We start from the raw sequence: 72089 nt of genomic DNA, 5'->3' as shown, positions 1-72089 counted from the left end.
GTTTTACTATACAAATGCTATTCAAAGCTACTCCCTCCCTTCCATCTATATAGGGCCTAATGTGTTTTTCGATGCTAACTTTGACCAAATATTAGAGCAATGATATATGACATGCAACTTACACAAAGCGCACCGTTAAATTCGTCTGTGAAAGGTTCTTTCAATGATATAATTTTCACATTGTGCATGTCATGTACTATTAATCTTGTGAATAGTCAAATGCGGTCTTAAAAATCTCATTACACCCTATATAGATGGAAGTAGGGAGTATGAATCCATGTTATGTCCGATTAAATTTTTTCGCTTGCTGTATAATGCATGTAACCTACTCATACCAACATTTTAGTGTGTTCCAAATGTCTATACTACCGCTGCAATTCGAACTAAATTTGAATTTGTTTCTCTATTTTAATAAGAATCTACAATCATGATTGTTGCCAACTTCAACCATCATAGTTTCCTTGCTATCCGCCAGATATAAATCAGACGGCCTATAATGTTGGATGGCAGGCACACCATCATCAACAACTCCGTTTTTTATAAGAGTAGAGATAAACTATATTAAATGTAGTATAACATGTTCATAACCACACCATGTGTATCACCGTTATATATATTCACACATGCGTCGGTTTGAAACACTATGATAAATTCTTCAAATATCCGAATTCTCTTTTTATAATGAAGTATATATGATCTCTATTCGTCTTTTACACCCACACAACCCTCTTATCTTTGTAGCTAGCGCTAACTTTCTCTTGTGCATGCACACGCCCGCATCCCTCTCACCCTCCCTCAGCATTCTCTAGCTCCATCACGCAAATTCGTCTTTTCACTTTAGGTCGTTCACCGTGTGTAGGCCCCCCAGCTCCTTCTTTACGGCACACATTGATCGATATGCCTCTCTAGCCAGGTGTGCCTAGCACAAACACAAGCTTCCCCTCTTCTCTTGTCACCTTCCATGCCTCACTCCCACCACTCTTTTCATCGTTCTTGTACTCGCACACTCCTCCCCCCTCAATATAGTATGCCTCTCGTACCACCTCCTACATGCATCCCTCTCTCTCTATCCTTCTCCTCGTGCCTCATTTGCTTCTAACACACACATGCATGTATACCGATCGATCTCCCAACATATACCTAGATCGACTTTAACTACCCCCCCCATCGATCGACATACCTCACAAGTTATGTCTCTCCTTTCTCTAACAAAGGGCGATTGATCTTCCTATGTAGTTACGTCTGCTTACCACAGCCACATCGTCCCCCTTCATCATTCGTGCATGCCTCCTGACCCGTCTCTCACACGCACGTGCACAGACAACAAGCAGCCATCTCCTCTCTTATTGATATTGCGGGCGGGCCCTTCGTTTGTCTAGCAAGCCTATCCCACCATTTGTTAGAAGCAACTCCACTACCACCCCCTCCAACACTCTAGCTCTGTCTCTCTCCCAACCTTATTCCTCTCCTGCACATATGCATGGATGCCGATCGATCTCCCTTAATACATGAGGCAGATCGATCTCCTTAATACATGAGGTAGGCCTCTCTCCTCCTCCACACATATACCAGCCATTGTACCTCTATAGTTAATTGGGCCTCCCTCTTCCCCCACCACACACCGATAGTCGAGCGCTGCAGGTAGGTATCCATGCCACAGAGACAAACTGCACATGTCCCATCTCACGTTCCAGTAGGCCAGCCACTCTATATCTTTGACGTGGGCACACACAAATTCGATGGCACTCTTTATCGATCGCGTGCGTGCACACACACACACCATCCCTCTCTTCGATTCTATGGACACCTCAAGCCAATGATACCTCCACTCTCTTCTCGTGGATCGCCCCCTCTATATATATGTTATATCCAGGACTCTATTTCACACACATTGCATATGTTACATTTTTTGATTGACCCCCCCCCCCAAAAAAAACTCTCAACAACTCACACACTATATCTCTCTAGGTTTGTATCTCTCTCACACAACCCCACGTAGGTGGTGTACGTATACAAGAAGAGAATAGGTGCACCGTGCATGTACTCACGCTTCATGCCCAGCCACACCCGCGCGGGTACACGGTGGAGCTCATTTCTTTATGAAATGGCAGCCCACGTGCTAATTTGAACGCTAGCGGTTGTTTACCTAGGGAGGTCGTGTACCATGCGTGCACGAAACAAAGTTCGACTTGACGCGTTGTCGCGTTATTTTTAAATAAAGTTATAGCGCTCGATGGCACGTACACAGAATATAAAATGATTTTTATGGAGAAAAAGGTAGTCCTCTCACTATATACAATGGAGCCTGTCTGCCTGGTTTGTCGCTCTTCAGAGTATCTCACACAAGGCTGCGGTGGCCTCTCTCTCTCTCTCATCGTTGGTCACTGATCCGGCCGCATCCCGTCCGCCGGGGGAAAGGGAGTGCGGTGGCCTCTCTCTCTCACCGTTGGTCACTGATCCGGCCGCATCCCGTCCGCCGGGGGAAAGGGAGGAAGTGCATCGTTTCTCCTTTCGACGGCGTCGAGGCAGCATGTCCCGATCTGCGGTACACGCCATTCTCTCTGACCAAGCTCCGGCGCGGCAGGGCCTACGCCACCTGCTCGCAGATTCCGCCCGCCGCCGCTCACCTAGTTACATCCCGACGACCTCCAGGTATCCCCTCTGGCCTTGCTCCACTGCCCGCCTTCCCACGTCGCTGCATGTGGATCTTCCATAGTTCTTTTCCCAAAACGTAGCTCGTCCGGCGTACTTTCCATATTGCATTCTCGTCCTCACACCGTTTTAGACAAACACAACCGTGTCGTTATCTTCCCTTAGGACAAGGAATATGCTTCTTTTTTGTCGTCGCATGTGTCATCAACTGTTATTGGCCAGTAATTGTTTCATTTCTACCTCTTTTTTGCAAACATGGCTATCCATTTCACCTCCTTGCTATTGCGACCTTTTGGTGAACTGCACAAATCACTTTTTTCTTAAGAGTGTTTTGTGCAGTTGTACTAAAATGTCACACGGGCAACATCTCTACATTTCAGTGCGACTGCACAAAGGGAGATTGGTTTTGCTCTATCCTCCTCATCCAACTCCGAGCCTAATCTTCTCCAACTAGTTAGTCTTAAGAGAGACTGCAAAGGTGACCGGCTTCTATTTTTGTGTTTATTGTTTCATCAGCAGTCCTTTATTATTGTAATCACACTTAATATCTTTGGAACAAGGACGCTCAGCTCTATTTTAGTGGAACTGCACAAAATGATCGGAATGTTGCATGCTCCAGATAGCTACTTTTTTCCCAACATGCCTTGTTGATTTAGACAGAGCTGGGGGACGTTGCTGCCAATGAAAGCATGGATCAATTTTAATTTAACACCTTCTCACAACTCTGTCTTCAGTTGTGATGTAATTATTAGCTCTGATCTGCTAATAATTGACATGCATTAGCAAGGAAGTTAGTTTTTTATTATTTCCGAAAGAGCATCGATGGCAAGACACGCGAAACAAAAGTTGAAAGCTCACACCATTGTACAATTTCATGTCGCTGGAAAATTATTTGTATAGTACGTCAATTATGTAAACAAATGATGGAAGCTTGATAGCATTGCCAGAAGCCTCTTCATCATCCGGGTCCATGTGCCATGCACAAAATTATACTCCTTCGTTCCTAAATATTTATCTTTTTACAAATTTCAAACGGGCATATTTTAGAGTGTAGATTCACTCATTTTGCTTCGTATGTGTACTCCCTCCGTTCCTAAATATTCTATTCATCTTTCTAGAGATTTCAACAAGTGACTACATACGGAGCAAAATGAGTGAATCTACACTCTAAAATATGTCTATATACATCCGTATGTGCCAGTCCATCTGAAATCTCTAAAAAGACAAATATTTGAGTAGTCACTCGTTGAAATCTCTAGAAAGACAAATACTCCGGAGTATATTTAAGAACCGAGGAGGTAGTGCACAACCACATGGGAGACTCAGCCCGGTCGTTGCGCCGCATTAATAGTGAGTAATGAGCAGTCAAATCATAAGCCCCACCTTTCCCACTGTAAGTTTCTCTGAAGAAGCAACCATCAATACGCTCTTCTTTGAATCCGCTCATACTACTCCATCTATCACTATTTATACAGCGTGCTTCAGAAAAAAGAAAAAAATCTGTGGGACCAAGGCGACTAGCGATCGGCCTGAAAAATAGCATTGCTAGTTATAGCACGGCGTCTATTACTAGAGGGAATAATGCGTACACACATGCATGCAGTGCTTCCACCCCGGGTACACACATGCATGCACTTACTCCACTCCGTAGTAGTGCAGTACATGGAGAGAAAATTGTGGACTTGATTGCGGTTACCACGCCCTAATTAATTGAGCATTAAACCAAGTGCGTCTAAAGTCTCTCTGGTGGTGGAAATGCATTGAGAGAAATACATCATAATGAAGCGCGCCCTGTAAACTGTGACAGAGGGAGGAGTAGTATGAAGGTGCAAAACCAAGTACGCGTATGGCCAGTCGGTCAACGCACCTCCTCTTGGCATATCACTGACATGTGGGACAGGAGTGTGAGCAAACCGATCTCAATTGACGGCAAAGAGCCAAGCCGCCGTTTCTTGAGAGAGATGATGAGCGAGAACACACAGACGGGCTCGCACGGAGGCCAAGATATATTCGAGCATGGTTGGTTGATCGATATCATTATTACATGTTGGGCTGCCGTTTTCCGCCCTTCTCCGGAATAAACGTGTACTTTATCAGAGATAAAAAAATAAGAGTATAGACGCTCCACCATGCAGTTCTAGTAGTAGTACTACTCGTACTACTGCGCTTGGCTCTTCGCCTCTTCGTGAAGTCGAACAATGATGGTACTCCGCATGTTGGGTACTACAGTGTATGCCTGTAACAATCTGACACCAAATGGACTGATGCATGTCCACCGAGGGTAGGTTGCATTAGTCAAAAGGCGTAAGCGAGCTTCACCTTGTCCTGCAAGCTTCTCCTTGTTCTGCGAGTTGACGGGACACACCAAAAAGTAGTGCTAGTCCATACTCCCTCCTTTCCGGTTAATATGGCTTAATCTTTTTTGCGGGTAAATGAGAGAGCTTTATTCATATATAAGCATTCTTAGGACGATCAACCAAGACACTGATCACTAGGAAGTGAGGTACCCCACAAAAAAAGAAGTAGGAAGCGAGGTGTTTCATCAAGCCAGCTCTCGGCCACATTCAAAGTGCAGCACGCACGGTTTGCACGAAGATGTGCCGCAAGGTTTGCTGACCTGTTTACATGCTGAATAACAAAAAAAGAGGAAATATTACTGAGCGCTACTATTTGTAACAGGATATGAGCCAGCATTAAGCGAGAATTGTGGTGAGTGTTCCATGCAATCAACTTCCATTATCACATGCGAGAACCCTCGAAGAGAACCAAATGTGTTGAAGATTGCTTTATCACATTTTAAAATTATAATAAGAGTGCAGACGCTCCTCCATCCGGTTCCTAGTACTATTATAGTACGTACCTTTATAGACTATAGTAGTAGTAGTACTAGTAAACTTTGTGCTTTAGCCTATTCGGGAAGTCAAACAATAATAGCACTAGTAGTATAGTGTATGCTTCTGGCAATCTAACACCGAATTAACTGTTGCACGTCCACCGCCTGAGCGAGGGAGAGCTTGCATTAGTCAAAAGTTTCTCCTTGTCTTGTGAGCCACCGCGCGCAAGCTTCTCCCGTCCTACAACCTTCTCCTCATTCGGCAAGTTGACGGGACACAGCAAAGTAATGCTAGTCCATACTGCCTCCTCTCCGGTTAATATGGCTTAATTTCAAATGAGATAAATACACTGTCTGTCACTATATATTTGTAAAAATATGGTCAGTGGACTTCATAATACGCTCATTGCGCTCAATATATATATATATATATTCTGGTGTTTATACGGTCACTAGCTCACCCTGACTGAGTATGTGTGTGCATGCACATGTAGGTTGAGCACTTGAGCGTGATCGTGTGTGTTCCGTTATGTGCTCGGACATGCATGCATTAGGGCGTCGCGCGCGTTATTGCGTCCATGTGTACGTGTGACTGTTGCATACACGTAGGGGGAGTACGTGTAGGGGCCACTAAGGAGCAGTCAAATCACACAGTAAGTTAGTCGGAAGAAGCAACCATCATTTCACTCTTGAATGACACGTACGCAATATAAAATGGTTGATATGGAGAAAAAAAGAAAACCACTATATATACACTAGCAGGACCCTAAGCTACAAGCCTGCTTGCTTAGGTTGCTCTCTTCACAAGCATAGAACGACGGGCCTGATCTCGCAGCTGGGGGAAGGGAACAATGTTCTGCGTAGACGCGGTCGACATCGGCGAGGGAGAAAACCCACAGTCGGTGCGTCCCAATCGGGGGTCACCGTGGTATGGGCCGATGATGCGTCCCAACCGCCCTTCTAGCTACAGCCCGACGTCCTAGGTAGTCCATCTTCCTTTTGGAGCCGGCTTGCTCCACTGCCGTAGCTCCATCTCCATGTCGATCTTTCTCTACTTATACCGGCTTCTACTTGTGATGAGTTTATGTCTCATGAACTAGTGCCAGTACTATTATTCTAATCATACTTCTTCAATATCTTTGCCATCAGGGATGCTCAGGTCGATTTTAGTGGAACTGCACAAAAGCATCGTATGATCCGAGGGTGCCATGGAGTACTAGCACTATTGGAAGAGATTGACGAGTTGGGGGAGGACAGCTAGCTGTAGCACGGACTCCCAAGAACTTTTTACATGCATGTTGTAGCCGGCTATTGTGACCTTTGAACGCGAAGCAGCCGCGTGCACCCGGAAGCGGCGTGGGCGACGCTCTCTTGGCGGGCGCGCCGCTTCAATGCCGGCGCCAGTGAGAGGTCGCGTCCGCTCTGGCCGGGCATGAATGTGGCACTGACCGTTTTGGGCGGGAAGCACGCGCGGGTGATGAAGAGGGTTCGGGTTGGTCAGGACCGGCCGTGGCAGCGGTCCGGACGTGCGCAAACAAGAGATGATGTATGTTAATATTGCTGCGTATATAATTAACAACATAAATAATGTGCCAGTTGGACAAATATGATTGGAGATGGAGATGGAAATGGAATTTTACATAAACACGGATATGCATGTCTATGTCTATGTGTGTGTGCGCGACGACTCTCGCGGCCTGGAAGCGAGGGCGTGTTTTGATCGAGTTTTCTTTCTTGGTACGTTAAAAAATCAGTTTGTCTAATCCACATCTAGATTTTATTTAAGGATATCACATCTAAGCTCCCACAAGTATATAATGTAGCAACAAGAAACAAAAAAAACTAGGAAAAAATAGACCACAAACAGAGTGGACATCAACTTAGATGTGACATAACTATGTCACATCTAGATGTGTCCTAGACAAACCCTTAAAAAATTGTCCGCCAGTTTTCGTTTTTTTTTCGAGAACACGCGTATTCTATTTAAAACCACTGCTATGGAGAGATTTTTTTACTCCATTATAGCCTCTTGTTTGATAGAGTTTCTCGCGTCTCGCTCTCTCACCCTCTCCATATCAAAACAAGATGACAGTGTCCACTCTATCTCTCTCCTCACCGGTGGTCACAGATCCGGCCGAATCCCGTCCGCTGCGGGAGGTGAGGAGATCTAAACAAGACTGTGTTGGCCTCTTGTCTCTCTCTCCCCCCTCACAGCTGGTGAAGGAGGCGTCCGTATCCCATGGCACCGGGAAGGGGAGGAGGTGCAGCGTTCACTCTATCGCCTTCGGCGAGGGAGGCAATCCACTTCCAGCTGCGTTGTTCTCTTTCACCCGGCGCCTATGCGGGAGGGCCACCGACCCCTTCTTCCTTGCTGCCGTACGTAGTGTGGGCAGATCCGGCCTCCCGCCGCACGCCTTGCCACATCCCGACGACCCTAAGGTATAAGTTTCTTTGAAACCGTCGTTGCTCTAGCTACATGTGGATCTTTTTCAATCTATAGTCGAATCTGGGTCTTGGTTCAAAGAGGAAAGAAGGGTGCGGTGGGATGGAGCAAGAATCTAGGACGTGGTTCAATGAGGAAAGGAGGGGCGGAAAGTAGTATAGACTGGCTATCCAGCCGCTTTATAGGTCGAAAAGGGGAAAAGGGGGTAACCTAGTACACACATCTGTAAGGAACCAATCTCTTTGTTGAAAAGGGAAAGAAACTGGGGGGTCAGGTAGTTTGTGCAGGACTAGATTTGCTGCCCTCACATAGGAAGAAGGTCAAAGAGAACAAATATGGGACCAGCGCATATATGCTGCTTGGCTACATACTCTGCATCACCCATTTATACGTGTGGACGCACATGGTGCTCGCATGTCCCATACAGCTATTTTGCTGTTGTTAATCTAAGAATGCCGCCGGAAAATTAAAGCAATGCCACTGTTAAAAGTAAATTACATTTTTTAACGAATGTTGTTTCAAGAGAATGTCTCTGTTAATATGAATCAATGCAACCGTTTTAGAAATGCTACTGTCCTACTTTGTTTTCCATCCAAGATAAGTTAGATGCTTCTTTCTGTCACCGTTTGTTTCGTCCTCCTTTATTGGCAAGTAATTGTTTCCTTTTTTCCTCTGTTAAAACAGGGGTATCAATTCAACTTGTTGCTATTGCGACATTTTGCTTCGCTACTCGAAACACTTATGTTTTAAGAGTGTTTTGTGCAGTTCAACTTGAATGTCACACCAGTGACTTTGCTTAATTTTGGTGGAACTGCACAAAAGGAGATCGAGATTTGTTTCCAGTCTTCGTGGCGAGTTGTTTCAAATCTTGGTCTCAACCACATGATGTTCAGTGTGCTTTGAGATGTTGTGCTACTTGTTTTAGTACTGTTTTAAATAAATGTTGAATTGAAGCTATTGTATTGCTGTCTTTTCCCATTAAGTAGTGAACAAAAATGGGACCAACCCAGACATGATGCTTCTTGCTTTGTTACAACAAATTCAGCATCACCCCCTTTATAAGCCAGTAATTGATGCCACTCTCAGAATTAACTACTGAATCTTATTTCAAAACTGCAACACTTGTTAGGGATTGGCGGGATTACCATTTTTGTGGCCGCATGTTTCATCCTCCTTTATTAGCCAGTAATTGATTCCTTTTTTGCCTCTGTTTAAACAGGGATATCTATTCAACTTGTTGCTATTGCGACATTTTGCTTCGCTACGCGAAACACTTTGCTTGATTTCAATGCAACTGCACAAAACGAGATTGGATTTCCTATTCGTGTTGGCAGATTTGTATTTTATCTTGTCCGTCTCATGAAAGGTCAGTACAGGCCTTCATCCACATAATTGTGCAGTGTGCTTTGAGATGTTGTGCTACTTGTATTGGTACTGTTTTAAATAAATGTTGAATTGAAGCTATTGTATTGCTGTCTTTTCCCATTAAGTAGTGAACAAAAATGGGACCAACCCAGACATGATGCTTGTTGCTTTGTTACAACAAACTCTGCATCACCCCCTTTATAAGTAGATGGAACCACATACTGTTGTTGCGCCCACTCTCCCTTGGAACTGTTTATGCTTTTCGTTAATCTAATGCCACTGGTAAAATTAAGCAATGCCACTCTCAGAATTAATTAACTACTGAATCTTAGTTCAAAACTGCAACACTTGTTAGGAATGGTACTATCCTGCTTTGTAGTTCTTTCTACATGTTTAACCAAGGTATTGTTAAGATAATGTCTCTGTTAAAATGAATTAGTTGCATTGTTTTAGGAATGGTACTTTTCTGCTTTGTCGTTCTTTATACATGTTGAAACAAGGCATTGTTAAGATAATCTCTCAGTCAATATGAATGAATCACACTGATGGAGAATTGCTACTCTCCTGCTTTGTTTCCCACTAAGATAAAGTAGATCAGTAGATGCTTTTCTTCTGGGAGTACAAGTCATCAACCGTTATTTCTCAGTAATTGTTTCCCTTATACCTATTGTTGCTTACAGGGATATCAAAATTAAAGCTCGGTTTTATTCTGACTTCGATTTTAGTTGAACTGCACAAAAGGAGCCAATGTGTCCAAGGCAAACTGCTGCATTACTGGGTCCAGTTGGTCGTTCCACTTTGCAGAAAGAAGCAGTCACTGTTTGCGCTACATTACAGAAGGAATGACTGAGAAGCTTTACAGAGTATTATTAGACACCGGTGACATGACTAGTCTGCAGAGACCATTGGCAATTTAACAACACGTGGAGTGCCCTGGGCAAAAAGTGCCCAAACAAGTACAAGAATATACGATAGGACTCCACGATCATAGGCATTACATATTTTGAATGGGAAAAGCTTGTCAAAGTTTAATCATTGATGTTAGCAAGAAGACGTTAGTTTAATATATTGGAATTGGAAAACCTTGTCAAAATTTTCTCATTGATGTTAGCCTAAAGACATGCATTTGATATTTTTGAGTGGGACGCCCTTGCTGTGAGCAGCGTCGAGTGTTTTTTCCTATTCCTGTGTTCAGTTTAGAAGTAAATAGTTACTCTGCTGAGATATTCCTGTGTTAAGATTTTGTTCTGAATATTGTCTATGTAATGCCAGGCCTTGTGTTTGATTGCAAAGTTGAGCTTGGAATGTTGTGGCATGCGGCATCACGAGCTGTTCACCATGCCTCCTGAGAATAATGCTTCGTATTGTTTTGCATGTCGATCTAATGCCAGTGATTTGTTTGTTAAGAAGATTATCCTCTTCTGTTGTTTCCGTGCTTAAGAAGTTCATCGTCTGATGTTTCATTCATAGCCTATACGACAAGTCGGGTAGGTTAGACGTGAAACCATATGATCTTCCGACCAACTCATGATATTAGGCCGTGATTGGATCGTTGTTTTCCAACCAAAACCGCTTGTAAAACTGACGCTTATAAATTAAAGCATATGGTCTCGGGCGAAGGCGCTTGGTTGGTCGATTTCGACTAGTAAAATATCGGAAGTACTTCACACACGATAAAAACGCTGAACGACACTTGAACGATTGCTAATCCAGCCATTAGCTGTTGTTTCATCCTTGCCCATGGATGGCATGATACGCACGTCGTGCATGTATCGTCTGGTAATGCCGTCCATATAGCAATGCTCGTAAAATATACACTGGTCTCCCAAATTACATGCGTAACCCGCCAGTTTTACTTACAGACCTCGGGCCCTCGGTTTCATTACGTCTGTATTTTACGCGTTGTTTCCGATGATGAGTAAATTACACTTGTATGTTAATAAATGTTTGAAATAAACCAGAGCTCCCAAGCGCGGCCTTACCGTTTCATGCCGTCTTAGTTTCTCGAAGGTGCTCATAGGTGTCCGATGATCCTGGCTTCCTGAATGAGCAGCGGGCGCTGTATCAGACCATCCGTAGGGCCCACGAGGCCCTCTCCATTGTCCTTCGAGTTGTTGCGCTCGCCGTGGCGTCGAGCATTGTTAACATCGTCAACGAACATGAGGATTCAGGAGATGACTTTATTTTGACTGGATGACACTAGGGACCCACTAGGGCCATAGCTGTACGTACGCAATTGCCTCCTTATTATGTACAACTATATTTTTTTTTGCTTTCTTCTGGTTTCCTGACATCATGGTCCCACACCATTGTCAACCTATGTAGTTAATATAAATTAGAGAATTGCACAAGGTGCGGCCGACAACTGGGACCAAGCAGCTCGAGCAGTATTTGTGTTTTTGAGGCGTGAGCACTGCAGAGTTTTTCTTGGCGATGGTTTCATTGTTGTTCAGAGGAGAGCAGGGTATTAACTGGGCGGGTTGTGGCCCGTCTAGCCCAGGCCAGATATCCAGCCCAGATACTAATTTTTTTAAGATGAAAATGGCTAGCCCAGCTATACGTCTTTTTGAGGAATACCCAGGCAAGGTCAACTTGTTATTTTTGCCCCGCTGGGCTGCAAATCTTTCCTAGGAGGGATGCATTAGGCTTAACAGGAAAATGGGTTTAAAAAAATAATAAATGGCATGTAATTATAAAAACTGGGCAGTAACTATAAAAAAATGCACCAAACACGAAATTAGTTTATAAAATATTAATTATGGATTTTGAAAATCTTAAATTTTCATTGTTGCGCGCGCAATGTTTCGTTGGATTTTTACGTAATACAAATTTATATTTAATCTGACTAGAAATTTCGGGATAAAAATATTTCGGATCCCATCAAAATGTGGGAAATTTTATTGAATTATGTCTTTAACGGTTGGTTGAAATTATTAATCGTTGTCCTAGCTAGAAAATGGGTTGTACTTTTAACAAACTGTAAATGGGCTGTTGTAAATTCCATTAGAATTCAAAAATGGGCGGTACATTCTTACAAAACGCAAATGGGCTATAAGTTCTCTGCCACACACTTGTGGGTGTACTAAGTGACGCGTCCCCTGAAAAAAATAAGTTGACGCGTATGCAAGGCTTTGTCAACTTATTATAGTCAACACACGGTTCTAGCAGCAGTGGTCGTTGGATGTCTATCCAACGGATGTCGTGCTTCTTCTTTAATCTCGGATATTCTTAGCTTCGGCCGCCCAAAAAATGATTCCTCCCCCTGACATCTGGGGCGCGCCGTTTCGGAGGCTGACCTGTGGGCCTACTAAGTTGGAGCGTACCAAGGGCTTTGTCAACTTAGTCAATATAAACAATTCTAGCTTCAGTGACCGTACGATGTCCATCCAACGGCCGTAGTGCTTCTTCAACCTCTGGTCTTCTTGGTCCAGCCGCCCAAAGCAGCGCCGGTCGTGCCGCCTGCTCCTGCCTCCCATGGCCGGCTGTGCTACCGCGGAGGCCTCACCGCCCCCATACTACTCCCACCGCTGGCTAGGCCATCCCTCCACTCACCCACACCCCCTGTTATTCTGTGGCGATGGCAGCCTCACACCGCAGCCGAACCAGTGAACCCTCCTACTCCTCTCCGCGTGGGCTTCCACTGCTGCGGCTTCCCTGGCTCCGCGTCGTCCCCTTCCTAGGCCTCGCCATCGTCCACTGCCCTGGTGCTCTCGGCGCGGCGTGGTCAACGTGGTCAACGATCGACTTCCATCGGAAGAGTACTGTACGTGGAGAGGCTGACAGCTGGGTCCACGGCGGCCGCAAGGAAGTGCCTCCTTATTACGCGCAAAATAATTATTCCTCCACCTGACAGTAGGGACCCACCGGACAGGCCACCTTATTTCGTGAAAAAATGTTTCCCCCTGATTGCTGGGACCCACCGGACGGGCCACCGTATTTCGCAAAAAAACGTTCCTCCCGCTGTCAGCTCGGACCCACCGGAAGTGCCTCCTTATTATGCACAAAAAAATGAATACTCCCCCTACTAGCTGGGACCCACCTTGGTGGGAGGCAGACTTGTGGGCCTAATAAGTTGACGGTGTTGGGGAACGTAGTAATTTCAAAAAATTACCTACGCACACGCAAGATCATGGTGATGCATAGCAACGAGAGGGGAGAGTGTTGTCCACGTACCCTCGTAGACCGCAGCCGAAGCGTTAGCACAACGCGGTTGATGTAGTCGTACGTCTTCACGATCCGACCGATCAAGTACCGAACGCACAGCACCTCCGAGTTCAGCACACCTTCAGCCCGATGATGTCCCTCGAACTCTGATACAGCCGAGTGTTGAGGGAGAGTTTCGTCAACACGACAGCGTGGTGACAATGTTGATGTTCTACCGACGCAGGGCTTTGCCTAAGCACCGCTACAGTATTATCGAGGTGGACTATGGTGGAGGGGGGCACCGCACATGGCTAAGAGATCAATGATCACTTGTTGTGTCTCTAGGGTGCCACCCTGCCCCCGTATATAAAGGAGCAAGGGGAAGGCCGGCCGGCCCTCTATGGCACGCCCCCAAGAGGGGAATCCTACTAGGACTCCAAGTCCTAGTAGGTTTCCACCAAAAGGGAGAGAGGGGGAAGGAAGGAGAGGGAGAGGGAGAAGGAAAGGGAGGCGCCCCCCCTTCCTTGTCCAATTCGGACTCAAGGGGGAGGGGGCGCGCGGCCTGCCCTGGCCGCCCCTCTCTCGCTCCACTAAGGCCCATCGAGGCCCATTAGTTCCCCCGGTGGTTCCGATAACCCTCCGGCACTCCGGTTTTATCCGAAACTTCTTCGGAACACTTCCGGTGTCCGAATATAGTCGTCCAATATATCAATCTTTATGTCTCGACAATTTCGAGACTCCTCGTCTTGTCCGTGATCACATCCGGGACTCCGAACAACCTTCGGTACATCAAAACACATAAACTCATAATAAAACTGTCATCGTAATGTTAAGCGTGCGGACCCTACGGGTTCGAGAACTATGTAGACATGACCGAGACACGTCTCCGGTCAATAACCAATAGCGGAACCTGGATGCTCATATTGGCTCCCACATATTCTACGAAGATCTTTATCGGTCAAACCGCATAACAACATACGTTGTTCCCTTTGTCATCGGTATGTTACTTGCCGGAGATTCGATCGTCGGTATCTCAATACCTAGTTCAATCTCGTTACCGGCAAGTCTCTTTACTCGTTCCGTAATACATCATCCCGCAACTAACTCATTAGTTGGAATGCTTGCAAGGCTTAAGTGATGTGCATTACCGAGAGGGCCCAGAGATACCTCTCCGACAATCGGAGTGACAAATCCTAATCTCGAAATACGCCAACCCAACAAGTACCTTTGGAGACACCTGTAGAGCACCTTTATAATCACCCAGATACGTTATGACATTTGGTAGCACACAAAGTGTTCCTCCGGTAAACGGGAGTTGCATAATCTCATAGTCATAGGAACATGTATAAGTCATGAAGAAAGCAATAGCAACAAACTAAACGATCGTGTGCTAAGCTAACGGAATGGGTCATGTCAATCACATCATTCTCCCAATGATGTGATCCCGTTAATCAAATGACAACTCATGTCTATGGTTAGGAAACATAACCATCTTTGATCAACGAGCTAGTCAATTAGAGGCATACTAGTGACACTCTGTTTGTCTATGGATTCACACATGTATTATGTTTCCGGTTAATACAATTCTAGCATGAATAATAAACATTTATCATGATATAAGGAAATAAATAATAACTTTATTATTGCCTCTAGGGCATATTTCCTTCAGTCTCCCACTTGCACTAGAGTCAATAATCTAGATTACACTGTAATGATTCTAACACCCATGGAGCCTTGGTGCTGATCATTTTTTGCTCGTGGAAGACACTTAGTCAACGGGTCTGCAACATTCAGATCCGTATGTATCTTGCAAATTTCTATGTCTCCCACCTGGACTAAATCTCGGATGGAATTGAAGCGTCTCTTGATGTGCTTGGTTCTCTTGTGAAATCTGGATTCCTTCGCTAAGGCAATTGCTCTAGTATTATCACAAAAGATTTTCATTGGACCCGATGCACTAGGTATGACACCTAGATCAGATATGAACTCCTTCATCCAGACTCCTTCATTTGCTGCTTCCGAAGCAGCTATGTACTCTGCTTCACACGTAGATCCCGCCACGACGCTTTGTTTAGAAATGCACCAACTGAAAGCTTCACCATTCAATATAAACACGTATCCGGTTTGCGATTTAGAATCGTCCGGATCAGTGTCAAAGCTTGCATCAACGTAACCATTTACGATGAGCTCTTTGTCACCTCCATAAACGAGAAACATATCCTTAGTCCTTTTCAGGTATTTCAGGATGTTCTTAACCGTTGTCCAGTGATCCACTCCTGGATTACTTTGGTACCTCCCTGCTAAACTTATAGCAAGGCACACGTCAGGTCTGGTACACAACATTGCATACATGATAGATCCTATGGCTGAAGCATAGGGAACATCTTTCATTTTCTCTCTATCTTCTACAGTGGTCGGGCATTGAGTCTTACTCAACTTCACACCTTGTAACACAGGCAAGAACCCTTTCTTTGCTTGATCCATTTTGAACTTCTTCAAAACTTTGTCAAGGTATGTGCTTTGTGAAAGTCCAATTAAGCGTCTTGATCTATCTCTATAGATTTTGATGCCTAATATATAAGCAGCTTCACCGAGGTCTTTCATTGAAAAACTCTTATTCAAGTATCCCTTTATGCTATCCAGAAATTCTATATCATTTCCAATCAGTAATATGTCATCCACATATAATATCAGAAATGCTACAGAGCTCCCACTCACTTTCTTGTAAATACAGGCTTCTCCAAAAGTCTGTACAAAACCAAATGCTTTGATCACACTATCAAAGCGTTTATTCCAACTCCGAGAGGTTTGCACCAGTCCATAAATGGATTGCTGGAGCTTGCACACTTTGTTAGTTCCCTTTGGATCAACAAAACCTTCCGGTTGCATCATATACAACTCTTCTTCCAGAAATCCATTCAGGAATGTAGTTTTGACATCCATTTGCCAAAATTCATAATCATAAAATGCGGCAATTGCTAACATGATTCGGACAGACTTAAGCATCGCTACGGGTGAGAAGGTCTCATCGTAGTCAATCCCTTGAACTTGTCGAAAACCTTTCGCAACAAGTCGAGCTTTGTAGATAATAACATTACCGTCAGCGTCAGTCTTCTTCTTGAAGATCCATTTATTCTCAATTGCTTGCCGATCATTCGCAAGTCAATCAAAGTCCACACTTTGTTCTCATACATGGATCCCATCTCAGATTTCATGGCTTCAAGCCATTTTGCGGAATCTGGGCTCACCATCGCTTCTTCATAGTTCGTAGGTTCATCATGATCTAGTAGCATGACTTCCAGAACAGGATTACCGTACCACTCTGGTGCGGATCTTACTCTGGTTGATCTACGAGGTTCAGTAACAACTTGATCTGAAGTTCCATGATCATCATCATTAATTTCCTCACTAATTGGTATAGACGTCACAGGAACAGATTTCTGTGATGAGCTACTTTCCAATAAGGGAGCAGGTATAGTTACCTCATCAAGTTCTACTTTCCTCCCACTCACTTCTTTCGAGAGAAACTCCTTCTCTAGAAAGGATCCATTCTTAGCAACGAATGCCTTGCCTTCGGATCTGTGATAGAAGGTGTACCCAACAGTCTCCTTTGGGTATCCTATGAAGACACATTTCTACGATTTGGGTTCGAGCTTATCAGGTTGAAGCTTTTTCACATAAGCATCGCAGCCCCAAACTTTAAGAAATGACAACTTTGGTTTCTTGCCAAACCACAGTTCATAAGGCGTCGTCTCAACGGATTTTGATGGTGCCCTATTTAACGTGAATGCGGCTGTCTCTAAAGCATAACCCCAAAACGATAGCGGTAAATCAATAAGAGACATCATAGATCGCACCATATCTAGTAAAGTACGATTACGACGTTCAGACACACCATTACGTTGTGGTGTTCCGGGTGGCGTGAGTTGCGAAACTATTCCGCATTGTTTCAAATGTAGACCAAACTCGTAACTCAAATATTCTCCTCCACGATCAGATCGTAGAAACTTTATTTTCTTGTTACGATGATTTTCAACTTCACTCTGAAATTCTTTGAACTTTTCAAATGTTTCAGACTTATGCTTCATCAAGTAGATATACCCATATCTGCATAAATCATATGTGAAGGTGAGAAAATAACGATATCCGCCACGAGCCTCAACATTCATCGGACCACATACATCAGTATGTATGATTTCCAACAAATCTGTTGCTCTCTCCATAGTACCAGAGAATGGCATTTTAGTCATCTTGCCCATGAGGCACGGTTCGCAAGTACCAAGTGATTCATAATCAAGTGGTTCCAAAAGTCCATCAGTATGGAGTTTCTTCATGCACTTTACACCGATATGACCTAAACGGCAGTGCCACAAATAAGTTGCACTATCATTATCAACTCTGCATCTTTTGGCTTCAACATTATGAATATGTGTATCACTACTATCGAGATTCATTAAAAATAGACCACTCTACAAGGGTGCATGACCATAAAAGATATTACTCATATAAATAGAACAACCATTATTCTCTAATTTAAATGAATAATCATCTCGCATCAAACAAGATCCAGATATAATGTTCATGCTCAACGCTGGCACCAAATAACAATTATTTAGGTCTAAAACTAATCCCGAAGGTAGATGTAGAGGTAGCGTGCCGACCACGATCACATCGACTTTGGAACGTCACCTCGTCCTTGGCCAGTGTTCGCTTAATCCGTAGTCCCTGTTTCGAGTTGCAAATATTAGCAACAGAACTAGTATCAAATACCCAGGTGCTACTACGAGCTCTAGTAAGGTACACATCAATAACATGTATATCACTTATACCTTTGTTCACCTTGCCATCCTTCTTATCCGCCAAATACTTGGGGCAGTTCCGCTTCCAGTGACCAGTCTGCTTGCAGTAGAAGCACTCAGTTTCAGGTTTAGGTCCAGACTTGGGTTTCTTCTCCTGAGCAGCAACTTGCTTGTTCTTCTTCTTGAAGTTCCTCTTCTTCTTCCCTTTGCCCTTTTTCTTGAAACTGGCGGTCTTATTGACCATCAGCACTTGATGCTCCTTCTTGATTTCTACCTCCGCAGCCTTTAGCATTGCGAAGAGCTCGGGAATCGTCTTATCCATCCCTTGCATGTTATAGTTCATCACGAAGCTCTTGTAGCTTGGTGGCAGTGATTGAAGAACTCTGTCAATGACACTATCAACAGGAAGATTAACTCCCAGTTGAGTCAAGTGATTATGATACCCAGACATTTTGAGTATATGTTCACTGACAGAACTATTCTCCTCCATCTTGCAGCTATAGAACTTATTGGAGACTTCATATCTCTCAATCCGGGCATTTGCTTGAAATATTAACTTCAACTACTGGAACATCTCATATGCTCCATGACGTTCAAAACGTCGTTGAAGTCCCGGTTCTAAGCCGTAAAGCATGGCACACTGAACTATTGAGTAGTCATCAGCTTTGCTCTGCGAGACGTTCATAACATCTGGTGTTGCTCCTGCAGCATGCCTGGCACCCAGCGGTGCTTCCAGGACGTAATTCTTTTGTGCAGCAATGAGGATAATCCTCAAGTTACGGACCCAGTCCGTGTAATTGCTACCATCATCTTTCAACTTTGCTTTCTCAAGGAACGCATTAAAATTCAATGGAACAACAGCACGTGCCATCTATCTACAATCAAACATAGACAAGCAAGATACTATCAGGTACTAAGTTCATGATAAATTTAAGTTCAATTGATCATATTACTTAAGAATCCCCACTTAGAAAGACATCCCTCTAATCTTCTAAGTGATCACGTGATCCAAATCAACTAAACCATAACCGATCATCACGTGAAATGGAGTAGTTTTCAATGGTGAACATCACTATGTTGATCATATCTACTATATGATTCACGCTCCACCTTTCGGTCTCAGTGTTCCGAGGCCATATCTGCATATGCTAGGCTTGTCAAGTTTAACCCGAGTATTCTGCGTGTGCAAAACTGGCTTGCACCCTTTGTAGATGGACGGTGAGCTTATCACACCCGATCATCACATGGTGTCTGGGCACGATGAACTTTGGCAATGATGCATACTCAGGGAGAACACTTTTATCTTGAAATTTAGTGAGAGATCATCTTATAATGCTGCTGTCAATCAAAGCAAGATAAGATGCATAAAAGATAAACATCACATGCAATCAATATAAGTGATATGATATGGCCATCATCATCTTGTGCTTGTGATCTCCATGTCCGAAGCACCTTCATGATCACCATCGTCACTGGCGCGACACCTTGATCTCCATCATAGCATCGTTGTCGTCTCGCCAATCTTATGCTTCCATGACTATCGCTACCGCTTAGTGATAAAGTAAAGCATTACAGGGCGATTGCATTGCATACAATAAAGCGACAACCATATGGCTCCTGCCAGTTGCCGATAACTCGGTTACAAAACATGATCATCTCATACAATAAAATTTAGCATCATGTCTTGACCATATCACATCACAACATGCCCTACAAAAACAAGTTAGACGTCCTCTACTTTGTTGTTGCAAGTTTTACGTGGCTGCTACGGGCTTAGCAAGAACCGTTCTTACCTACGCATCAAAACCACAACGATAGTTTGTCAAGTTGATGATGTTTTAACCTTCGCAAGGACCGGGCGTAGCCACACTCGGTTCAACTAAAGTTGGAGAAACTAACACCCGCCAGCCACCTATGTGCAAAGCACGTCGGTAGAACCAGTCTCGCGTAAGCATACGCGTAATGTCGGTCCGCGCCGCTTCATCCAACAATACCGCCAAACCAAAGTATGACATGCTGGTAAGCAGTATGACTTATATCGCCCACAACTCACTTGTGTTCTACTCGTGCATATAACATCAACGCATAAAACCTGGCTCGGATGCCACTGTTGGACAATGTAGTAATTTCAAAAAATTTCCTACGCACATGCAAGATCATGGTGATGCATAGCAATGAGAGGGGAGAGTGTTGTCCACGTACCCTCGTAGACCGAAAGCGGAAGCGTTAGCACAATGCGGTTGATGTAGTTGTACATCTTCACGATCCGACCGATCAAGTACCAAACGCACGGCACCTCCGAGTTCAGCACACGTTCAGCCCGATGACGTCCCTCGAACTCCGATCCAGCCGAGTGTTGAGGGAGAGTTTCGTCAGCACGATGGCGTGGTGACGATGTTGATGTTCTACCGACGCAGGGCTTCGCCTAAGCACCGCTACAGTATTATCGAGGTGGACTATGGTGGAGGGGGGCACCGCACACGGCTAAGAGATCAATGATCAATTGTTGTGTCTCTAGGGTGCCCCCCTGCCCCTGTATATAAAGGAGCAAGGGGGAGGCCGGCCGGCCCTCTATGGCGCGCCCCCAAGAGGGGAATCCTACTAGGACTCCAAGTCCTAGTAGGTTTCCACCAAAAGGGAGAGAGGGGGAGGAACGAGAGGGAGAGGGAGAAGGAAAGGGAGGCGCCCCCCCTTCCTTGTCCAATTCGGACTCAAGGGGGAGGGGGCGCGCGGCCTGCCCTGGCCACCCCTCTCTCTCTCCACTAAGGCACATCGAGGCCCATTAGTTCCCCCGGTGGTTCCGATAACCCTCCGGCACTCCGGTTTTATCCGAAACTTCTCCGAAACACTTCCAGTGTCCGAATATAGTCGTCCAATATATCAATCTTTATGTCTCGACCATTTCGAGACTCCTCGTCTTGTCCGTGATCACATCCGGGACTCCGAACAACCTTCGGTACATCAAAACACATAAACTCATAATAAAACTGTCATCGTAACGTTAAGCGTGCGGACCCTACGGGTTCGAGAACTATGTAGACATGACCGAGACACGTCTCCGGTCAATAACCAATAGCGGAACCTGGATGCTCATATTGGCTCCCACATATTCTATGAAGATCTTTATCGGTCAGACCGCATAACAACATACGTTGTTCCCTTTGTCATTGGTATGTTACTTGCCCAAGATTCGATCGCCGGTATCCCAATACCTAGTTCAATCTCGTTACCGGCAAGTCTCTTTACTCGTTCCGTAATACATCATCCCGCAACTAACTCATTAGTTGCAATGCTTGCAAGGCTTAAGTGATGTGCATTACCAAGAGGGCCCAGAGATACCTCTCCGACAATCGGAGTGACAAATCCTAATCTCGAAATACGCCAACCCAACAAGTACCTTCGGAGAAACCTGTAGAGCACCTTTATAATCACCCAGTTACGTTGTGACGTTTGGTAGCACACAAAGTGTTCCTCCGGTAAACGGGAGTTGCATAATCTCATAGTCATAGGAACATGTATAAGTCATGAAGAAAGCAGTAGCAACAAACTAAATGATCGTGTGCTAAGCTAACGGAATGGGTCATGTCAATCACATCATTCTCCCAATGATGTGATCCCGTTAATCAAATGACAACTCATGTCTATGGTTAGGAAACATAACCATCTTTGATCAACGAGCTAGTCAAGTAGAGGCATACTAGTGACACTCTGTTTGTCTATGTATTCACACATGTATTATGTTTCCGGTTAATACAATTCTAGCATGAATAATAAACATTTATCATGATATAAGGAAATAAATAATAACTTTATTATTGCCTCTAGGGCATATTTCCTTCAGATGGGGACGGAGGGCTTTGTCAACTTAGTCAATATGAACGATTCTAGCTCCGTGACCGTACGGTGTCCATCCAATGGCCGTAGTGCTTCTTCAACCTCTGGTCTTCTTGTTCCAGCCGCCCAAAGCAGCGCCGGTCGTGCCGCCTGCTCCTGCCTCCCGTGGCCGGCTGTGCTGTCGTGGAGGCCTCACCGCCCCCTACTATTCCCACCGCTGGCCAGGCCCTGCGGCGATGGCAGCCTCACACCGCAGCCGAACGAGTGAACCCTCATACTCCTCTCCGCGTGGGCATCCACTGCCGCGTCTTCATCGGATCCGTGTCGTCCCCTTCCTAGGCCTCGCTGTCGTCCACCGCCCTGGTGCTCTCGGTGCGGCATGGTCAACGTGGTCAAGGAACGACTTCCATCGGACGTGGACTGTACGTGGAGAGGCTGACAGCTGAGTCCACGGCGGCAGCAAGGAAGTGCCTCCTTATTATGCGGAAAATAATGATTCCTCCACCTGACAGCAGGGACCCACCGGACGGGCCACCGTATTTCGTGAAAAAAAAAACGTTTCCCCGCTGACTGCTGGGACCCACTAGCTACACCTTCGCACACAAGGAAGTGCGTCCGGGAAAAAAAATGATTCGCCCCCTGACTGCTGGGACCCACCAGCTACGTCTTCGCACACAAGGAAGTGCGTCCGGGCAAAAAAAACCAAAACGATTCGCCCCCTGACTGCTGGGACCCACCAGCTACATCTTCGCAGGCAAGGAAGTGCCTGACAGTCGGGACCCACCTGGTCGAAGCGTACGTAGAGTTGTCATTCTGGTCGTGAACGTGTACGTACATATATACTGGTCGATGTAGAGGCGCGCACGTGTCGTAGTAGAGGCGTGTACGTGTCGTAGTAGAGGCGTGCACGTAGCATGTACACATACGTACAGCAGCCAGGGTGCAAGAAAGAAAATACGGCCACGTACGTACATACGGGCAGGGTCTCGAACGCCTACTCGCGCATACGTACGGCGAGGGCTCGTGTACATGGCTAGGTCGGAACGGAGAAACAGCGTTGTCATCGTGTTCATGGGGAGGCAACGGAATGCGTCGTGTTCATGGGGAGGCAACGGAATGCGGCGTGTTCATGGGGAGGGGTGTGGCGTATCGCAAAGCGGAGGAAACGGACCTCCTACGGTCGAAACGGGGGTCCTGTTGATCGAGAGGAGTGTGGCGTACTGCAAAACAGAGGAAACGGACCTCCTACAGTCGAAACGGGGGTCCTGTTGATCGAGAGGGGTATGGCGTACCACAAAACGGAGGAAACAGACATCCTACGATCGAAACGGGGTTCCTGTTGATCGGGAGGGGTGTGGCGTACCGCAAAACGAACGAAACGGACCTCCTACGGTCGAAACAGGGGTCCTGTTGATCGGAAGGGGTGTGGCGTACCGCAAAACAGACGAAACGGACCTCCTACGGTCGAAACGGGGGTCCTGTTCATCAGTAGGGGTGTGACGTACCGCAAAACGGGACTCCACGAGATACTGTTCATCTCCACCGTCGACCTCCTCCAGCCTCCACGGGCTACCGTCGACCTCCTCCAGCCTCCACGGGCTCCTATTTATCCAGCCTCCACCACGCGCTACTTCACCGGCTACTGTTCAACCACCCCTCCACGGGCACCACTCCACCGTCTACTGTTCATCCAGCCCTCCACACCACGGGGTCCTGTTCAACCACCACTCCACGGGCACCCCTCCACCGTCTACTGTTCATCCAGCCCTCCACCACACCACGGAGTCCTGTTCATCTAGAGGCAACGGCACCGCTCACTGTTCATCCAACCCCCCCCCCCAACGCTCACTGTTCATCCCAGAGGCAGCATCGATCGGCTTCAGTTAACAGCAATAGCGAAGGAATCGCTCGATCGGGTTCAGTTAACAGCCATCGATCGATCGCTCGGGTTCAGTAACGTGTAGCCTGCAGTGCAATCGCTCGGGTTCAGTTAGAGCCCAACGCCTCGCTCGGGTTCAGTTAGAGCCAACGCCTCGCACACACGCGCGTACGTGTATGAGAGAAACGCGCATCGCTCGGCCCCTGACCTCCTACCGTAACCGGGAACTCCCCGAAATTTTCCTCGCCCTCGCTTCTACCACGGTTTTTTTCCGTCATGGACAGCCCAAAGAATGTCATGCAGCTGCGTCTCCGGCCCGCCCAGGACGAAAAGCCCATTTTCTTTCATGATTTTTTGTCACAGAAGTAGGAGCACACCACATCTATGGTGATACCGGGTTTTGTCACAATTATCATCATAGAAGTGTCATATGTATGACAGAAAAAAATTCGTTCGGCCCAAAATGTCACGGATGTGTCTTTTTTTGTAGTGCAACCCTGCCGGTCTGCCTGTTCCTCCTAGCTTAGATAATAAAGCTCAGGTTATCCAGCGATTCTCATACCATCGCCCCACTCCCCTGAATTTTAAGATGAGGTCCATGGTGTCCCTCCCCGCCAGATCCACATCCCTTGCTCCAGAATGTCGCAGCCTAAACTCGACCACATATCCCGGGGAGCCCGACGAGAGTTCGACCAAGAAGAGGTTTATCATGGCCTCTCCGGCGGACGTTGGCGAGGTGGTCGTCGTTCGCCCCGACCTATCGACCCCGGAGCAACACGTAGTCGCGGAAGTCGGCGAAGACGTTAACTACATTGCCATGCCGAAGGCTTCATGTCAGCAGGCTAGCGTATTACTGTATCTCGGGAAAGCTGGCTACGACATCAAGCTTGTCCACACCGACGGCTTCACGTGCGCCATGTCACAGGTTAAGTGGTCCATCCCAACCCCTTTGGTTCAACCATCGTCGATCTCTTCGACGGCCCTGCCACTGATCTCCTCCGCCAAGCAGTCAAGGATTTGCAAGCTTTATACGCCATCGAGCCCATTTTGTCACTTTTGAAGAACACGTTCTACGGCGGCGGCTTGGGATCCTCAATTGCCAAGTCAGATCTCATCGACCACGACCACGACCACAAGGAGGGCACCCACGAAGATTCTTCCAAGGTGAAACGACCCATCCGTGACATCAGAGAGCGCACCATGGGTCTGTGCTCTTCCAACTGGAAGGATCCCATCCATGAAATGTGAGGCAACATTCTATTAGCAAAAATTACCTTTTCTAGCTTGCCAACCCGTACCCTTTGTTGTAGTAGCATTTTCCGTGCGGTGCTTTAACTGTGTCGTGTTTAATTATTTCAGTTATGCAAAAATGTATTGTTTAATAGGTCTATGTGATGTTTAAGTATGAATTGTCCACTTTAGTTTCACAAATGGCTATATTTGGTTGTTTATAGTGAGTAGATGCCTTGTTTATCTATATTTGGTTGTTAGGTTGGTTGGAGTGAGCATTTTTCCAGTTATCGAGCAGATGCCTTGTTTATCTATATTTGGTTCTTAGTTTGGTTGCAGTGAGTATTTGTCCGGTTATCAAGCAGATGCCTTGTTTATCTGTATTTGGTTGTTAGGTTGCTTTTTTTAGCATTTGTCTAGTTACCAAGCAGATGCCTTGTTTATCTGTATTTGGTTGTTAGGTTACTTTTTTTAGCATTTCTCCAGTTATCAAGCAGATGCCTTGTTTATCTTTATCTGCTTGTTAGGTTGGCTGCAGTGAGCATTTGTCCAGTTTTCAAGCATATGCCCTGTTTATCTGTATTTCCTTGTTAGGTTGGTTGCAGTGAGACTCTGTCTAGTTTTCAATGGCTATATTTGTTTGTTATACTGGTCATTTATGCCTTGTCTATTTCAGTCATTCACAATGTGTGGTTCATTATGTGCAAGTTGGAATTGTGCCGCTCGACTATATCAATACCAGTTTGAACAGCTATATTTGGTTCCAGTTATTCCTGGTGTAGTTAACACATGCCCTTTATTTCAGTTTTACACATTTATCCAGTGTGATGTTTAAGCATTACCTATGTTCTATTCATTTTTAACAATACCAGTTTGAATTGTAATATTTGATGGTTGTTAAGCCTGTTGTCGGTAACATTGCCTTCCATTTTATATCTGCTTTAACAGCATGCTGAAACCAACACATTCAAGTTATCATTTGGAGATGATGTTGTTTACCTTTGCTATATTTGTTTGATGTTAAGATTGCGGTACTTATCATGTCTTTCCACTACTTATGCAGGATAACAACGGGAGTGGCCACCATTTTTCGCCGAGGTTAGCTTCATCCCCCGGCTTGTACTCCCCCATCGTTCCATAGTGTAGTGCATATAGATCCAGGCCTGGACACTAGTTAGCTTCTAATATTGACTTGTTGCTTGTAGGTACATATGCCCATGACAAGGATCCAGGCATCGACCCTTTTTGCGTATGGGGCAATCAGATAATGATGAACAAGCATCAAGTGAGGAAACTGATAAGGATTATTAGCAAAAAGATATGAATGGTGGCAAGCAAATTATTTGTTTATGCTCTATCCAACACAACAGTGAGCTGTAGGATGGTAACTACAAACTCTGCAGCCTTCTCTTTTTACTGCCCATAATGAGTTGTTAGACAACAATGTCTGAATCTTTTTCGTTCCCGGTGGTTCCTGAAGCAGTTCACTCAAGATTACCTCGCAAAGTACATGATTGGTGGACACACAATGAAGGTTAAATTATTTCATCCAGACTACAATGAGCATCGAGAAGTCCTAATGAAGAAAGTGAAGGATGGACGGGTAGCCATCACAAGGGGTTGGCCTAGAGTCGTGCGCGTCTTACGCATGAAGGAGGGCACAATATGGGCATTCCGCTTCACCTTCTCCAGCAACCAGAATGTCTTTCGCCTCTCTTTTTACAGTCTTTAGTACAACTGTGGTTCATCATTCTTTACTTGGTGCTTCTATAGTTCTTCAGTATATGTACCCGTGCATTGAATTGTGGATTCGTGGTTGAACCTATATTTGTAATAAACATGGTTGGATATGAAATAAGTGATTGCCTACTTTCAAATTCATAACATGTGATTTTTAAATTAGAGATTAATTGGATTAATTATGGATTAAATAGGGATTACACTACACACGGTTTATGAAAGCGAAACGTCTACGATATACATGGAGATCAGAAACGTTTCTAGAATCCACTACGTGTGCGATCAATCTCCACTTCACACACGACTTTCTCTTAAAAACTGTTTGCGTTACGCCACATTGCGTAAACGTTTATCACATAAAAAATGTGTGTGATGGACAACCTTTGCTACACAGTTTCTTTCTACGCACCGCGTGTGATGCATTCAATAACGCAAACGATAAAATTATTAATATCGTGTGCAATGGCAACACTATCACAAACGATTTAACGGGGAAAATTGTGTGTGATTTACCTGTGAACGGAAACGTTTTCCTTGGAGCGACTGTGTGGGATGTACATACGAACGGAAACGTTTAGCGGGGACTGACTGTGTGGGATGTACTTGCAACCAGAAACAATTTCGCCGTATAATTGTATTTTTAGCTGTATTGTACGTATTTCCGTATTTGAGTGCTTGACGGTCGCACACGACCTCATTTTGCCGAACGTGTGTGCCAGGAGGGCATATCCCCGATGGTTTCTGGGTCGTGTGGGAAGGACCCCCCTATCGCCCACACTCACTTGGCGACGGTTCCAAATGCCGTCAGGGAAAGGGGTTTTAAACCGTTTGTTTAGAACCGACGCGCACCAGTGCAAGTAGGATTCGCCCCCCTCCTATTCCAACTAGGAGAAGGAAGGGAAGGGAGAAGGGGGGAGAAGGAAAGAGGGGGGCGCTGCCCCCTCCTAGTTCAATTCGGACCAGCCCATGGGGGGCGTGTGACCACCCCTTGAGGCCCTCATCTCCTTTTCACTAAATCCCATTAAGACCCATTATTCCTTGGAGGATTCCGGTAACCTCCCGGTACTCCAGAAAATACCCGAAACACTTCGGAACCATTCCGGTGTCCGAGTATAACCTTCCAATATATAGATCTTTACCTCTCGACCATTTCGAGACTTCTCGTCATGTCCGTGATCTCATCCGGGACTCCGAACAATCTTTAGTCATCAAATCACATAACTCATAATACAAATCGTCATCAAACGTTAAGCGTGCGGACCCTACGGGTTCGAGAACTATGTTGACATGACCGAGACACATCTCCGGTCAATAACCAATAGCGGAACATGGATGCTCATATTGGCTCCTACATATCCTACGAAGATCTTTATCAGTCAAACCACATAACAACATACGTTATTCCCTTTGTCATTGGTATGTTACTTGCCCGAGATTCGATCGTCGGTATCATCATACCTAGTTCAATCTCGTTACCGGCAAGTCTCTTTACTCGTTCCGTAATGCATCATCCCGCAACTAACTCATTAGTCATATCGCTTTCAAGGCTTATAGTGATGAGCATTACCGAGAGGGCCTAGAGATACCTCTCCGATACATGGAGTGACAAATCCTAATCTTGATCTATGCCAACTCAACAAACACCATCGGAGACACTTGTAGAGCATCTTTATAATCACCCAGTTACGTTGTGATGTTTGATAGCACACAAAGTGTTCCTCCGGTATTTGGGAGTTGCATAATCTCATAGTCAGAGGGACATGTATAAGTCATGAAGAAAGCAATAGCAATAAAACTAAACGATCATTATGCTAAGCTAACTGATGGGTCTTGTCCATCACATCATTCTCTAATGATGTGATTTTGTTCATCAAATGACAACACATGCCTATGGTCAGGAAACTTAACCATCTTTGATTAACGAGCTAGTCAAGTAGAGGCATACTAGGGACACTTTGTTTTATCTATGTATCCACACATGTATCAAGTTTCTGGTTAATACAATTCTATCATGAATAATAAATATTTATCATGGTATAAGAAAATATAAATAACAACTTTATTATTGCCTCTAGGGCATATTTCCTTCAAACCAAGCTTTTCAACCTCATTTTTCGGGCAAACAAAATGCCAGAAGAATGGAGACGGAGTATATTAGTACCAATCTTCAAGAACAAGGGGGGTGTTTAGAGTTGTACTAATTATCGTGGAATTAAGCTGATGAGCCATACAATGAAGTTATGGGAGAGAGTCATTGAGCACCGTTTAAGAAAGAATGACAAGCGTGACAAAAAATCAGTTTGGTTTCATGCATGGGAGGTCGACCATGGAAGCCATTTTCTTGGTACAACAACTTATGAAGAGATATAGGGACATGCTGTGCGGTTTCAGTACTACTAGGTGTGAGGAGGAGATTAGCCTTGATGGCCAGATGGTACCCCAGAAGGACACTTTTCGGTATTTGAGGTCAATGCTGCAGGAGGATGAGGGTATTGATGAAGATGTAAACCATCGAATCAAAGCCGGATGGATGAAGTGGCGCCAAGCTTCTGGCATTCTCTATGACAAGAGAGTGCCACAAAAGCTAAAAGGCAAGTTTACAGGATGGCGGTTCGACCCGCAATGTTGTATGGCGCCGAGTGTTAGCCGACTAAAAGACAACATGTTCAACAGTTAGGTGTGGCATATATGCGTATGTTGAGATGAATGTGTGGCCACACGAGGAAGGATCGAGTCCGGAATGATGATATATGAGATAGGGGTAGCACTAATTGAAGAGAAGCTTGTCCAACATTGTCTGAGATGGTTTGGGCATATTCAGCGCATGCCTCCAGAAGCTTCAGTGCATAGCAGACGGCTAAAGCGTGCGGAGAATGTCAAGTAAGGGCGGGGTAGACCGAATTTGACATGGGAGGAGTCCGTTAAGAGAGACCTGAAGATTGGAGTATCTTGCTATCCATGTGCGAGCCATGAGTTGTTGCGAGATCTTATGGGTTTCATCTCTAGCCTATCCCAATTTGTTTGGGACTAAAGACTTTGTTGTTATTGTTGTTGTTTGTTGTTGTTGTTAGTTGGGCCAGACTAATCACACTACTGGGGTGACCAGGCCTGGCATACATTTTTTTACGAGGACACCAAGCAAACAAGTACCAGACAGATCACAGGCACCGTCCAGACAAGGTGTAACAGTGTGGACACGAACAAAACACATTCTTAGCCTCAGTTTTGCCCATACTTCACAAAAGTTCCAACTTCGCCATTGAGTGCAGTTGCGCGGTCGACGGCAGCAGGCGGTTAGGCTGGTGGTATCTCAGCAGTTTGAGGCAGAAGATGAACAGTGGAGAGAGGGGCGGAGGTAGACGAAGGGATCTCGCCGTTGGTTTTGCATCGGATGGCTGAAGATGAATCGACTAAGCCTTGTTCGTCTTCAGTCCATTGGTCTCAAACCAGTCGCGCAACAGAATTATTACTCCCGAAAGACAGGTCAGAGTTTATGTTTTCTGCACTGGAACACGAAATCACTCTAGACGTTTACGATGTCCAGACACGTAAACCACATTTACATATCACAGCCCCAAACGGTCCAACGTTCCAACCCCATCCCCATCCCCGCCTCGGGCGCGCGCGAAGCTCCGCCGCCGCCGCCGCCGCCGCTGCAGGATGTCGCTCTGCTGCTGCAGCGCGGGGAGCCGTCGCCTCCTCCTCTCGCGCCTCCTCCTCGGCCAGGGCCGCCAGGCCCGGCGCCCCCTCCTCCACCTTCGCACCACCGCGACCGCCGCCGCCTCGTCCTCCGCCACATCTCTCTCGACGCAGCAGCAGCGCCAGGTCTCCCTCTACGTGGAAGCCCTCCTCGACTGGAACCAGGTCGCTCTCTAAACCTCAGCCACCGGCTCCCACCCTAAACCCCAGTTGCTTACATGTTCTCTTCGCTGTTCAGAGGATGAACCTGACCGCCGTCACCGACGAGTCCGAGGTCATGACGCGCCACGTGGTTGACTCGCTCGCCGTGCTTCCTCCACTCGAGCGCGCATACACCTCCCGCGGCGGCGACATTTCTGGCATCAGCCTTGTCGATGTCGGCTCTGGTGCGGGGCTCCCCGGGCTGATCCTTGCTGTTGCGCGGCCAAGTAATCAATCATCTCTGTTCAACGATTAGTGTTTCATGAAATCACTGAAAACACTATGTGCTTTTTTTTACCTTTCCTGTTGCAATTTGAATTAATATTTTCTGTTTCAGGCTGGAAGTTTACGCTGTTGGAGTCGATGCGGAAGCGGTGCACGTTCTTGGAGCACGCAGTTGAGGTCATGGAGCTGTCAAATGTGGATGTGGTGTGTGACCGAGCTGAGGTAAGCTGTCTTTGAGCAGCTAAGATAATGCAATGCATTCTGATAATCTGATTGATTGAATTTCTCGTGTATTTGATTGGATTTGCGACAATCTGGTTTTCTTATTTTAGAAGAGTTGGAATTGTTAGATCCTCTGGATCGAGTAGGTTAGATGTTCCGCGGTAGTTTAGAAGATGTTCCGACACTGAGAGTTGACAACTACACTGAGTGGAGGAAGAAAGTAGACCTGGCATTTGTCTGTGCTGAGGTGGACTGGGTTGTGGATGAACCATAGCCGGTCAGACCTATAGAGCCAGTCAGAGAGGCCACCGACGATGATGTTGCGTGGGAGAAAAAGAAAAAGGATCATGTTCCAGTGGAGATGTTATATTCCATTAAAAACCAAAAGTGGGTCAATGCAAACAAAAAGTGCATAGCATTTATAAAGAATACAATTGAGAATGCCATTGTGGGCTCAATTGCAGAGTGCACTTCCGTAGGGGAGTTGCTTACAAAGATAACCAGTTCACTGGTTCTTCAAAAACATACGCCACCCAGTTGATAAAGCAACTAGTGACAGAGAACTACAATGGCGGTGGTCATGGAATAAGAGAGCACATTCTCAGGATGAGCAACATGGCAACAAAGCTCAAGCCCATGGATGCGGATCTGGAGATCAAACCAGCGCTCCTGGTCCACCTGGTCATGGCTTCACTGCCAAAGGAGTTTGAAACCTTTGTTGTAAACTACAATATGTCACCTGGAACATGGGACATTGAAAAGACAATAGCAATGTGTGACCAAGAAGAGGACATACTCAAAGCCTCACATGGTGGTTCACTCAACTATGTGAAGGATAACAAGAAAAAGAATTACAATCAAAATAGCAAAGTTTCTCCTTCTAAGCCACATGGAAAAACTCAACATCAGCATAAGTCTTTTCCAGTGAACAAAGACACATGTCTCCATTGTAATAAGACTTGGCACTATAAGAAAGATTGCCCTGATTGGCTGAAGTCCATAATGGCAAAGAGAGGTAACAATATTGTTTCCTTTGAAAATGAATCCTTGTATACACAGTTTTCGGAATCTACTTGGTGGATTGACTCAGGAGCAACTGTCCATGTTGCAAATTCGTTACAGGGATTCCATTCGACGCGGACTACGCAAAGAAGCGAAAGACGCATTGAAGTGGCAAACGGAGTTGAAGCAGAAGTTGCAGCTGTCGGCGACATCTCCCTGGAGTTAGCTGATGGATTCAAGCTTCAGCTTAAAGATGTTCTATATGTTCCATCATGTCATAGAAACTTGATTAGTGTTTCATGTTTGGACAAAGATAATTATGAATGTTATTTTGGACATGGCAATTGTGTCATGTGGTTTAATAATGCTTACGTGGGTGATGCTTTATTACACGATGAGCTTTATTTATTATCACTACGTGGAAAAGTGCATTCTGTGTGTAATGGGAATGAGCATGTCGCATCGAATAAAGAACAAAAGAAAAGAAAGAGAACTCACGACTCATCGAAATTATGACACTGTCGCTTGGGCCATATTTCCAAGGGGAGAATAGAAAGATTAGTCAAAAGTGAAATTCTTCCTCCGCTAGAGTTCTCAGACTTAGAACAATGCATAGATTGCATTAAGGAAAGTATGTAAAACAAATTAAAAAGGTGCAAACCGTAGCACAACAACACTAGAAATCATTCACACTGACATTTTCGGACCATTTTCGGTGAAAAGTGTGGATGGATATGATTCGTTCATAACATTTACAGATGATTACTCTCGCTATGACCACTCGCAAGTAGGACGTCATCCATATGCACAGGATTAGAATGAATTTCCTATTCTATAAATTTGCATGACCATAGTACTCTCCCCCACGGTCGGATCTTACTATCTTTATTCTTTTATCATGCTGATTTTCAACTTCAGCTTTGAATATCTTAAATTTATCCAACACTTCAGATCTTTCTTTGATTGGATAAATATAACCATAGCGAGAGTAATCATCTGTGAATGTTATGAACGAGTCATATCCATCCACACTTTTCACCGGAAATGGTCCACAAATGTCAGTGTGAATGATTTCTAGTGTTGTTGTGCTACCGTTTGCACCCTTTTTAATTTGTTTTACATACTTTCCTTTAATGCAATCTATGCATTGTTCTAAGTCTGAGAACTCTAGCTGAGGAAGAATTTCACTTTTGACTAATCTTTCTATTCTCCCCTTGGAAATATGGCCCAAGCGATAGTGCCATAATTTCGATGAGTCGTGAGTTCTCTTTCTTTTCTTTTGTTCTTTATTCGATGCGACATGCTCATTCCCATTACACACAGAATGCACTTTTCCACGTAGTGATAATAAATAAAGCTCATCGTGTAGTAAAGCATCAACCACGTAAGCATTATTAAACCACATGACACAATTGCCATGTCCAAAATAACATTCATAATTATCTTTGTCCAAACATGAAACACTAATCAAGTTTCTATGACATGATGGAACATATAAAACATCTCTAAGCTGAAGCTTGAATCCATCAGCTAACTCCAGGGAGATGTCGCCGACAACTACAACTTCTGTTTCAACTCCGTTTGCCACTTCAATGCGTCTTTGCGTAGTCCGCGTCGAATGGAATCCCTGTAACGAATTTGCAACACGAACAGTTGCTCCTGATTCAATCCACCAAGTAGATTTCAAAAACTGTGTATACAAGGATTCATTTACAAAGGAAACAATGTTGTTACCTCTCTTTGCCATTATGGTCTTCAGGGCAATCTTTCTTATAGTGCCCAGTCTTCTTACAATGGAGACATGTGTCTTTGTCCACTGAGATGCTGATGTTGAGTTTTTCCATGTGGCTTAGAAGGAGAACCTTTGCTATTTTGATTGTAATTCGTTTTCTTGTTATCCTTCACATAGTGCCCAGTCTTTAGGGCAATCTTTCTTATAGTGCCCAGTCTTCTTACAATGGAGACATGTGTCTTTGTCCACTGAGATGCTGATGTTGAGTTTTTCCATGTGGCTTAGAAGGAGAACCTTTGCTATTTTGATTGTAATTCGTTTTCTTGTTATCCTTCACATAGTGCCCAGTCTTTAGGGCAATCTTTCTTATAGTGCCCAGTCTTCTTACAATGGAGACATGTGTCTTTGTCCACTGAGATGCTGATGTTGAGTTTTTCCATGTGGCTTAGAAGGAGAACCTTTGCTATTTTGATTGTAATTCGTTTTCTTGTTATCCTTCACATAGTGCCCAGTCTTTAGGGCAATCTTTCTTATAGTGCCCAGTCTTCTTACAATGGAGACATGTGTCTTTGTCCACTGAGATGCTGATGTTGAGTTTTTCCATGTGGCTTAGAAGGAGAACCTTTGCTATTTTGATTGTAATTCGTTTTCTTGTTATCCTTCACATAGTGCCCAGTCTTTAGGGCAATCTTTCTTATAGTGCCCAGTCTTCTTACAATGGAGACATGTGTCTTTGTCCACTGAGATGCTGATGTTGAGTTTTTCCATGTGGCTTAGAAGGAGAACCTTTGCTATTTTGATTGTAATTCGTTTTCTTGTTATCCTTCACATAGTTGAGTGAACCACCATGTGAGGCTTTGAGTCTGTCCTCTTCTTGGACACACATTGCTATTGTCTTTTCAATGTCCCATGTCCAGGTGACATATTGTAGTTTACAACAAAGGTTTCAAACTCCTTTGATAGTGAAGCCATGACCAGGTGGACCAGGAGTGCTGGTTGGATCTACAGATCCGCATCCATGGGCTTGAGCATTGCTGCCATGTTGCTCATCCTGAGGATGTACTCTCTTATTCCATGACCACCGCCAGTGTAGTTCTCTGTCACCAGTTGCTTTATCAACTAAGTGGCATATGTCTTTGAAGAACCAGTGAACTGACTCTTTATCTTTGTAAGCAACTCCCCTACGGAAGTGCACTCTGCAATTGAGCCCACGATGGCGTTCTTAATTGTATTCTTTATAAATGCCATGCACTTTTTGTTTGCATTGACCCACTTTTGGTTTTCAATGGAATATAACATCTCCACTGGAACATGATCCTTTTTTCTTTTTCTTCCACGCATCATCATCATCAGTGGCCTCTCTGACTGGCTGTAGGTCTGACCGGCTGTGATTCATCCACAACCCAGTCCACCTCAGCACAGACAAATGCCATGTCTACTTTCTTCCTCCACTCAGTGTAGTTGTCACCTCTGAGTGTCGGAACATCTTTTAGGCAACTTTTAGAATGAATTTCCTATTCTATAACTTTGCATGAATACAATTGTCCTCTCATTTTCTTTAACCCAAAATAACATCTGATTCTTTTAACTTGAAATGCCACTGTCTAGAGACTTGCTCTAGTCCATAAAAGACTTCTTGAAGCAGTATCCCTTGTGTTCTTTACTTTCATCTGATGTAACTCAGATCATGATGTGCCACTAACACTCATTGTAATCTATTCATTCTCTTTGCACAAAATCTTTCGATTTAAGTCGCGCTTTACACCTTTACATATTTCCTTTGGAGTCACATTGGCCTTGTAGACCCTTTACAGCCTACTGTTTTGGCTCCGTTGGAAAATACTTATGAGTCCCAAACATCGTTGGGATTCACCAATTTTATTTGATCTCACATAGTCTCTCATCATTTAGACAAAAAACATACTTCTCAAAACTTGATCGAGCGCTTTAAATGAGGTGGGATCAACCTCCATTTGAATTTCACTAACATAGACTTTATAGTAATCATAAGTATCTGGTTTTCTTATTCCTTGAGACCATCTGTGTCTCAGGTACTGGCACTTCTTTCATATGGGGTTGTTGTTGCTCTGTCATTGCCAAGAGGCAAATTAATTCTAGTCTTTCATTTCCAAGAGGCAATAGGTTTTACAGGGACCTGTTTCATAAGATGCATGTTTACTCATTCATCCTTTATAGAGCTAACAACAGGTGTTGTATAGGTCATACAACATGCTCCCCCAGATACAATCTATTCAAGTCTTAGGTATTTTCATACCATGTTCCCCAGATTACTCCATCTTCACTAAAATTGGCGTATCTTTAAACTTTATTATTTGGGTTTATTCTGTTAAAACTTTTTTCTTTATGGCACTTTAAGCACCGTCTTAGTATTCCTTAGTCTGCTTTCGGAATTGTAAAAGATCCAGGAATACATCTATTTCTTTTCTTTAGGGGTATTATTATGACCGTCGTACTCCCTCTGATGATCACATTCTTCATTAATGGATCACTTTAGATGCATAATGTGCATCACATTATCTAAAGTATAGAGGAGTTTCAGCATTCTTAATTTATCTCATATTTCTTTCCCCCCCTCGAAATATGGCAAGAACTTTTCTGCCACAATTTTGAAAAACCATTCATGACTCTTGTGGATTGAGGAAACTTCTATTATCTACTTCATTTATCTGATTACTTTATACAAAATGAAGTTATCTGTTAACTGGTATGGGAGTACTTTTTCCTCATTTCATTTCAGAAACTCAACAGAGTTCTTTATCATTAGTACTTTTGCAAGTCACACTTGCATATCATTCTTATCTTTAGCTTCGTCTGTAACTTTTATTATCTTTGGATTTATTGAGTGCTTAATGACCGTTACACATAAGGTGTACGGTCGATACAAGGAAAGTATAATAGCTACTCCATACTTTTCTTCCAGAGTGGGACACATTAAAAGCACATGAGTCATCATATCTTTCTCCTGTCATACAGGATAAGTCCTTTGCCATAATTTCTCCCGCCATACAGGATTTTTGACATAATATTATGTCAACTTTACCCCGTTACGCAGGTATTTTTCCAGACTTTTCCTGCCATGCGGGTTTTGTCATAATCATCTTTTCCCGCCATGCGGGTAATTCCCTGTAAGGGACATAAATGCCAGAATTGGCTCTTTTGACTGCATATTCAATCATCAAATTTAGGAATAAATCTGAATGCTCTTTGACACACATGCTTGATACGACGTTGGTCAAATTAAACACGCATGTTGCTTGTTTCATCTCAAATCATGTTCTCTGAAAAATCTTCTTCATAGAGAGTACATGAAAGACATTCGTCAACCAAGACTCTCAATGATCTATCTCTTTTCATTTGAAGCCATTCTTTAGAGAGAACATACTCCCTCATGTTATGACCTTTCTTGGTCATCTTTCGGGTCACAAGTACCCAGCCATTCGCTTTCACGAATGAAAGCATGGAAAACTTTTAGTCTCAGAAAAATTAGCCAATAATCAACAATAATGAGCATAAAAATATCCCCATGTTGGTCTGGTTAAAAAATATGCACATTAAACTTTCAAAACTTTCTTCTATATATTCTAAATCATCGTTGTGGTAGAATTAGAATAAAACAACATCCTTCTACATTAATTCCATATCACCGTTGGGCGGAAATGGAAATAATGCATATAACTCATAAACAATGTGATGATAGTATTTCTATTAAACAACTTTGCTAAGAAATAAGGTGGAAATAGAAATAATGCATATAACTCATAAACAATGTGATGATAGTATTTCTATTAAACAACTTTGCTAAGAAATAATCATCATCATCAACTTTATTGCAGCGGGAACAAGAAATATACATTTCTCTAGCTCAAGAGCATTTCTTGATCTTTATTTGTTCTCTGAAAATTGTTCACTTTGATACTGAATTTATCAGAGATTTAAGCTTTGAACATAAGACCCATAGAACTATAGCACTGTTATCATCAACGTTGGTTAGAAAATAACAACGCCATATTTTAATTTTAAAACAAATATCTTTCTTTTGTCATAGCGGAAGCTATCTGAATCTGATTTCACCCACAGGGGAAAAACATTGCTAAGAACAGTTCTTCCAATTAAATTTTCCCGTTGGTTCCAATTTAATTGGAGGATAAAACTTTTACTTTGCAGCGAAAAAACATGAATAAAAAATTCATGAACTTTTTACTTTTCAGAAGTATTTCTTTTACTTTTTTGTTTTCTGAACAAAAAATTTCTTTGAATAATTTGAATAGAAAAAGAAAACTGTGCAACAACGCTTCCCGGCCCAAAAGGCCCAGCGGCCTGGTCTGACGTCTGGCCTTGGCCTAGCACGCCAGCTGCAGCCTGACCCTTCTCTCTTTCGGCCCACTGGCCCAGTGCGGGGATTAGGGTTTGCATCTAGGCCGTTCGTTTGCATCGGATGGTCCTGCGATCTTTTTGCTAGATCAAAACTCAGAGAGAGCAACCCCCCCCCCCCCCCCCCCCCCGACAAAAACCCTAGCCACATTCGCCCTTTCCCCTCGCGCGCCCCCGCTCTCTTTCTTGCTCTGCGGTGGCGGCCCCTGTCTAGGTTGCCGGGCCACCGGGCCGTGCCCGGTCGCCGGCGACGGCGACGAGCGCCACCGCGCCGCACTGGCCTCTTCTCTTTCTTACGGTAAACTACCGTGAATCATCTGACCTACCCGATCCAGAGGATCTAACAATGGTTTCAGAGCCTGTTTTGGGTAGATTTTTTCGAGTAGAAAGAAAGCGTAGCAAAGAAATCACAGAAGAATTTCCCATCACAAAGAACCCTAGACAGGGCAAAGAAAAGCACCGGAGCAGAGCCTTGGGCTCGCCGGCAAAGAGCGCCGCCGCAACGGCCGCGTCGTTCCTCTCGATTCCGACTCGCATCGGCATGCCGAGGTTTCGGGAAGGACTCTACCCCGACCGGGGCAAAGGGCACCGCCGCCAAACCGTTCGACGGCGACGCGCTCACCGCAAGGCGAATGCACAGCCGGCAAAGGGGATGGCAACGGCGCCACCGTCGTCGCCTCCAAGCGAAGCAGAGGAGGAGCGGGCGTGTAGGGGAGTAGAGGGCTCGGCCACGCCTCTCTCTCGCCCTCTCTATCAGGAGGAGGAGGATGAAAGGAGGGGGGAAGGGGCAAAAGGAAACGCAGGCTCGCGCGGCGCGGCTCGACGCCGTCGCCGGCGTGGCCCCAACCCGCCGCATCAGGAAAGCCGCTGCGCCTCTCTGCTCTCTCTCTCTCGTTCTCTGTTGCAGGAGAAGGGAGAAACTGAGGGAGCTCCTTGTCTCGAGGAGCTCCCGGTGCCGGTGGTGAACGGAAGGGAGCTCGGCGTAGAGGTCGACGGTGAAGTGGCTGGTGGCGCTTCCCATCCCTTCAGCGCCGCCCTCTCGATCGAACTAGGGTTAGGAGTGGGGAACAGTGCCGGCGGCGAACCTCGCACCTTGTGACGTGGTCCCCACCTCCTCTACATGGCACTGCGCGACAGGGGCCCACCAGCCTTGCTTGGGCTGGACGCCCCCGATCAAGGCGTGGGTCAAGGGTCCAATGGGTGGGAAGAGATAAATCTAACAGGAATTGTATGCTTAGTGTATGCCTAGTTGCTAATTTACCAAATAAATCACAACATGGAAATTTCTCAATTGAAGACATTTTTATGATCTTCAAGGTGCAAGAGATTTGTTCCTGAACACATTTGAAGCATCATCGTAAAATTACCTATGATTTCCCAACCTAGTGAATGTCATCACTGTTATATTTTGACTATTTTGCTTATGTTCACTTATAGGACAGAGTGCTGGCCAAAGTCATGATTTCAGAGAGTCATTTGATGTAGCAGCTGCAAGAGCTGTCGCAGAACTTAAAATTTTAGGTATTTAATCATGTAACATGTTTTTGGGGGTTTACTAGACAATATATATCAATTAATCCTAGTTTTCTCCTTTGCAGCTGAGTACTGCCTCCCATTGGTTCGTGTTGGTGGTTTATTTATAGCTGCTAAAGGGCACGATCCTCATGTAAGTCTTTGCTATTGGAGTATTGTGCATTCCGCTAAATTCACCAACATACTTTCTGCAACTAACATTTCTTCAATTTCTTATGTTTTCTGGCAGGAAGAAATAAGAAGTGCAAAAGCTGCAGTTGGTAAATTGGGTGCCTCCATGCTAGATTTGTGCAATGGTAAACTATCTTCTTTAGCTCTGAAGAATTTATTTTATGGATTAGCTTTGAAGATTTTGATAGGTTAGTACACAGTTTTCTAAATATTATTGTCAGTTTACATGGTATTCAGTCAGTATCTTTCTGAAAATAGAAAAAAAAAGAGGGTTGGTAACAAATAGTTCTCATTTTACATGTCAAGGTATATTTTTTCTTTTCATTTTTACTTGTTGGCACATGGTACTATTTCTCTTCATGGTATTCAGTTAGTAACTCTCTTCAAAAGAGCTAGTAGCTGGATCTTTATTTTTCTACTTGCTACCATCCCCTTATGACCTTGCTAAAGCTTTTCTGAAATATATCATTTGTTATTTTATCAGCTTAGCAATTTGCATGTTTTTGATTTCTCGCGCGCTCCTGCAATAAACTGTGGAATGCGGTCCATGCTTATCAACAGACACACTTATTGATTTGTTCTGCGGTATCCTTGTGTACTTATGTGTAGATGCAATGTTTGACCTGTTTTTTTTTGCGGGATAATGTTTGACCTGTTCCCTTAACTAATTCATGACCATGTACGATGTCCATGATAATAGAAAAAAGTAGATGCAACTTTTGCCAACTGATGACTACGTGCTATATCCATGTTGATCAAACAGTAACACAATTTCGAGCTGATCCCTTTACTAATTCCTGAGAACGGGATAAGCATAGAAGGATAAAACTCCCGATATCTTAAGCCTCTCTTCGTTTGCAGTCGAATCGATGGGACCTCATGGTCAACGAACGGCAGTTCTGTACCTCAAGGAACGCACTACTCCAAAAAAGTACCCTCGGCAGCCAGGTAATCATCCTTAGCCGCCTTTAGGAAAGGCACATCGTTCGATAAGTTTATTATGATTCTTCAGAGCTCAAGCATGCATTTCATGTCATCCAGGTACCCCTTCTAAGACACCATTATGAGAAGCATGCTGACTTTATATGGTAGACACACAATGATCAAAAGATGATCCGTGGATGCTCTCCCTCCAAATGGACACCCAGTGGGAGACGACGATTGTTCTCAAAGCATGAAAGGATTAATCTACCACCCTGACAGCAGGTATTTGTTGTCTGCAAGGAAACTGGTGCTTCACTCCATGTATCTGTAACAAAAAGTCGCAGATGTTCCATTAGAGAATACTACGTACATGATGCTGCCCTGTTTATGGTATTCTCGTCGGCATTTCTTATGTAGAACAGATACAGAATGTCGGACGGGGAAATGTATAATACTGCAAGATTGAGCTAAAGTCTTCAACTGCTACAACTCGACTTAGAAATAAGTTGTCCTTGTCACACTTGAATGACTCTTCCCGTTGGTTTCTTGCTACGCAGTTAAACACGGTTGAGAGAAACTATTTTTCTGATCTGACAAGCAAAACGGACATTATCATATCCTCGCTTTTCAACACGTACACATGGCCACATATCACTTTCTGAAAACATCCTTCCACCAGCTTGCCAAGGCCAGCATTAGACTATTCCAACCGAGGAGAGGGAAACTTCTCCCCTCCTACCTTCCCACAGAGCAGATGCAGAGTCCAGACTGCTGACGACCATTACAACATGCAACAATCACGGGACTCATTCCAACTGCACATTCATAACGGCAAGTTATACTATTATCCACAGTACGCAATAATTTGTATGCTGCTACTAGAAGGAAAGATCCAAATCCAAGCGTGTTGGCCGGCTCCGGGCGGCTGCTTCCTTCCCCCTGCCCTACCCGCCGGCTGACCGAGTAGTCCTCCATTGGATTCGTCAAGCTTTATAACCCGAGCCGGTTTTGTTCCCTAGCCTCATTCATCCACCCATCTCGCCGAGAGCTACAATGGCCGCCACCATCAGAAGAAGCGTCTCCCCCCTCCTCGCTCTGCTCGCCGCCGCGGCCACGGTGCTCGCCGTGTTGATGTCTGCGCCCGTGTCCGCCCGGAGCTTGCCGGAGGGCCTCCCGGACATCAAGCCGCTGCTGTCCAACCCGTGGTCGGCGTTCCAGAACCTCTCCGGCTGCCAGTTCGGGGACCAGCGGCAGGGCCTCGCGAGGCTCAAGGACTACCTCAGCCGCTTCGGCTACCTCCCCGCGCCGCCGGCCAAGTTCAACGACGTGTTCGACGCCGACATGGAGTCGGCCATCCGGACCTACCAGCACAACTTCGGGCTGGAGGCCACGGGCCAGCTGGACGCGGCCACCGTCGCCAAGATGATGTCCCCGCGCTGCGGCGTCGCCGACATCATCAACGGCACCTCCGCCATGGGCAAGACGGTCCACGGCCGGAACCTCTACTCCTACTTCCCGGGGTCGCCCTCGTGGCCGCGCTCCAAGAAGAGCCTCAGGTACGCCATCACGGCGGCCACCGAGACGACCATCGATCGGGCCACGCTGAGCAAGGTCTTCGCGAGCGCCTTCGCGCGCTGGTCGGCGGCCACCACGCTCAACTTCACGGAGACGGCGTCGGCGTCCGACGCCGACATCACCATCGGGTTCCACTCGGGCGACCACGGCGACGGCGAGGCGTTCGACGGGCCGCTGGGCACGCTGGCGCACGCCTTCTCGCCCACCGACGGGCGGTTCCACCTGGACGCGTCGGAGGCGTGGGTGGCCGGCGGCGACGTGTCGCGCGCGGCGCTGGACGCCGCCGTCGACCTGGAGTCGGTGGCGGTGCACGAGATCGGCCACCTGCTGGGGCTCGGCCACTCGTCGGTGGAGGGCGCCATCATGTACCCGACCATCACGTCGCGCACGCAGAAGGTGGAGCTGGCCAAGGACGACGTCGACGGCATCCAGAGCCTCTACGGCGGCAACCCTAACTTCAAGGGCGTCACGCCGCCGGCCACCAGCAGCGAGGAGACCCACAGCGCCGCCCCCAGCGCGCTCTCCAGGCCGTGGAGCGGCCTGGCCGGCGTGGCCGTGGCGGCTGCGCTCGCACTAGCTCTGTCGTGCTAGTTCTTCTTGGGTCGATCGATTCACGACCATTTTTTGGTTTTTACCTTTTTTAACGGGCATTCACTTTGCTCTAGGATTTGTGTTGTTGTATAAACATTAGTAGTCATTGGGTGTGCAAGATAGTGTAGATACGTGATTGTTAGTGCATGTATAGAGCGGATCATATAGGATATCTGTTAAAAAATACACGAAAATGGTGCGCCCATGTGGCCATGTGGTATCATATGAGTTTTGCAGAACGTGCGTTGTTGTTTTTCGCACTAGGAGTTCACTACGAAGCTAGCGGAGCAGGCGAGAACCACATGATTTGTCCCGGGGGTTCCATGTGGCATTTGGACGGCAGTTCTCGCGTCATACGCGTTGTTTGGTAGGTTCACGGCATCGATCCAGACGAGGGGAATAAGTCCACGTGAGACTACGTCTTGACCCGTTTAGAGTCTGATGAGTCTGTCGTGCCACTCATCAGAACCAAAAACACGGGGAAAGAAACAAAAACACGGGAACAGAAAATGTGGTACAAAAATGTCGTCTGGATGATACATGATTTGTAGACCCAAGAAAAACGATGTCTCATTACCTCGTGTTTTGTTTTCTTCAAATTTTCTATGGGATAATTGCCCGTTCCATACAAACCTTGAAGAAATCTGAGATGGCCATCTTTTTTAAAAATGGCACAAAGGATAATTTCTCTATAGAGTAGTCCCTTGGTCTGAAATTCCTGTGTTTTACCCTTCGTCACGGTGCATATCAGTTTCGTTTACTAAATTGGTGCTCTTCCCATGCATGGAATTTGTACCTCCCGCGGCCGGACGACCGGACGAGTTGTGTGAGGCGACGACAGTGACACATCCCCGCACAGCTCGTCGACCGTGCCGGCCTCCAGTCGCCACCCGCCACCCGCCAAGCCCAGCCCAACCCAACCAACCGCCGCTGACTCCCGCGCCGATCCGATCACCCCGCAACACAACCACCAACCAGTCGCTCGCCGCCAGCCCCTCCCGCCCCCAGCTCAGATCCGCCGCCGGCCGAGGCACGCATGCCGGGGCTCCTCGCCTACTCGGGCGCCGGGCTGGGCCTCCTGGCCCTGGCGGCGCTCGAGGCCCTCCAGCCGCGCCTCCGGCCGCTCCCGCTCCTCCCGCGCCGCCTCTCCACGCCGCGGCACCACCGTCACCTCCTCGCCGCGCTGCTCTCCGCGCTCTGCCTCCTCTCGGCGCTGCTCTCCGCGCACCACCTCGCGCTGCCCACGCTCGCCGCCTCCGCGCTCTTCCTGCTCCACTCCCTCGCCCCGTTCGCGTTCGCGCGGCTCGCCGCCCCGCCACCGCCGCCGCTGCTCGACCTCCTCCTCGCCGCGGCCTTCGGGCAGGAGCTGCTGCTCTTCGCGCACCGCCGCCCCTCCACCGCCGCCGGCATCGAGAACCGCTACTTCGACCTCTTCCTCGTCCCCGTCGTCGTCTGCCTCGGCGCCACCCTGCTCGCCGCGCACCGCCCGGGGGCCGCGCCGCCCCGCCTCGCCCGCGCCGCGGGGCTCGCCCTGCAGGGCACCTGGATGCTGCAGATGGGCTTCTCCTTCTTCACCGACGCCATCGCCGCCGGCTGCGCGCTCCACGCGCAGAGCCGGGCGGACTACACCATCAAGTGCCGCACCCACGAGGACTACCACCGCGCGCGCTCCGTCGCCACGCTGCAGTTCAACGGCCACCTCGCGCTGCTCGTGCTCGCCGGGGCGGCCACGTACGCTGCTGTCATCTCCAGAGGGAACGGCAGTCCACCGAGCGGCTACAGGATGCTGGGCAAGGAAGTGCAGATGGAGGGCATGCCATTGACATCTCAGTTCACCCTGGATTCGGATGAGGAGAAGGAAGATGAAGGGATCGCAACCGCAGAGCCACCGGTGGCGAATGGGGTGAACTCACATCGCCAGATCTCCGAGCAGACACCTGATAATCCCAAGTGACGGGGATGGAGTTTGGTGCTTTTGATGTAGAATAGCTCATTGGAGGTGAATATCACAGTGAAACTGAAGAGTGATCCGGCATCATGTTTGTGTGTTTCCACTGCATTTCAGTATGGTACCCTCTTTTCGATACTTGATTGAGATCACCTTAGGTGTGTGTAGGAGCGTGCACAATTTGATTTGCATACATCAAAGTTAGCCTTTGTACAATATTGTAATACCGTCGATTCAGATAGTTTTCTGAGGAATAAAGTTAACTCTTGTTACTGTACTGTGTCTGTATGACCAGTTGATATCTACTACCCTTGAGCTGTGGCATAAGCATGTCAGGTCGTAGTTATTTGAATTTTGGTTTCAGAAGCATTTTGGGTAATTGAGCTGAATAATGCATTGCAGTGTGCATCCTGTTATCTTAAGTAGGTCTTCTGTGGTTCTGTCCTGATGGGTTTTGCCTTCGGAGATTAGTTGGGAAGTAAAACCATCGGGCGTTGGACTGCAAGGTGGAGGGATGTACAAATTGCTAGCCATTTAAAAGTTCAACTGCTATGTCTGTCTGTTTGGTTAATTGTTCCTTTTTTGGTGGTTGACTCAATACAGGAGGAATGCTGGTAATTCAGTTATGCCGAGCAAAGATTTGTGGCAGAACTGCCTGCAATGTTCATAGTTGAGGTGATTACCTTTGCCCTACAGTTGCAAATGATGATAATATTTTTGTCATAGTACATGAAGTTGTCTTTATCATCAATCTAGCATCCATTTCTGGTCGTCTCATCAACCAAACTTTTAAAAACAGCAAAGTGGGCTGCAAACTGGTTTTCTTCTGCTGTTTGGAGTTCTTTTAGTATTCACACTTATCTTCTCACTCCTCATGCTCTTTTACCATGTATGTGATTCCTCGTTTATGAAGTTGTTTTGAGAAATCGTTCAAATATGATTACCTTGAGATATTTTGCTGAAACTTTCGTCGATGTGCTTCATCGCTTGAATCTGGATTTTCAATCCTTGCTATCCATTATTAGAAATCTGGACCAAAACTGAAGTGATTATGCATTTTTGTTATTATCGACAAGGTTGTTAAATGAAGTGATGAACTCTAATCAGTGCTGCATGACATGATCCTCTGGGCATCATTGTTCTTTGCATTCAGCATATGCCTTACAGAAGTAGAGTAGGTTGGAGGCATGATCATATACAAGTACCACATTTTTCTACTTCTGTTCGAATGAACAAACTGTACCCCCCACATTGGACATGCTTTGGGGCTATTCCTGGAAAACTTCAGGTTAATAAATAGACCACCTCAACCACTGTACTAGCTCAGATCCTTTTTCCTTGGTATCAATTAATGTTTTACCTTAAAGGTCCAGTGGGTTACTGCATGGCATTATTTTTGGGTGTTGAGGAAGGGTAACCAAGTTAACATCTCTTGCAGCACATTGGCAATAGCTCTATCCTCAACAGTTGCTTGGTCACATTTTTTGTTCTGAATTAGCCAAGTGAACAGTAGCTGTTCAATATTTAATTTGGCAGAGTTACCCTCGTACTTTCTAAAAAGACAAATATGCTACACATTGCCTCCCAGTATGCCAGCAGTTTCATTTTCTCACATGTAACTCTTTATCTTAAGAAAAAAACCTGACCATAAGAGTACTCCATAGATAAGGTAATTATGAAACATCTGGCCACTTTATTCTTTCTCTTGCCTTGAATTAGCTAGGACCCGTTTGTAAGATATACTTTCTTTTTCTCAATTCATGTAAAGGTTAACTGTTCCATGTGATATTCCTGTGCAATTCCTATAAACAAATCCGCGATTGTCACAGTAATATAATGCCTTGCTATAATGGTAGTGGATGCATCTTCTTTTTCTTTCTTGGCTCCTTCCTCGCCCACTTTCCACAATGTGTGTTCCTCCACCGAAGCCGAGAAACAAGGTCTGATGCTTCATCATCGCCGCCAAGATAGTTCATTCCATAAATTTCAGGGACATCATGATACCAATATTGCTGACCTGCGACAAATAGAAATAAAGGATACCCCAGTTGTACCATGAGTCATGTGGCTTATCTGTTGTTCATTTCCCTAAATTACAGGGACATTATTGTACCATCGCTGTCCTGCGACAAATAGGATTTCAAGTTATAATGTATGTCATGTGGCTTATCTGCTGTGGTCTTTTGCAAGTTGCCTTGCAAAGGTTGTCTGACTCCTACTACAGTTTGATCGTTTAATGTTAAGTGAAATGGAGATAAACCTGCAGAAATGGGGAAAGCCCTTCCTTTTTGCAGTGTGGTGGCACCTTTAGATGTGGAGCTTTCATGGGTACAATTTACTTGTCAAACAGCAAGCTGTATCAACAGTAGCTTCTTTGGAAAATCAGCAGGCTAGAATGCTAGTGTACCTGAATTGAGAGACAACGCTGATCAAAGATTAGTACCCATTCCACTTTTCTTGAGTAGCTTGTTCTCACATGACTAGTTTTTCAAGTGACCTTCTGTTTACTTATTTTTTCAGGAATCAAGCTAGACATGGAGCTGAGCTCGCTTAACAAGCACCATCAACAATACATGATGTAGTCCAGATGCCTGACTAGGGATATGTTTGGTGTTTATAATTCCACACATACAGTCAAGTTTTTCCTCCGACCCTCATATTCAACAACAAGTTTCCCCCACCTGAATATATTAACCAGAGGGGCCCGAAAGCCCCGATGATTACAAGCATCAATCAAGACGCCACCCAAGGGGGGGGGAGGAAGAGCAGACGAGAGGAAACCCTAGTGAAAGCACAAGTGCTCCTGGGTGGTTTTGGTAATTAATGTCAACATATCTCTTGTTGGACTAACACTTTTACCTAGTATGTTTCAGATAAGTTCAACAATGGAGTGGCATGGACTAGAGGATGTGGAACCCCTTCAAGATGCTAAGGACAAAGGATTGGCTCAAGCTTCAAGATCAAGATTCTACATTTTCTATTTTAGTGATCCAAGATCACATTGAGTCTATAGGAAAAGCCAATACTATCAAGAGGGGATGAGGTGTTGCTTAATGGCTTGCTTGCTCAAAGTGCTTAGTGATATGCTCCAAAACCCTCAACTACCTTCCCACATCCACATATGACCTAAACCAAAAGTCAAACTCGGCCCCACCGATTCTATCTATCCGGCACCTCCGAGTTTCAGATGTCATAGCCACTGCCACAAACCCTAGCAAATCGGTTTCACCGATAGGGATCTCGGTCTCACCGAGATGTGATTGTAATCTCTCTGTGTATGTCCATTACCAAAATCGGTCTCACCGAGTTTGAGCAATCGGTACTACCGAGATTACAATGCAAACCCTCTGGTTAGCTTATTACCAAAATCGGTCCCACCGAGTTTGTGTAATCGGTCTCATCGAGTTTGCCTGACCAACTCTCTGGTTAGCTTATTACCAAAATCGGTCCCACCGAGTTTGTGTAATCAGTCACACCGAGATTACGTTATGCCCTAAACCTAACCATATCGGTCCTACCGAGTTGCTTCTCAGTCCCACCGAAAATCCTAACAGTCACTAGGTTTGCTGAATCGGTCCGACCGAGTTTAACCATTCGGTCCCACCGAGTTTGGCAAATTGTGTGTAACGGTTAGGTTTTGTGTGGAGGCTATATATACCCCCCCACCCACTCTTCATTTGTGGAGAGAGCCATCAGAACATACCTACATTTCCAATACACATTTTCTGAGAGAGAACCACCTACACTTGTGTTGAGGTCAAGATATTCCATTCCAACCATATGAACCTTGATCTCTAGCCTTTCCCAAGTTGCTTTCCACTCAAATCTTCTTTCCACCAAATCCAAATCCTGTGACAGAGAGTTGAGTGTTGGGGAGACTATCATTTGAAGCACAAGAGCAAGGGGTTCATCATCAACACACCATTTGTTACTTCTTGGAGAGTGGTGTCTCCTAGATTGGCTAGGTGTCACTTGGGAGCCTCCAACAAGATTGTGGAGTTGAACCAAGGAGTTTGTAAGGGCAAGGAGATCGCCTACTTCGTGAAGATCTACCGCTAGTGAGGCAAGTCCTTCGTGGGCGACGGCCGTGATGGAATAGACAAGGTTGCTTCTTCATGGACCCTTCGTGGGTGGAGCCCTCCGTGGACTCGCGCAACCGTTACCCTCCGTGGGTTGAAGTCTCCATCAACGTGGATGTACGATAGCATCACCTATCGGAACCACGACAAAAACATCCGTGTCTCCAATTGCGTTTGAATACTCCAAACCCTTCTCTTTACATTCTTGCAAGTTGCATGCTTTACTTTCCGCTGCTCATATACTCATTGCATGCTTGCTTGATATGTATTGTGTTTGTTAAACTTGTGCTTAAACTCCACTTAAACTTAAAAATATTAAAAACTGTAACTTTTGGCACTTAGTGTCTAATCACCCCCCCTCTAGACACCTCTTCTCGATCCTTTCAATTGGTATCAGAGCTTTGGTCTCCATTGCCTTGGTTTAAACACCATTGGAGGAAGATGGATGTGTCTACTTTGGGGAGTCTTAGACATAGAGTGCCTATTCTTGATGGAGAGTATTTTCATGAGTGAAAAAATGAAATGCTTGAGATTTTCAATAAATATCATTTGAACAAGTACATTACTAGCCATTGTGCACCTCATGTTGATCCTTTGCACCCTACCCTAGATGAAGATATTGACATGATTCTCAATCTTAGAACTGTTGAGCTCATCATTAGAGGCTTGCCTAGAAACTTGATTAGATGTTTGCCTACTCTCAAGTGTGCCTACACCATATGGAGATTTCTTGAGGAACGATTTCCAGATTATTCCTTGAAAAATTTAGACGAAATTCTCCATAAGTCTATTGCCTTGAGTAAGATGAACTCTAGTGATCCTAGCTTTGGTGATTGTCTATTTGAGCTTACCAATCTCATGCGTGCTAAAGGAAATGTTGGAATCATTAGCGATATCATATCCGAAGCTATTAGAATTCATAAAGGTAACCATTGTGATGATCATTTATCTAATGAATTACCCTCTCTAGGAATTGATCAATCACAAGATGATGTTAAACATGGATACTATGATGAAGATGATGATAGTGACTATGATCTTGATGATGCATGAGGCATTTTGGTCTTATGGCAAATCTTCGCGGCTACATGGCTGGAGGAAAGGAATGGGTCCTTGATAGTGGATGTACTGATCATATGACCGGAGATAAAGATATGTTCCGTGAGCTTGCTGAAAACGATGGCCCTCGAAAATATGCCACTTTTGGTGATAATTCAAAGGGTAAGGTGGTTGGCCTTGGTAAGGTGGCCATCTCACATGATAGCTCCATACAAAATGTCATGCTCGTTGAATCCCTTGGATACAATTTACTTTCAGTTTCTAGACTTGCGGATTTCGGTTTCAATGTCTTATTCACTGAAATAGATTGCCAAGTGTTTCGTATAGACAATCATAAAATGGTCTTTACTGGTATATGTAGAGAAGATCTTTACATTGTTGATTTCACTAAAAAGGCTCAACCTAGAACTTTCTTAATTACCAAATCTTCTAAAGGCTGGTTGTGGCATAGAAGACTAGGTCATGTTGGTATGCGAAATCTTGATAAGCTTATTAAAGGTGATCATATTCTTGGAATAAAAGATGTCATATTTGACAAGGATAGACTTTGTAGTGCTTGTCAAGCAGGGAAACAAGTTGGAGGAAGTCACCGCGCGAAGAACATCATGACCACAAGAAGACCACTAGAGCTACTTCACATGGATATCTTTGGTCCAAATGCCTACAAGAGTCTCGGTGGTAACTCATTTGGTCTAGTCATAATTGATGATTTTTCAAGATTTACGTGGGTGTTCTTTCTTGATGACAAATCGCAGGTCCAAAAGATCTTCAAAAACTTCGCTAGGAAGGCCCAAAATCAGTTTGACGTGAAGATCAAGAAGGTTCGGAGCGACAATGGAACGGAGTTCAAGAACGCAAATGTGGACACCTTTCTTGACAAAGAAGGGATTTCACACGAGTTCTCGGCTACGTACACACCTCAACAAAATGGAGTTGTTGAAAGGAAGAACCAGACTCTTATCGAGATGGCAAGAACGATGCTTGATGAGTACAAAACACCAAAGCACTTTTGGGCGGAAGCGGTTGAGACAGCTTGTCATGCAACAAATCGCTTGTATCTTCACAAGCTACTCAGCAAGACGACATACGAGCTCCTCACCGGTAACAAACCCCAAGTTGGATACTTTCGAGTATTCGGCTCAAAGTGCTACATTCTTGATAAGCATCATCGTTCTAAATTTACTCCTAAATCTCATGAAGGTTTCCTACTTGGTTATGGCTCAAACTCTCACACTTACCGTGTCTACAACAATTTCACCCGAAAGGTTGAAGAGACGGTAGATGTGAAGTTTGATGAATCTAATGGCTCGCAAGTAGAGCAATTGCCAATTGATGTAGGAGACAAAGACCCTTCGGAAGCAATTCAAGACTTGTCCATTGGCAAGATTCGTCCAACGGAAGTGAAGGAGAGTACCTCGTCCGTCCAAGTGGAAGCTTCTACCTCACGACAAGGTGAACCAAGAGTTGATACGAAAGCATCCACAAGTGGGACACGCCAAGATGAAGAAAACGAGGAAGCACACCAAGATGAACATCAACAACCTCCTTCTCCACCACGACAAGAGAACGACAACGTCAACAATGAAGAAGCACAAGATGAAGAGGATGTTCCACCCCGACCCAAGCAAAAGCTTTCACGAGTTCGAGCAAGAATTGCTAAGGATCATCCCGTCGAGCAAATCTACAATGATATCCAAACCGGGAGAATCACTTGCTCTAAAACTCGTTTAGCTAACTTTTGTGAACATTACTCATTCATCTCTAGCATTGAACCTATGAAGGTTGAAGAAGCATTGGAGGATCCGGACTGGATAAACGCTATGCATGAAGAGCTACACAACTTTGAGAGAAATCAAGTGTGGACATTGGTCGAGAAGCCCGACAACAACCACAACATCATTGGTACCAAATGGGTGTTTCGCAACAAGCAAGATGAAGATGGACAAGTGGTTCGCAACAAAGCACATCTCGTCGCCCAAGGCTACACACAAGTTGAAGGTATGATCTATGGTGAGACATATGCTCCCGTTGCTAGACTTGAGTCCATTCGCATCTTACTTGCTTATGCTAATCACCATGATATCACCTTGTACCAAATGGACATTAAAAGTGCTTTTCTAAATGGCAAAATTGAGGAGGAAGTTTATGTTAAGCAACCTCCCGGCTTCGTCAATCCTAAGAAACCTAATCATGTTTACAAACTTCACAAAGCCCTTTATGGTCTTAAACAAGCTCCTAGAGCATGGTATAAATGCTTGACCAAGTTCCTTATTGAAAAAGGCTTTGAAATTGGTAAAATTGATTCTACTCTTTTTACTAAAAGGGTTAATGGAGAACTATTTGTGTGCCAAATTTATGTTGATGATATCATATTTGGTTCAACTAACCCTCATTTTAGTGAGAAGTTTGGAAAGCTAATGTTGGAGAAGTTTGAGATGTCTATGATGAGTGAACTCAAATTCTTTCTCGGTTTTCAAATCAAGCAAACTAAGGAAGGTACCTTTGTCTCTCAAACGAAGTACACCAAGGACTTATTCAAGAAGTTCAATATGCAAGAATGCAAAGGTATGACTACACCCATGCCTACTAGTGGACATCTTGATTTGACCAAAGATGGTGAACCGGTTGATCAAAAGGTTTATCGCTCTATGATTGGTTCATTGTTATATCTATGTGCCTCTCATCCCGATATTATGCTAAGTGTGTGCATGTGTGCACGATATCAAGCTGCTCCTAAAGAGTGTCATCTTAAGGCTGTGAAAAGGATAGTGAGATACCTAATCCATACACCAAATTTTGGCATTTGGTATCCTAAGAGGTCCTCTTTTGATCTTGTTGGCTACTCCGATTCGGACTATGCCGGAGACAAGGTTGATAGAAAATCCACTTCGGGTACTTGTCAATTCCTTGGTAGATCTCTTGTGTCTTGGTCTTCCAAGAAACAAAACTCGGTATCCTTATCCACCGCCGAAGCGGAATACATTACCGCTGGTTCATGTTGTGCTCAATTACTTTGGATGACCCAAACTCTTAAAGATTATGGGATATATGTGAAACATGTTCCATTGCTATGTGACAATGAAAGTTCTATTAAGATTGCTCACAATCCCGTGCAACATTCTCGAACTAAGCATATTGAAGTTCGTCATCATTTCATTTGAGATCATGTTGCAAAAGGGGACATTAACCTTAAGCATATTCGCACCGATAAGCAATTGGCAGATATATTCACTAAACCACTTGATGAGAAAGTGTTTTGCAGGTTGAGAGGTGAATTGAACATCATTGATGCTTCAAACTTGGAGTAGGAACTCCATTTGATACATGCGGGGCATGGGCCTATGACTAATCCTTGATATTTCTCTTATGATGCTATTCATATGTCTTGAATATATTTGTACCTTACATGTTATCTAACCCGTGTAGGTACTAGGTTGAATCTAAATCTATGAGATTGCAACTCACTCACATCTTGAGCAATCTCTACATCACCAAGTCTCTACACAATGGTGGTTGAAGACAAGGAAGCACGAAACCATTCAAACATATCCTTTGGCAAATTCTATGTTGAGTCTCATGATTGTCATTTTGGATACACAAGTGCTCTTCCTTGCAAAGCTAACCCATGTAGGTAGATGACTCAAACTCCAAGTGGTGCTCCCAACCCTTGATGAACTACATCAACCTTGAGCAACCCGCACAAGTCCAACTACATGAGCAAGATCAAAACCACCACCCAAGGTATGTTATTCCATCTTAGAGAAGCTTTACTCCAAGTCATGAGTCAAAGCAACTCGACAAGATGTGAATACATCAAAAGGCTTAAACGAAAAATGGTAACCCCATTTTGAGCTTAAACGATGAGTATGACCTATGATCAAGTGCTCTCACTTGACTCCTAAGTCAATATACTCTAACATAGGTGACTTTGTCGCCGACCATCTCTAGATGAAGTTCTCGTGTGTCTCTCTGTGCTTTTGTCTCTTGCATATTTGTTTCCCCTTTCAAAAAAAACTTCATCTAGAACTTTTAGTTTCTTTTCTTTCCTTTTTGTTCTGCATTTTCTGCATTCAATTCATTGCAAATCTTTCAGTAAATTCCTTGCATATCCTTGTGAGATCTTACTTGTCTAGTGAGCTGAGGTGACAAGTGGTTTCACTCTAATGAACTCGGTCACACCGGTTTGTTCTCTTCGGCCCAACCGAAATCTTTCGGTGCAACCGAAGCACACAACTCGGAGTCATCGATTCCACCACAGGAAAACCAACTTGCCACTTATTCCTGATTTCTGTTTGCTCCAGCTCCACTCAATGATTCTTGTCCTCTACCAATATCATATTAGACATGCTGCTTTGCTCTGTGACTCGAGGACCAACCCATTTGTATCACATGTCCAGAAGAGTCCTTGGAAATTGATGTCAAAGGGGGAGAGAGAGATCACATCAAAGCTTAATCCTTCCTATAGGGGGAGAAAGAGAGAATACTCAGGGGGAGAGAGTTTCTCAACTAGGAGAAAGTAATATCATCAAAGACCTCAGATGCTTGATGTTCAAGAGGAGAGATGTCACATGTCTTTAAGAGGGGAAAGACATGTTTGGTTGCTTGCTTTAGCTCAAGCTCTGTTGTTTCTTTTTTGTTGCTCTGATTTTCTGTTTCCTATCTTCTCCCAATATCCCATGCAGATTCAGGGGGAGCAAGACATCTAAGGGAAGGAAATCTCTGATTTTATTGCATATCTTTACCTTTGGGGACATGTCTATATCCAATGTGGTACTTAGTACTCACTCTACATGTCATCCCAGTCTTGGTTCTCTTGTGGTTTCTCTTATTTGCTCTAGTTAGTAGGTGTATCTGTGTTATTTAACCTTGTTTGCGCAGGTTCATCCCATCCTAAGCCAACTCAAGACCACAAGGTAAGTATATGCATCACAGTCATGTGAATGAGAAGTTCTTGCTGATGTACATACTGTTTGCAAGAAGGACTCATGAGCATGAAGGTACATTTCTCACGTTCACATCATTTGCTCTGATGCATATAGCCAAGATACATGTAACACATTGCTTACTCTGTCATGATTACACATTCACATGCTCCTATATTCAATATTCACATGATTGCATACATGTAGGGGGAGCCTATGCATGTTACATGTCTTTCCAAAGCTTTACTTGCTATTCTCTATATCTTTATCTAAAGCTTTGATGTATGTTGTCATCAATTACCAAAAAGGGGGAGATTGAAAGCACAAGTGCTCCCTGGGTGGTTTTGGTAATTAATGTCAACATATTTCTTGTTGGACTAACACTTTTACCTAGTATGTTTCAGATAAGTTCAACAATGGAGTGGCATGGACTAGAGGATGTGGAACCCCTTCAAGATGCTAAGGACAAAGGATTGGCTCAAGCTTCAAGATCAAGACTCTACATTTTCTATTTTAGTGATCCAAGATCACATTGAGTCTATAGGAAAAGCCAATACTATCAAGAGGGGATGAGGTGTTGCTTAATGGCTTGCTTGCTCAAAGTGCTTAGTGATATGCTCCAAAACCCTCAACTACCTTCCCACATCCACATATGACCTAAACCAAAAGTCAAACTCGGCCCCACCAATTCTATCTATCCGGCGCCTCCGACTTTCAGATGTCATAGGCACTGCCACAAACCCTAGCAAATCGGTTTCATCGATAGGGATCTCGGTCTCACCGAGATGGGATTGTAATCTCTCTATGTATGTCCATTACCAAAATCGGTCTCACCGAGTTTGAGCAATCGGTACTACCGAGATTACAATGCAAACCCTCTGGTTAGCTTATTACCAAAATCGGTCCCACTGAGTTTGTGTAATCGGTCTCACCGAGTTTGTCTAACCAACTCTCTGGTTAGCTTATTACCAAAATCGGTCCCACCGAGTTTGTGTAATCAGTCACTGTAACACCCCGGGTGTCACGCTACAGTAAACTCCTGTAATGATGCCACATCATCATAATTAATTTTTGCTAATCATCACTTTGTTCGAAACCAACCTCAAATTCAAATTTAAAATACAAGTCAAATTATTAATTTTCCTCAAACTATAAAACTAAAATGTTCGGATTTTAATATAAATCCCCTTGATCAATTGTCATGTTAAAACTAAAGTCATTTGACTCATCAAGTAATCCCTAGTAAAATATAAAGTTACCCAACAACAAATAAAATAGCCGTTGCAAAATAAACAAATATTTTAGTTTTTCACATTGACTTGAAACCTTGTGTGCTAGCTAAAATGTTGACTAGCATTTATGTGACAAATTTCATATATAGAAAAAAAAATCATTTTATAGCAAAACGAAATACAAAACTAAGGAGACAACATAAAACATAAATTAAAAAAACAGAAAACCGCACTGTTGCCACTGGACCCTAGTGGCCATAGTGCACGTGGCCCAGCCCACTAATAGCCTTTCCTGTACCTCACCTCACGTACAGGAAGAGGCAGAGGCCATGGCGTGGCAACCATCCGATGGCGCCATGGCTGGATGGCCACCACGTCGCCTCCCGCCGGCCTATAAAGGCATCCACCGAAACCCTAACCCCCGTCTCAAACATTCCCCCCTCGATCCCCATCGCCCCCCTTCCCCCCTGGACCGAATCGATCTCATGAGATCATGCGGTGACCGCTACCTCGTCAGCGTTTTCGCGGCCACCGACGTCTCCGGCGTGAGGGAACACATCCTGGAGATCCACCACGGCCAGCTTCATCCATCCTGAGCACCAAACAGAGACGACGCGGCCCGTGCGCTCGCCATCGCCGTCTCCTCCGCCTCGGTCGCCACTGCCTCGCCGTCGATTCGTCACCACCGCTGCATCCCCGGCTCCCTCGAGCTCAACATCGCGTTCTATGTGAGCCCCTCCTTTGATTCCCCTCTTTTCACTCACCGTTACATCGCCGTTTAGCCGCCGCCACGCCCTTCGGCTGTCGTGGCCGAACCGCCGGAGCTCCGCTCCCGCACATACTCGCCCGCTCCCGCACATACTCGCCCGCTCCCGCCGTGACCCCTGCCCGCGTCGCCGGCTACACGTGCTGCGCTCCGCGCACGCTCTTGGCCGCTCCCCCTCCCCTCTCGTTTCTGCCTGTGGCTGCACCCAGCCCGCGCGATGGCCCCGCCCTGCCTGTGCGCGCGCACCCGCGAGCTGCTGTTGCTGTCGGCTTCTGCCGCCGCTTGCTCTGCGTGCTGTACAGCTTCTTGCGCTACTACTGCTGCTGCCTCCATAGGATGCCGTGGCCTTTTCCTCCGCCTGCGCTGTTGCTTGCTCTCACACAGCCGCCAGCACTCGCTCGCGCTTGTCGCCCAACCGCTGCTGCCGCCGCTGACAGCCATGGCCGCAGCCCCGCGCGAGCTTGCCCCTCCCTGCACAACCATGAAGCCCCGCGCCCGCCCTTCGTGCTCCCATGTCGCGCCGCTCGCCGTCGTTCCGGCCGGCCGGCCTGCCGCACCGGCAACGCCCCCCCGTCTGTGCGCGGGCATAGCCGCTGTCGGCTGCGCCTCTGCCAGATTGGGCAGGCCCCCGCTAATTGGGGGTTAGATTAGCACTAACCCCCTCCTAGTTAGCCACTAACAGTGGGCCATGCCCCTGTTAAAATAATAGTAATAATTTCAAGCATAATTAACTAATTAATTAAGGGACAATTACACTTCTCCCCCTAACTTGAGTCACCACCTGGGATTTGCCCCTAGTTTTCAGGTATGCTCAAAAATACCCCTCTTCCGTCTGTGGCCCTTACAGAAATCCCCCTCCGGGCCGTTTTCGTCGGGTCAATGGTCTTTGACCGGTAACTGGGTGTCTGTTGGACATTTTGGCCCCTGGTTCTTACATGTCGGCCCGTATCAAAATGTTATCCACTCGCTCACTCTGTTTCTTCTCCTTCGCGACGCACCTCTTCTCTCGTTCCCCTCTTGGTGACCGAAACCCTAAACCTAGGTCACCCTAAATCCCTCACCGTCGGTCCAGTAGCTGCGGCGGATCTGCAGGACTGCGGGCGTCGGGATGCGGTGGGAGTGGAGGTGATTATCCACCGTCTATTTCCCTCTGCTACGGCGCCAAAGGAGGCCGTGTCGACGATGGCGGCTGCCGGTGATTGTGGTGGTGCCAAAGAAGCATCCAGGCAGATGACGTAGACGATAGGGATACAAATTCCAACAGGGTAAGTTTCTATCCCAAGTTTCTTTGAATCTTGACCTAGATCTGTGTTCTGTTACTGTACATAGATTTACCCCGATTGAATGCGCTCTTAGTGGTTACTACATGCTTGTAATGTCATTTATATTGCAATTATCGTAGGATGAAACCAGAGAGAGCATTTCGTCTCAACTATAGAATGGAGACCACTATCATAGGCAATGGTGGCACAAAAGGAGCCGGTACAGGCTTCACATTTCCTTTTGTGGTGGACAAAACATCAACATTTGTCCAATTTAGAGGTGCTATAAGTGATAAATATCCATGGGGTATTTTTGATGCTGTAGAATTTAGATATTGGGACATGCAAAATACTGTATGGGTGCCAGTTCAAAATGATGATGAGTTAGGGGTTATGTTTGCCACAAATGCTGAGAGCAATTCAGTGCAGCTAGAAATTAATGTCATACAAAGGAAAAGAGGGGAAACAGAGAGCAGAGTAGCAAGATCTGCACTCAATCCTTCACAACCTAGAAGCAATCAAACAAGTAGAAGGAAAGCAGCAGCTAGTAGAAGGAAAGCAGCAACTACTAGTTCACAGTCTCAAAGGTGTGAATCTAGAGGAAGGAAATCAGCAGCTGCAACTTCAGAGCCTGATAGGAGTCAGGCTAGAAGAGGAAATGGAACTCACGGCACAGTACAACAACCAGGAACCCCAAGTGCCAACTTGCCTAGTCAACCATGTCCTGAGTATAGCAAAGGAACAACAGATCCAATCATAGAAGAAGGATTTCCTGATGAAGTGCCCACAGACGATGAGGATGAAAGAATGCACCCAGAGTTTGTTGTTAGGAAACCACCGAATGATGATGATGGTGAAGATTACATTCCACCCCCACAATTTGAGGAGACAAACTCTGATGAAAGAGAGGAGGACAGGGACATGGGATATTCTGAGACAGAGGATGAGGGTAGGCCTGATGTGCAGTATAACAGAGATGATCCTTCTTTAGCTGAAGGAACTATATTTTCAGATGTCATAGATTGTAGGAATGTACTTGCCACCTTTTCAATCAAGACCCAGAGTGAATTTATAATTGACAAGAGTGAGCCCAGTAGACTAACTGTTCACTGTGCTTACAAAAGGTGTAAGTGGAGGATGCATGCCTCCAGAATGAGAAATAGCACACTTTTTCAGGTAATACACTGTAGGACTAATATAGTTAGTGTAAATAATAACTTTGCTTAGTAATAACTGTGCATTCATAATTGTATGGACTGTTGCTAACTATTACTTGCTGCAGGTCAAAGTGAACAAGACAGCTCACATATGCCCAAGTGTTACAAGGAGGCAAAGGCTCAGGTCTGCAAAGAGTAGGTGGGTGGCAGATGCTGTGAAGAACTGGGTGAGGGAGAACTCAAATATTTCAGTGCCAACTCTGCAGACAGACTTGAAAAAGAAGTATGGGGTGCAACTCCCTTACATGAGAGTTTTTTATGGTAAGCAAATGGCACTGGATAACATCTATGGTAAATGGACTGATTCATTCCAACTCTTGTATACTTTCAAAGATGAAGTAGAAAAGGCATCTCCTGGTAGTGTGGTTAATATTGATAGACACACTGTAGAGTTTAAACTCAATGGACAGAAAAGGTACAAAGAGTGCTTTAGGAGAGTTTTTGTATCATTTAAGGCCTCTTGGCAAGGTTTTCTAGCTGGCTGTAGACCATATCTAGCAGTAGATGCAACAACACTAAATGGAAGGTTTAGAGGACAGCTTGTTAGTGCTTGTGCTGTAGATGCATGCAACTGGATCTTTCCAGTTGCATATGGAGTGCTAGAGACAGAGAACATTGAGAGTTGGACTTGGTTTTTCCAGAACTTGAAAGACCTAATAGGCCATCCAGAGGGATTGGTTATTCACACTGATGCCTGCAAGGGACTTGAGTCAGCTGTAGAAGATGTTTTCCCAGGTGTAGAGCACAGGGAATGCATGAGGCATCTTGCAGCTAATTTTAGTAAAAAGTTTAGAGGAAAATTCTTTGATGAAAACTTGTGGCCCTGTTCTTTGACCTACAGCTTGAAAAAGCACAAGTACCATCTCACTCAGTTGTATAGCAAGCAAGGTGTGCAAGAGTACATAGAGGAACACCACACTAAGTTATGGGCAAGGGCTCTTTTCAATGAAACTTGCAAGCTAGATTATGTTAACAATACTCTTGCAGAGTCTTTTAGTTCAAAGATTAGAAAAGTGGAAAGGGCTACACATTGTTGATCTACTTGACAGAATAAGACAATACATAATGGAGAAATTTGACATTAGGCAAAGCATTGCTGCAGCAACATATGTTGGTCATGTAATAATTCCAAAAGTTATGAAAATGTTGCTTGAAAAATCAAAGGGGTTGGACATGACTGTAGTGAAAAGAAGTACACATGAGGCAGAGGTCACTACAGTTGACAGAGAAAAGAGGGAGTGGAGATATCCTGTAGACTTGAAAGCTAGGACTTGTAGCTGTAGAAAGTGGCAAATTACAGGCCCAACCTTGCATACATGCACTATACTTCATTACATCAATGAGAGGTCTAGCCAGTGAGATTGACCAATATGTGCACCCATATTACTCAGTACAAATGTTCAATGCAACATATGCTGACAACTTGCCTGCAATGGAGGGGAAGCAACAGTGGGATGTAGTTGATCCTGGGTTCAAACTGTGTGCTCCAGTTCAAAATAGGCCACCTGGTAGACCTAGAAAGACTAGGATTAGGGCAAAGTCAGAAGGAAAAGGACTTGGGGGCAGGAGAAAGAAATGCCCTAGATGTGGCAGACTTGGTCACCATGGCAATAAGTGCAAAGAGTCAATTGACCCAGCTTTTGGAGAAGAGGATGAGCACTGGGGTGCTGACAATGCACCTGAACACAATGATGTATTGTCTGATACAGATGAACCTGCAGCAACAAATGAGGATGATGAAGTAGAAGAAACAGAAGCACAAGCAGATCTTGAAGATGATGCACCAGTTCCTGGAAGTGATGCACCAACTGTAGCAAGTGCTGCAGGAATTACTGTGAGGTAACCTGCTATTATAACTACAACTAATCTATTTATCTATCAAATTACTTCATTATTAACTAATAAAAGCTTGTGTTGTTACTTTTCAGCCCAAGGAAAAATTACAAAAGGCCAGCAGAAAGAGGTGACAACCCTCTTTCACCAAAGAAGAAGTCGAAAGGCGATACGCTCACGACTGGTGGTTCTGTAACTGGAAGCAACCAGCTTAGCAAGTCCGCCTCTCCTAAGAAGGTGCCAACTGATGCTAGGAGCACTAGGAGAACTAGGAGCAAGTCCAGGCTCTCTTCTAATCCTGCATGCAACACTAGGAGCAAGAGGGGAAACTTGTTGTGAACACTGTGTGATCGTGTCATTTGAGTCATGTTTGAACTATGTAGCAGAAGCTTTGAACCATCTGTTTGTTTGAATTATTTAGTTGATGTTGCTGTGTGAACTATGTAATGGATCATGTTGTCTCATGTTGCTGTGTGAACCTATGTAATGGATCATGTTGTCTCATGTTACTGTTGTCATACCTTGTTGTCGATGTTGGCATTTTGTTGGTATTATTTGGAATTTATCCTGGTCATAACTTGTTGTTGTTCATCATTGATCATTGATCTTGAGTGACCACAATGATGCATTATCATTGATCATTGATGTTGTCGATCACTTCCTCCGGCATGTATTACTTGTCGCTCAAATGGACGTCGATCATGTTTCATTGGGACCATTTGATCGACGAGTAATATGGATTGGAGAGGTACAAACACAAACAATAAGACAGATCGAACTGATGCTTTTCAATTGCTTTGTCTCACAAGATCCAACTGATACACAACTCAGAAACTACTCGCATCATGAAAAAGTTCACAACATCAAGCTAATTTCTACTTAGTGCAAAACTAGCTTATTCTCACTGACTAATATGCATTCTTTGAACCAAAAAAATATGATAGAATGCATATGCCAACAATTATCATCAGAAATGCCCATGTTTCCATCTGATCATGCTTCTTCTGCAACTGTAACTTTAACTTCTTATTTTTCTCTCTGAGATGTGTCACCCTCTTCTCTAAACGATGAGCCTTGAGCCAACTTGCTTCTAGTCCATCATGTAGTGTCTCAAATGCACGCCCAACAAGATCTGGAGGAGGAGGGTCAACCCACACAGCCCATTCACATTCATCAGGAAGCTGCAACATAAAAAATATCGTCAAAATGCGATCTTGGCACCAATTTGTTGCAAAGCAGATACAATCTACCAAATTACATCAAGTGGGCATCCAAGAAAACGTCTCCCCATGCTTGCTCCTCCCCAGGCGACACAGCGAGTGGGAACGAGCCCGTGCCCCGGGCACCGATGCTTCGAAATCTTCTCAAGGCCGCAATAACTCGGATCCGGCATGTAGAACTCGGAGGAGAACTGCACTATGCCGACTCCATCGACCTATGGGAGAGCAAATCCCCAATTTTAGCTCAAACCCTAACGATAAATCCGCGGGCGCACACAAATCAGAGAAGAATAACCTACCTCCATGGCGACAGAAGAGCTTGTGGACGACATGCGTGAGGTGCACATCCACGCGGCCTCACTGCCTGAGCTCCAGAATGATGCCGTTCGTGCGCCGCCGGTGAATCACCTTGCTCCAGTCTGTGTGTGGTCGCGAGGGAGAAGAAACACAGTGACTGAGTGGATAACGTTTTGATACGGGCCCACATGTAAGAACCAGGGGCCAAAATGTCCAACAGACGCCCAGTTATCGGTCAAAGACCATTGACCCAACGGAAACGGCCCGGAGGGGGATTTCTGTAAGGGCCACAGACGGAAGAGGGGTATTTTTGAGCATACATGAAAACTAGGGGCAAATCCCAGGTGGTGGCTCAAGTTAGGGGGAGAAATGGAATTGACCCATTAATTAATTAGTTAATTAATTTAATTAACTAAACCTAAACTATCCTAATTAATTTGTTAGTTATATTAGACAGACAATGACAGGGGGGTCCTACCCCTGTTGACCAGTCAAAGTCTGACTGGTCAACTGGGTCCCCCTGGTCCCACATGTCAGCCTCTCTAGTACACTTCTGTGTACCAGAGTTGGGTGCACCTAGCAATTCACATTTATTTTTGAATTAAATTAAATTCAAAAAAATACATAAAACTTTGAAAATTAATATAAAATAAACCGTAGCTCGGATGGAAAAACTTTGTACATAAAAGTTGCTCAGAACAACGACACGAATCCGAATACGCATTCCGTTTGTCCGCCACACGTCCCTAGCATAGTGAACACACAACTTTCCCCCCGGTTCATCTGTCCAAAAACGCGAAACACCGGGGATATTTTCCCGGATGTTTTCCCCCTTCATCGGTACCACCACATACCGCGTTAGGGCACCCCTAGCATCGCGCTTTGTCATGTCATGCATCATCATGCATTTGTTTGCATTATATTTATTGTTTCTTCCCCCTCTTATCTCGCTAGACGTCGAGACCGACGCCGCTGCTACCCAGTACGACTACGGTGTTGACGACCCCTCTCTCTTGCCAGAGCAACCAGGCAAGCCCCCCCCTTGATCACCAGATATCGCCTACTCTCCTCTATACTGCTTGCATTAGAGTAGTGTAGCATGTTACTGCTTTCCGTTAATCCTATTCTGATGCATAGCCTGTCATTGCTGCTACAACTATTGATACCTTACCTGCAATCCTAAATGCTTAGTATAGGATGCTAGTGTTCCATCAGTGGCCTTACACTCTTGTCCGTCTGCCATGCTATACTACTGGGCCGTGATCACTTCGGGAGGTGATCACGGGCATATGCTATATACTTTATACTGTTACATTACTCATGATACTGTACGGAGATGGGGGCTAAAGGGGAAGGTGGCTCCATCCCGGTAGAGGTGGGCCTGGGTTCCCGACGGCCCCCGACTGCTACTTTGTGGCGGAGCGACAGGGCAGGTTGAGACCACCTAGGAGAGAGGTGGGCCTGGCCTTGGTCGGTGTTCGCTGATACTTAACACGTTTAACGAGATCTTGGTATTTGATCTGAGTCTGGCTACTGGCCTATACGCACTAACCATCTACGCGGGGACAATTATGGGCACTCGACGTCGTGGTATCAGCCGAAGCCTTCGTGACGTCAGCGACTGAGCGGCGCGCGCCGGGTTGGACCGCGTAACGCAACTTCCTTTGTAATGGAGGTTGCTAGGTCTGCTCACCGCCCGCGTACGCAACGTGCAGGTGTGCAATGGGCGATGGGCCCAGACCCCTGCGCCATAGGATTTAGACCGGCGTGCTGACCTCTCAGTTGTTCCTAGGTAGGGCTGCGACATGTTGATCTTCCGAGGCCGGGCATGACCCAGGAAAGTGTGTCCGACCAAATGGGATCGAGCGTGTTGGGTTATGTGGTGCACCCCTGCAGGGAAGTTAATCTATTTGAATAGCCGTGTCCCTCGGTAACAGGATGACTTGGAGTTGTACCTTGACCTTATGACAACTAGAACCGGATACTTAATAAAACACACCCTTACAAGTGCCAGATACAACCGGTGATCGCTCTCTAACAGGGCGACGAGGAGAGGATTGCCGGGTAGGATTATGCTATGTGATGCCACTTGGAGGACTTCAATCTACTCTCTTCTACATGCTGCAAGATGGAGGTTACCAGAAGCTTAGTCTTCGACAGGACTAGCTATCCCCCTCTTATTCCGGCATTCTACAGTTCAGTCCACATATGATAACCTTACTCCATTTGATACCAATGCATACATATGTAGTGTAGCTCCTTGCTTGCGAGTACGTTGGATGAGTACTCATGGTTGATTTTCTTCCCTTTTTTTCTTTTCTATATCCGATTGCTGCGGCCAGGTGATGGAGACCAGGAGCCAGACGCCACCGTCGATGATGACTGCTACTACTCTGGAGGTGCCTACTACTACGTGCAGGCCGCTGACGACGACCAGGAGTAGTTTAGGAGGATCCCAGGCAGGAGGCCTACGCCTCTTTCGATCTGTATCCCAGTTTGTGCTAGCCTTCTTAAGGCAAACTTGTTTAACTTATGTTTGTACTCAGATATTGTTGCTTCCGCTGACTCGTCTATGATCGAGCTCTTGTATTCGAGCCCTCGAGGCCCCTGGCTTGTAATATGATGCTTGTATGACTTATTTTTATTTGTAGAGTTGTGTTGTGATATCTTCCCGTGAGTCCCTGATCTTGATCGTACACGTTTGCGTGTATGATTAGTGTACGGTCAAATTGGGGGCGTCACAAGTTGGTATTAGAGCCGACTGCCTGTAGGAATCCCCCTTCCACACTCCTTGGCCGAAGTTGATTCTAGACATTACTTAAACTTTTACTAACATGGCTGTGTGCCTTACGGGCCCACGTCACCATCTAGGTGGTATTAGGATCTTTTACTCCTCGATCCTTACTCTGGGACTCTGAACTCTTTTCTATTTGGGTTAAATGAATTTTGCTAAATCTAACATTAGGATCTCGTTATCACTTTCTCCCGGAGAGCCCTTCATTACAGATGATCGACTGCTTCAACAGAAGATTCTGATAATACTCTCCGATGTTCTCCCGAAACTTTGTGCCATTGCTTTTGCAATTCCCTACCACCGAAAAATCCCTATGGATAAATACTTACACCTGTCGTTCTTACTTTTATTCCCAGTTGGTCTTGTTATTACAAGATACCCCGAAATACTCGTCGTTGTTTCGATAATCCTTTGAGCTTACTGCCTTGCTGTTCTTTGTCACCTGAATACCCCTACGGATAATTCTCGCACTTATCGAGTATCCGCTCATCCCCCAGTTGTTCATGTGTTTCACAATGGTCATCGAAATACCATTCGATCTTCCGAAAATCCTCAGGAGCCTTTTGCTCTTGAAATTCTTGCTTACTTGCATTATGGTTAATTCCATACTTCTAGTAATATCTATTGGCATCCTTTGTCACTATCATTTTGAGTCACTTGATTCGATATGTTGCGAATGCACGCAATCATTAGTTATTCCCTGAAAATTATCCTTTCGGCTCAGACGTCATTTTAAACATGAGTTGGATCTCGACCAATCAAGTTGTCGTTGAATGTACCCCTAAGTCTATTAAACTTATCCATTCTTAATCAGAGCGTTTGCTTCTGGTCCCTGGGTGAGAAATCATAATTCCTTTACATTTGAGCTTTGAATTAGTCAGTTGTTTCTATAATCTGATCTCCTTGCATTCTTTCTCCCTCTGGTTGGGTACCGATGCTCACATCAGATCCCTTGTGGACCACCAGACCCTTTGTCGTCTGTTATCCAACAACGTCCTTCATATTCAATAACCTTGTGAGCCTTCCCTCGGATACATAATGCCTTTGGTAAATTGTATCCTCTCGTTTTGTCACCCATGCTCTACTATCGAGCTTGTGTTATTTACCATTGAATCTTGTGGTACAAGTTCCCAAGATGCCCCTAAGGGTTGAACCTATGCCTTTTCGAATCTGTGTGAACCTGGAAACTATTACAGGTCATACTCTACTGTTGTTATGTCAGATAAGACTTGAACACTACAACTTCGTCGAAGGCGAGAAGTGAATGAAAGGTTATGCATTGGAGAAGTGGGAGTCGACCTTGAACTTTGTGTTCATGCCCATGGACACGATGTAGATCCTACCATAGAAGCTTCTTGTAATAATAACTATTTTGTTGATATAATATCATCTGGTATTTGTGAACTGATCCTATACAATCGTGGTTTCGACCATATTTTCTCTTGATACCATTTCTCGGACAAGTTAAAGCACTTGTCTTTTGCAAGTTAATACACCAGTCCAACCTCTACCTTGATCTACAGTCGAGTATTACCCTCTGGTATCTTGAGTATATCTAAGAACCGTGTTGCATCTTATGAGTCTCCATCAGCTATTATTTCTCACCGATTCTAATTTTTCATGGGTTCTGAGTTGTTAAGTCGCTCAAGAACACCGGTAAGTGAACCGATTCCACACTCTGGTTCGATAACTCTAATTAATCTTCGTTGCTTATGAGTTTAATAATCCTTCAAGTCATTCCAAGCATGATCGGCTATATCATTATCGTGCTAAATTTTAACTGTGCTACCTGGTCCTTCTTCCCAGAGCACAAATTTCGACAGTGAGCTAATCTTGCGTCGATCTTCCTCGTCATATCACTTCTCCTTGAACAGCAAACTTGATTTCGAGTTTGTGTCCTACCCGTGGTTCCAATAACCTTTCGCTTTCATCATTCCTTTGACTTGATGTCATCATTGATCAATTACATCTTCTTGAAAACCTCTCGACAAATTTGTCGTGATCATTGTCAACAATTTGACTTCTTCCAAGTTGTGTGTCAAAATTCAGGATGAGAAGTACCATCCTTGCCCCTCGATGAATTCTGTTATCATCGACAACAATTCTTGCCTTCCCCCAACACAAACTTGTTCATATTTTGTGTTGTATCTTGATTTCCTTGCTATCTAGCTTATGATATGTTCTACCTTGGAGTATCACCATCTGTTATGTCGTGGATGTTGTGAGAATTGCTCCACCTCTTAATAATTCTTGGTATAGTGATGCTTCTCGTCATCACCATTCTTTCTTGATCCTCCCATTGATTCCAACCGGTGTACCAACAAGTTAACGGTGCTGTTTGGATTCTGCCCTTCTAGCATCCCTATTGCTTTGAAGTTAATGGTCGGCCGTTCATTCTTAGACTATTGATTATTGAATCACCATTCTGACATTGGTCGTGCAGCCCAACCCATATTTCGGGCGCACCTTTCAACCAATGTTTAATTGTGTATGTTTTCCTCGAGCATGCTTCATTATATCATTTGATCTGACAAATGCTATCTCCTTATCCACATAATTGGGGAGATGCATCTCTTTGGATACCTCGTTGAATTATTGCTGAGTCAATCAGTCACCTCCTCACCTCTCCTTGATTTAATGGTGAACCCTTGTTTGGAACTCGTTTCCATAGTTCATTTCCCTGAGAACCTTACAATGTCATCTCGACAATTTGTGTTGCACCTTTCTTCTCAGGCATCCTGAATCTGAGTTATCCTAACACCAATCAGATCTGAATCTTGGTCAGATATGATGGTTGGAACATATATCCAAGAGTTATAGCGTTGGTCTTATATGACCCGGTAAGGTGAGGTCATGCCTAGCACACCTGGTTGGAGGACCTATTTCAAGACTTATTCTATAAGTTGTTCCTGATGAATCCTTTGTATATCCAAGTCCAACCTTTGCTTGAAGACCATGTCAATGATATCTCGAAGCATGCCTGCGGTACTCTGATTTTTTTTAACAAGAACATTTGAAGCCCAATGCTAAATGATTCTTGCTCAATTATCCAAACACCGTTGTATGGGTAATGTCATGAAATTCGTCTCCCCTTACATAAAAGGGTTTTCTACGTTATATCCTGTCATGGATATCATGCTCTGCTTGTCCTTGGGAAAGATATACCCCTGAAATATGTGTTTCAACACATTTTCCTTTCCATTGTTCTGTTTAATCTGATAATCATATTTTCCTTTCCATTGGTTTGTTTGACTTTTTCTTGTGATCTATATAATCTAAGCAGTAATAATTCACTGCTTATGTAAACACCTGGTGTACAACTCTGTCAATGAGACCCTGTTTCTACTGTTGATGACATTCCGGTAACCGCCGATGGACGAGAACTTTGCCTAATGGCCCGCCTCGTTCAACGAGCAGGAAAATGGTTCTCTTCGTCCCTCGCCCTTGGTACCGATGTTGTTGCCGACATAACTGGTAGGCTATCCTCTGACTTGCCTTTCTTACCTGATCGTACAAGATGTCAGCGCCCTTTCTACCTCTAACCCACATGATGGGCCCATAACCCACAACTCCACAGGATCGAAACCTAACTCTCCTGTACACCCCTGGTTTTCAAAGTTATTCCTCATGCTTGGTTTCGTATGAAAATCACGAGCCACCTTCTTGGAGATGATCTACTCTGGTATCAAACATAATATTTTCGTTGCTCTGAACTCCTTTCACTATCTGTTTCAAGCATCGAACAATCGTCTATCTGCTTGAAACTTCTTATTGCACCTCCTTACTTTGCTCTCAAAGTTTTTTTTCTTGAATTTCAACCCGAGAGATGTCTCTATGCCTTGTTCGCCGAGATAGCCCCCAAGCACCTAACATGTCTTGAGCTTCGTCCTTCCCGAGTTTCCCCCCTTATCTTTTCCGTAAGTATGATAAAAATCCTAAAGGAAGAATGATAACTTCATCATGATGCCCTGAAGCAGAGAGCTAAAGACATCAATGTAATGGAAAGACTTTTCGAGAAGAGCTAGCAAGACCGAGAAGACCTGCTAGATTCGTTACCAAACCATTCCCCCTTACGCTACCTCTTAAATCTCGGGACGAGATTTCTTGTAGTGGAGGAGATTTGTAACACCCCGGGTGTCACGCTACAGTAAACTCCTGTAATGATGCCACATCATCATAATTAATTTTTGCTAATCATCACTTTGTTCGAAACCAACCTCAAATTCAAATTTAAAAGACAAGTCAAATTATTAATTTTCCTCAAACTATAAAACTAAAATGTTCGGTTTTTAATATAAATCCCCTTGATCAATTGTCATGTTGAAACTAACATCATTTGACTCATCGAGTAATCCCTAGTAAAATATAAAGTTACCCAACAACAAATAAAATAGCCGTTGCAAAATAAACAAATATTTTAGTTTTTCACATTGACTTGAAATCTTGTGTGCTAGCTAAAATGTTGACTAGCATTTATGTGACAAATTTCATATATAGAAAAAAAATCATTTTATAGCAAAAGGAAATACAAAACTTAGGAGACAACATAAAACATAAATTAAGAAAAAACAGAAAACTGCACTGTTGCCACTGGACCCTAGTGGCCATAGTGCACGTGGCCCAGCCCACTACCAGCATTTCCTGTACCTCACCTCACGTACAGGAAGAGGCAGAGGCCATGGCGTGGCAACCATCTGATAGCGCCATGGCCGGATGGCCACCACGTCGCCTCCCCCTGGCCTATAAAGGCGTCCACCGAAACCCTAATCCCCGTCTCAAACATTCCCCCCTCGATCCCCATCGCCCCTTCCCCTCTGGACCGAATCGGTCTCATGAGATCATGCGGTGACCGCTACCTCGTCAGCGTTTTCGCGGCCACCGACGTCTCCGGCGTGAGGGAACACATCCTGGAGATCCACCGCGGCCAGCTTCATCCATCCTGAGCACCAAACCGAGACGACGCGGCCCGTGCGCTCGCCATCGCCGTCTCCTCCGCCTCGGTCGCCACTGCCGCGCCGTCGATTCGTCACCACCGCTGCATCCCCGGCTCCCTCGAGCTCAACATCGCGTTCTATGTGAGCCCCTCCTTTGATTGCCCTATTTTCACTCACCGTTACATCGCCGTTTAGCCGCCGCCACGCCCTTCGGCTGTCGTGGCTGAACCGCCGGAGCTCCGCTCCCGCAGATACTCGCCCGCTCCCGCCGTGACCCCTGCCCGCGTCGCCGGCTACGCCCGGCTACGCGTGCTGCACTCCGCGCGCGCTCTTGGTCGCTCCCCCTCCCCTCTCGTTTCTGCCTGTGGCTGCGCCCAGCCCGCGCGATGGCCCCGCCCTGCCTGTGCGCGCGCACCCGCGAGCTGCTGTTGCTGCCGGCTTCTGCCGCCGCTTGCTCTGCGTGCTGTACTGCTTCTTGCGCTACTACTGCTGCTGCCTCCATAGGATGCCATGGCCTTTTCCTCCGCCTGCGCTGTTGCCTGCTCTCACACAGCCGCCAGCACTCGCCCGCGCTTGTCGCCCAACCGCTGCTGTCGCCGCTGACAGCCATGGCCGCAGCCCCGCGCGAGCTTGCCCCTCCCTGCACAACCGTGAAGCCCCGCGCCCGCCCTTCGTGCTCCCATGTCGCGCCGCTCGCCGTCGTTCCGGCCGGCCAGCCTGCCGCGCCGGCAACGCCCCCCCCGTCTGTGCGCGGGCGTAGCCGATGTCGGCTGCGCCTCTGCCAGATTGGGCAGGCCCCTGCTAATTGGGGGTTAGATTAGCACTAACCCCTCCTAGTTAGCCACTAATAGTGGGCCATGCCCCTGTTAAAATAATAATAATAATTTCAAGCATAATTAATTATTTAGTTAATTAATTTAATTAACTAAACCTAAACTAGCCTAATTAATTTGTTAGTTATATTAGACAGACAATGACAGGGGGGTCCTACCCCTGTTGACCAATCAAAGTCTGACTGGTCAACTGGGTCCCCCTGGTCCCACATGTCAGCCTCTGGGTGCACCTAGCAATTCACATTTATTTTTGAATTAAATTAAATTCAAAAAAATACATAAAACTTTGAAAATTAATATAAAGTAAACCGTAGCTCGGATGGAAAAACTTTGTGCATAAAAGTTGCTCAGAACGATGACACGAATCCGAATACGCATTTCGTCCGTCCACCACACGTCCCTAGCATAGCGAACACGAAACTTCCCCCCGGTTCATCTGTCCAAAAACACGAAACACCGGGGATATTTTCCCAGATGTTTCCCTCCTTCACCGGTACCACCACATACC

At 45.2% G+C, this 72089-nt stretch overlaps 3 protein-coding genes across 4 annotated transcripts; all 3 read left to right on the top strand.

Moving 5' to 3' along the window:
* The first annotated feature begins 30482 nt into the window (after window positions 1-30482).
* On the top strand, window positions 30483-41564 carry LOC125522040 (ribosomal RNA small subunit methyltransferase G). Of its 2 annotated transcripts, XM_048687108.1 has the most exons (8): window positions 30488-30782; window positions 30856-31045; window positions 31156-31265; window positions 39834-39912; window positions 39990-40057; window positions 40154-40220; window positions 40957-41043; window positions 41137-41564. In XM_048687108.1, exons 1-8 carry the CDS (start codon window positions 30579-30581, stop codon window positions 41160-41162), a joined length of 831 nt encoding a protein of 276 aa, XP_048543065.1. In that variant the 5' UTR covers window positions 30488-30578; the 3' UTR covers window positions 41163-41564. The 2 variants fall into 2 exon arrangements, with proteins under 2 accessions (XP_048543064.1, XP_048543065.1); XM_048687107.1 differs by lacking the exons at window positions 39834-39912; window positions 39990-40057; window positions 40154-40220; window positions 40957-41043; window positions 41137-41564 and adding an exon at window positions 32388-34229 and having other exon boundaries at window positions 30483-30782.
* A 310-nt stretch (window positions 41565-41874) lies between these two features.
* LOC125522038 (metalloendoproteinase 2-MMP-like) lies at window positions 41875-43408 on the top strand. Its single transcript, XM_048687105.1, has one exon. It carries the CDS (start codon window positions 42073-42075, stop codon window positions 43183-43185), a length of 1113 nt encoding a protein of 370 aa, XP_048543062.1. The 5' UTR covers window positions 41875-42072; the 3' UTR covers window positions 43186-43408.
* Window positions 43409-43995: 587 nt separating this feature from the next.
* Window positions 43996-45405, top strand: LOC125522039. Its single transcript, XM_048687106.1, has one exon. The coding sequence runs from the start codon at window positions 44222-44224 to the stop codon at window positions 45137-45139; it is 918 nt and encodes a 305-aa protein (XP_048543063.1). The 5' UTR covers window positions 43996-44221; the 3' UTR covers window positions 45140-45405.
* Window positions 45406-72089: the final 26684 nt, after the last annotated feature.

This window comes from Triticum urartu, chromosome 7 (assembly GCF_003073215.2).
Source record: "Triticum urartu cultivar G1812 chromosome 7, Tu2.1, whole genome shotgun sequence".
Classification (NCBI taxonomy): domain Eukaryota; kingdom Viridiplantae; phylum Streptophyta; class Magnoliopsida; order Poales; family Poaceae; genus Triticum; species Triticum urartu.
The sequence above is the reverse complement of the archived record's forward strand: the minus strand, read 5'-3'. Positions and strand labels throughout refer to the sequence as shown.

Bases quoted from the DNA above. Each gene is read 5' to 3' on its own strand.
- LOC125522040 (XM_048687107.1), top strand. From the start codon at position 30,579: ATGTCGCTCTGCTGCTGCAGCGCGGGGAGCCGTCGCCTCCTCCTCTCG. The intron at 30,783-30,855 runs GTCGCTCTCTAA...TTCGCTGTTCAG, and splicing joins CCCTCCTCGACTGGAACCAG to AGGATGAACCTGACCGCCGT. The intron at 31,266-32,387 runs GTAAGCTGTCTT...AATTCGTTACAG, and splicing joins TGGTGTGTGACCGAGCTGAG to GGATTCCATTCGACGCGGAC.
- LOC125522038 (XM_048687105.1), top strand. From the start codon at position 42,073: ATGGCCGCCACCATCAGAAGAAGCGTCTCCCCCCTCCTCGCTCTGCTC.
- LOC125522039 (XM_048687106.1), top strand. From the start codon at position 44,222: ATGCCGGGGCTCCTCGCCTACTCGGGCGCCGGGCTGGGCCTCCTGGCC.